A 72,089-nucleotide genomic window follows, 5' to 3' on the forward strand; every position below is an offset into this window, starting at 1 on the left:
GACGCTGAAGCGTTGGGACTGTCTGAGACAGTGTTCGAAACAAAAAATTGTTTGGGATAGTGATACAAAATATTTAGCAATTAATATTTAGATGGACTTTGTGATCGTGCTTGACTTGACGACGTTGCTAGGACGGTTGAGACAGTGTGATACGTTGTTAGGACGGTTGAGACAGTGTGATACGTTGCTAGGACGGTTGAGACAGTGTGATACGTTGCTAGGAAGGTTGAGACAGTGTGATACGTTGCTAGGAAGGTTGAGACAGTGTGATATGTTGCTAGGACGGTTGAGACAGCGTGTTACATTGCTAGGACGGTTGAGACAGTGTGATACGTTGTTAGGACGGTTGAGACAGTGTGATACGTTGCTAGGACGGTTGAGACAGTGTGATACGTTGCTAGGAAGGTTGAGACAGTGTGATACGTTGCTAGGAAGGTTGAGACAGTGTGATATGTTGCTAGGACGGTTGAGACAGCGTGTTACATTGCTAGGACGGTTGAGACAGTGTGATACGTTGCTAGGACGGTTGAAACAGTTTGTTAGGCTGTGTTAAGCAGCAGGCAAATGTCGGTACAACACGACAACAAGCATACATGTTACACTACTACCACTCGAGAGGCGGGCATCGCCTTTGTACCCTTCCTTCGGGACACCACAAAATTGCAGGTATTCGTTTACCTGCCGCAAGTTTTCTCGCTTCCCTCCGTGATATATGGGCGTTACGCGCCTCAGGTGTCTGGAGAGCGAACAAAGGGGAGGTCATCATCTGTTCCAAAGTGTATCATTATACAAATGATTCAACTTTTATGATATCTGTTTTATTTTGCGTTTAATTTGGTAGGCGTAGCAACAGAAGCTGTATCATGTAATGTCTGGAACGTCTGAGTGATAGAAGAGTGTCAGGTTGAGCAGTGTCCACATTCTCACCTAGTACAATAACACCACAAAGTACATTTAGTACTTAGGGCTGCTTACACAGTCACATACACGGGTGAACTGTACAAATCAAGATAGGAAGACACCATGGAAACTACACTCAATGTTATAAATCAACAGAGTGGTCTTAAACAAAGATTTACAGATGGACTCTTTCTCTTGTCCTCTATACCTAAGCTTAGAATTTTAAAAGTAGGGAGGCGATTATAAAAGCAAAGTTAAGAAAACATTATCCAATACCGTCTATCACCGAAGTCATTATTTTGAAGTTATAAGTCAATGCCGAAAAAAAAAGTTTCGATATCCAATATACACGTAAAACATTCCGGTGACAGATGTAAAACAAGCCGTTAACATCCCGTATAACATCCATTATTCCTCTGAATCATTCGGACAATAACAAATCTACGACAAACATGACAGGAGTAACAATGAATCATAATGTTTTACTTTGGTAATGCAAAACGCATGTTTGTACCCGATAAATCTAGGAATACAAATATCGTGGCGTATAATGTAGATCAACAGATCTAGAGTATCAACCGGCAAATATCGTGACATATTTAAGGCGATTTATTTTTGCGATTTAGAGTCATATGGTTCTTTTGTTCACACTGTTGTCGCAGTGAATATTTTTGGAGAATTCTTCGAACCATTTCAACGACGTATGTCTTTAAATGCTTATATTGCAATAACAACACATATATAACAGAAAGTCACGTAGCGTATATACTAATCTGACTGGATATAGATAAATGAATGATCTTTATTTCCTCCATCATACATGAAGATTAATGTATAATATATACATTAAATATCTATAATATAGAAATATACATACATGTACATACATATTTAAATATAAATTAAATGACTAACACAAAAGCACTTACATACTATATTAATGCTCCATATTTCAAACATATATGTGTGGGCATTAGCTAAATGTAAATTTGCACATTTGGACATTTTTCCTCTTTCTTATTTTCATGGGTTGTATTAATATTGCAATATTCAGCATAATTTATAACATTTTTTCAGAGTGAAATATAAGATTTTATGGTTAAATATATATGGTATTTTTACCCCAATGAAAATATCACTGTTGGTATTTTTACTCAAAATTGACCAATCAGAGCACAGCTTTTACAGTGAAAATATCGTTTAAGTAGAAATTCATTTTATAAATATCAAACCGAAAAACATAATATTACGTGGATCTTTCCTATTTTTTCATTTTTAATTGTTGAAGCAAATAAATTTAAAGCATTAGATTAACTTATGGGCGTATTACGTTGAGAAATAACGGTTCATCTGCATCACTGCGTCAGATGAAGTAAGACTATAGTGATTCACGAAAATAAATGACAGAGTACACGGAAGTACAACGTCAATACCAAGTAAAGAAACAACAAATATTACACGACAAACTTCCCAGCAAATAAAACGTAAGGGATTTTTGGAAAGAAATAGGAAAAATGGGTATCGTGAGTATAAATAAATGTAATTTGTATTCATCAAGAAAAAAAATATCCCCTATGTATACTAGTAGATTATATTGAACAATGCTCTTCTGGAACCCATGGTCTCAGTCATTTCATTTTTTTTATTAGGGTTGAATATTTTGCATTGTTATCAAAAATATTTTTTTCATACTATGTTATTTATTTCATGTAGATTATATCTTATTTACGCACAATCTGTAAAACACACAATAATGTCTGTTTTTGTTCCATGGTAATTATTTATAATCCGTGTAATATATTGCTTGTTTATAGCTCCGATATGATAGCAGGTCAGCTCTGGGTACTGTATATGTAGCTGATATGATAGCAGGTCAGCTCTGGGTACTGTATATGTAGCTGATATGATAGCAGGTCAGCTCTGGGTACTGTATATGTAACTGATATGATAGCAGGTCAGCTCTGGGTACTGTATATGTAGCTGATATGATAGCAGGTCAGCTCTGGGTACTGTATATGTAGCTGATATGATAGCAGGTCAGCTCTGGGTACTGTATATGTAGCTGATATGATAGCAGGTCAGCTCTGGGTACTGTATATGTAGCTGATATGATAGCAGGTCAGCTCTGGGTACTGTATATGTAGCTGATATGATAGCAGGTCAGCTCTGGGTACTGTATATGTAGCTGATATGATAGCAGGTCAGCTCTGGGTACTGTATATGTAGCTGATATGATAGCAGGTCAGCTCTGGGTACTGTATATGTAGCTGATATGATAGCAGGTCAGCTCTGGGTACTGTATATGTAGCTGATATGATAGCAGGTCAGCTCTGGGTACTGTATATGTAGCTGATATGATAGCAGGTCAGCTCTGGGTACTGTATATGTAGCTGATATGATAGCAGGTCAGCTCTGGGTACTGTATATGTAGCTGATATGATAGCAGGTCAGCTCTGGGTACTGTATATGTAGCTGATATATGATAGCAGGTCAGCTCTGGGTACTGTATATGTAGCTGATATGATAGCAGGTCAGCTCTGGGTACTGTATATGTAGCTGATATGATAGCAGGTCAGCTCTGGGTACTGTATATGTAGCTGATATGATAGCAGGTCAGCTCTGGGTACTGTATATGTAGCTGATATGATAGCAGGTCAGCTCTGGGTACTGTATATGTAGCTGATATGATAGCAGGTCAGCTCTGGGTACTGTATATGTAGCTGATATGATAGCAGGTCAGCTCTGGGTACTGTATATGTAGCTGATATGATAGCAGGTCAGCTCTGGGTACTGTATATGTAGCTGATATGATAGCAGGTCAGCTCTGGGTACTGTATATGTAGCTGATATGATAGCAGGTCAGCTCTGGGTACTGTATATGTAGCTGATATGATAGCAGGTCAGCTCTGGGTACTGTATATGTAGCTGATATGATAGCAGGTCAGCTCTGGGTACTGTATATGTAGCTGATATGATAGCAGGTCAGCTCTGGGTACTGTATATGTAGCTGATATGATAGCAGGTCAGCTCTGGGTACTGTATATGTAGCTGATATGATAGCAGGTCAGCTCTGGGTACTGTATATGTAGCTGATATGATAGCAGGTCAGCTCTGGGTACTGTATATGTAGCTGATATGATAGCAGGTCAGCTCTGGGTACTGTATATGTAGCTGATATGATAGCAGGTCAGCTCTGGGTACTGTATATGTAGCTGATATGATAGCAGGTCAGCTCTGGGTACTGTATATGTAGCTGATATGATAGCAGGTCAGCTCTGGGTACTGTATATGTAGCTGATATGATAGCAGGTCAGCTCTGGGTACTGTATATGTAGCTGATATGATAGCAGGTCAGCTCTGGGTACTGTATATGTAGCTGATATGATAGCAGGTCAGCTCTGGGTACTGTATATGTAGCTGATATGATAGCAGGTCAGCTCTGGGTACTGTATATGTAGCTGATATGATAGCAGGTCAGCTCTGGGTACTGTATATGTAGCTGATATGATAGCAGGTCAGCTCTGGGTACTGTATATGTAGCTGATATGATAGCAGGTCGCTCTGCAGGTCACTCGGTACTTATGTAGCTGATATGATAGCAGGTCAGCTCTGGGTACTTATATTACTGATATGATAGCAGGTCAGCTCTGGGTACTGTATATGTAGCTGATATGATAGCAGGTCAGCTCTGGGTACTGTATATGTAGCTGATATGATAGCAGGTCAGCTCTGGGTACTGTATATGTAGCTGATATGATAGCAGGTCAGCTCTGGGTACTGTATATGTAGCTGATATGATAGCAGGTCAGCTCTGGGTACTGTATATGTAGCTGATATGATAGCAGGTCAGCTCTGGGTACTGTATATGTAGCTGATATGATAGCAGGTCAGCTCTGGGTACTGTATATGTAGCTGATATGATAGCAGGTCAGCTCTGGGTACTGTATATGTAGCTGATATGATAGCAGGTCAGCTCTGGGTACTGTATATGTAGCTGATATGATAGCAGGTCAGCTCTGGGTACTGTATATGTAGCTGATATGATAGCAGGTCAGCTCTGGGTACTGTATATGTAGCTGATATGATAGCAGGTCAGCTCTGGGTACTGTATATGTAGCTGATATGATAGCAGGTCAGCTCTGGGTACTGTATATGTAGCTGATATGATAGCAGGTCAGCTCTGGGTACTGTATATGTAGCTGATATGATAGCAGGTCAGCTCTGGGTACTGTATATGTAGCTGATATGATAGCAGGTCAGCTCTGGGTACTGTATATGTACTGATATGATAGCAGGTCAGTACTGTATATGTAGCTGATATGATAGCAGGTCAGCTCTGGGTACTGTATATGTAGCTGATATGATAGCAGGTCAGCTCTGGGTACTGTATATGTAGCTGATATGATAGCAGGTCAGCTCTGGGTACTGTATATGTAGCTGATATGATAGCAGGTCAGCTCTGGGTACTGTATATGTAGTGATATGATAGCAGGTCAGCTCTGGGTACTGTATATGTAGCTGATATGATAGCAGGTCAGCTCTGGGTACTGTATATGTAGCTGATATGATAGCAGGTCAGCTCTGGGTACTGTATATGTAGCTGATATGATAGCAGGTCAGCTCTGGTACTGTATATGTAGCTGATATGATAGCAGGTCAGCTCTGGGTACTGTATATGTAGCTGATATGATAGCAGGTCAGCTCTGGGTACTGTATATGTAGCTGATATGATAGCAGGTCAGCTCTGGGTACTGTATATGTAGCTGATATGATAGCAGGTCAGCTCTGGGTACTGTATATGTAGCTGATATGATAGCAGGTCAGCTCTGGGTACTGTATATGTAGCTGATATGATAGCAGGTCAGCTCTGGGTACTGTATATGTAGCTGATATGATAGCAGGTCAGCTCTGGGTACTGTATATGTAGCTGATATGATAGCAGGTCAGCTCTTGGTACTGTATATGTAGCTGATATGATAGCAGGTCAGCTCTGGGTACTGTATATGTAGCTGATATGATAGCAGGTCAGCTCTGGGTACTGTATATGTAGCTGATATGATAGCAGGTCAGCTCTGGGTACTGTATATGTAGCTGATATGATAGCAGGTCAGCTCTGGGTACTGTATATGTAGCTGATATGATAGCAGGTCAGCTCTGGGTACTGTATATGTAGCTGATATGATAGCAGGTCAGCTCTGGGTACTGTATATGTAGCTGATATGATAGCAGGTCAGCTCTGGGTACTGTATATGTAGCTGATATGGCGCCCGTGTTCCGGTCTGTTACACATTGGCTGGGATATACCGTATCCTCTAGCAGGGTCGCAGGAGCACTAAATCCGATCTACTTGTGCATATTATCGGATTTTATACATCGCTTTCGTTCTTTTTTGTGGATGGTGCATCCTACACAACATGACCTGACCATTATACATCACGCTCATGAATATATATTGCTTCTTCAAACAAAGGCCTTCAGAACCCGACGACTACAGGAGGAAGCTTCACTAATCGCCCCAATGACATCAAGTCGGAGATACCTTATTTCAATTTCTTATGTTTTGTTTAGTTTTTATCATGTTTGTTTATTGAATGAAATTGTACTGTACTTAATGCATAGATTTGTATAAAGAAAATAAGTAATAAATACCACTTCTGTAAAACATACGTTGACCTCAATATTTAAAAACATTTGAACGTATTAACTTATATTGTTAAAAAAATAACATTATTATTGTTGATTTGCTCAAAGTGTACTCATTCTATCGATAATACCAATTGTCTTCGCATCTTGATAAAATTTGTTTCCTGGTGTTTCTATCGTATTTTCTCCATTTTATTCATTCACTTTTTCTTATTTATTCACTTCTTTGCGTCAAAAGAGTATTTACTTCTTATGTCTGATGTACATGTACGATTTGCACATGAAAGCATTAGTACATTTTTATATTTATTTTCTATCAATCAGAAATATTAAACACTTCTCTAAAAAATATCAAATGTATTAACATTGACGAAAATCCTTTTTAAAAGTATGTAGTGGCGAGTGCTGGCACAAAAGATATGGAGACTAATTATATGTGTCTAAAATCGATACAACATGCCACGCTTTGTGATATCAACTGACGGTATTAATCATACATGTATACAATGTAAATGTATAATTTTCAAAATTAATTCAATCAAATGTGTGACATTCATTGAAATATTACTCCATCAAATTAACGAACACAATTAACATTCGTTGTAATTGTGAAAATCAATGCTTAAAATCGCTGATGACGAGGCCATGTAAATGTTAATATGATCTGTCGCCAATTACAAGGTTTTACGTATACCTTTGTAATGATACCATTATAGACATGAACATATAGATGTTAGTTGTAATGATTCAGACGTCAATAGTGCACAATGGAAACATATCATATATAAAGTTTTAGTCATACCGAACCCGTGCTAGTATCCCGTTAGAACATGCAACTTGTCGTGTTTGTTGTGTCACCGATATCCTTTTAAATTAAAATCAATATCTGCTGTTATAAAACATCACCCAAACTGCAGGACATTATCTAAGCGCTCTTTCTGTGTTGTGGCACAATGACTATAACTATGTAAGAAAACAGAGTAAGATTGTCATGAGTTCATATTTTTATTACCACCTAAAGAATAGCTTAAGATTTGTTGCTTCAGGAACCAAACTGTTGTTTTAGGCTATGTATCGACAAAACTCAAAAAGTGATAGCTGATATTCTTGTAAACCAAATTCTTCAAATTTTCCAAACGTAACGGATACCAACGACTCTTAAATTTCGTATACTCAGGGACATGCAATGCTACAATGACTTTAGAAATCAGCACATTAGTACGGGTTTTCTACAATTATTTAACATGTTCCGTATACTATAACAATTCTAAGTGCCCAATCTCTGTTACCTTTTGCTGCTATAATGTTTTACATTCCGGTTTAGTATCTCTCGTATTTGAAAGTCATACATAGAGAAAAGTTTACCTAAATAACAATTGTAATGCCTACAACCATATCCATTGCGTCCTTAAGTACCATTATCTAATTGGTATTCAATTGTTTAAAATAATTCAAATCTGAATGAACTGCATTGGTCTTAAATACATAATAAATATATCATTTTACAGTATAAACAGTATCATTGGAAATTATTTTGGTTCGTTTTCTGTACATATTGTTTATTGAACAATCGTTGGTCATTTCAATATGTTGTAACAATAGTCTTGAATTATTTTCAATTTGAAGAACAAGTATGTGTATATCTATTCATCTCGAGGAATTGAAAACTATAGAAAATAGAGTAATGCCATTGTAGATATTATATATGTTAAATGTGTCGAAGTGGGTAGGTGTTTCAAATTTTCCTCTTGATCTTTTAGAGAGCGATTGTGTGAATACAATGACAATCTCCGTGGTATCGGCCTTTGGAAATAATAGGTGTGTTTCCAATAAATGTTCCACATAATTTCTTTAAAATTGAGAATTAATTTAAACTGTGATTAAGCCGGCCACCCGTGGCGGTTTGGGAGGGATAACCTATTGTATCCCTGTTAAATTAAGGCTGTGTGATACGACCCCCGTGTTATACACAAAGGTACACGGCTATTGTATATGTAACGAATTACTTACCTATAACATAATGGTGTGAACACTAACCCACGCACCTGGCTCGCGCTCCCATTATCAGATGTATTGCTAATTATCTTTTAAATGAATTTTAAATAGGCACGCTTTAAAATCTCAACATACAATGTACGTTTCAAAGCAAAATATGTTTATTTTATTTAATGATTAAACCCCTGATGTATTTTTCAATATTAGGACGAGTAAAGTCATGTATGAACGCGGATAAAACAGGCCGCCGTGTTGCCGAACATTATGTTAATTAAACGATGTGAAGTAAACAAGCATTGATACACGTGTATTGTCCGTTACGTTGGCCGCGGGACTAAGCATGTCCAGTTACAGGTAAACTATCCGATCATCGGATACATAAATACATTCTAATTATCGACGGGTACAATACACAAGCTAATGCGCGTTGGCATAAAAGGCCACCCATATCAGATCCGGTGTTATATATGAATTAAATGGACAAAGTTAATGTTCATTAAGCTAATCTAATATAAAATATGTAAATATTAAACATTTATTCAGAATTTGTTCAAAATATTTATGTAAACATAAAATAGTTTTTATTTGTCTGTGTCAAAACACAACTTATACTGAGAAATATAGTGTGATTTATGTTTAAGGTATCATTAAATGGGGTTTTTTTACAACAGCTATTTGTGTGCAAAAATGTTTTACTAAATATTATACATATATTAAAAATAATATTTGATAACTTGATTTTTTTAAATTTCTTTTTCTAAATTTCTATAATTTTGCAATTTGCAAATACGCTGTGATTTAAGATTGTTATCACTTATACCGTCCTACGCCGCATAATTCCTGATACATTAATTGTATTTATATTACGATTTCTAAATAACAAACTATTGTAATGTTTTGTATGATAAAGGTGAAATAATAAGTTTTTTATTTGCATTACACGTTACCTGTTGTATAAGTTATTCTGATATTACTTGGTGGCATTATAAGGTACTGGATGATTAAAGATATATTTATTCAATCTTGATCTGTTTTGAATTATAATGAAAATAAAACCTATATAAAAAATCGACCTTAAGTTATTTTTTTAAGATAATTAGTTGAAACCATTTTAATTATGTAGTCTTAGTATTAAGAAGAAATGATTTCTCCTGGATCTTTTTTTTGTAATTTTTGATGTTCTCAAATTTTGTAACACATTTGACATGACAAACAAAGACACTTTCATGCTTCACGCACACACCCATACACCTTATACTATCAAACATACACAGAGAGAGAGACGAAAAACAAAAAATACCAGATAAGAAAAACAAAGAGAAAGGAAAGAGAGAAAGGGGAGGAATAGCAGATAGATGACACGCACAGTAAGCGAATATTAGAAGAAATAGGAAATTATATTGGCAAAAAATAGTAATAATTATATAATAATCTATAATTATTATATTGTGAATATTTCAGAGAAAATGAGTATGAATAAAAAGTTAAAGTGAAGCTATTTTCCCCCATTTTTCGAGTCTTTCTCAAATTTAATTATTGCTCTTTTACCTTGACTGAAAGCTATATATTTCTGAGTATATAATAATTGACAAGACCATAAATGCTGAGAGACTTATGGAGACATCTCATTCTATTAATATACTGTTTTCTAACTAGCAGAATTCCATTGTCAGCTTTGATGGAAACGGAGCTGGAGGAATGTAGACCAAAAATAAAATATTGTAAATTGAAATTAAAAGGAATGAATAAAACATAAAGCAGAGCTGTGACACAATCTAAAAACATGTAGTTCTTTACACTTCCATAGAATATGAGTTATTGTTTTATTTTCTGAATAACATAAAATACAATAAGTAGAAACTGAAAGATGTACTTTAAAAAGAAAACTGTTTGTTGTTAAGACCTGGTGATTTATTCTGAACCGAAACAATTGTAACTTTGTGTTTTTAGTAATATGGAATGGAATTTTGTGAATTTCAGACCAAGTTGCATCATCAAGATCAAAGTCTTTGTTCCACTTAACTTTACCAGAAGGCACAGATTCGTTGTGTTTAAAAATATTATAAAAAACATCTTTAGTACCTTGTCTTTCCTTCAGAAAAAAAATCATTGTTAACTGGTACAATTGGATAACAAATTTTGATTGAGGAACTACAGCCGATGATAAGAATTCTTTAACAGCCGATATGATAGTATGATAATGAAGGAAGTTGGTATTTACATTGTACCCGTGGAGAAACTCATTGAAAGTGTAAAAACTCTTTGTAGTACTGTCTGTTAATATATCATTAATTGTAAAAACATTTATATTTTCATTAAACCAAGTAGAAGTTTTCTGAATAGTTACCTGTGTAGGTGTGTTCTTATCAGTCATCTTGATCAGTGTATTCCATGCTTTAAAAACATCAATCCAAAATTTATTTGACATTTTGTTTTCTGGCAAATTTGTAAAAATACAAATTAACCAAACTCTTAAAATGATTTGCCATTTAGCTGTAGTTTGAAAAATCCAACCAAGTTTTAAATAACACAAGTAAGCTTTCAAATTAAATATTTTAAGGCAACCCTTTAAAAGATCTTTACATAATTTCATCCCTTTTAACTTTATCAACCTTGTTATTCAATAAAAATGCAAAGATTGTGGTATTCACCTTTGAGATAAATGATGCATCGGGATTTGGCAATGCCATAAACAAATGATTTAATCGTGAAATAAGTAAATATTTGATTATCCGAATTCGTCTATTGGAGTAAGTGATCTTCTTTTTCAAGTTTTTATCAAAGACTTTATTTTTTTCTATTTTTTTTTAGCAAAGGTCATGTTTGGCATCTCATTCAAATTAACATGGAAGTCAGGGTCCCCCTGCCGACAGCCTCCTTGTACCTTAAAAAGGTTGAAAGATTTCCACCCTGATTATTTGTTTCACTAACATTACTATGAATTTTTTTACCTAATTTATAATATCTGAGCCTAGACCAAAACAATTATAGGGCTTTCCGATGAAATTCCAAGACACTGAATCAAAAGCTTTCAATTAACAAAGCATTCTAGGATTGTTTTTCTTATGAGAATTGCATTAAATAATAAATCAACCTTATGTTTTCCCAAATGAAACGTCCCGCAAGAAAACCAGTTTGATCTTTATCTATAAGTTTATCTATCTAATACAGGTTTTATTCTACGAGTTATTATAACCGAGGCAATTTTGTAGACACCAGTGAGCAGAGTGATAGGTCTCAAGCTTTTGATGAATAAAACCCAGATTTGATTGATCTAACAAAAAAGTTAAATACCTAAAAAATTCCGGAAAACATTTTAAAAATTTAACTGGAATACCATCAATACCTAGAATTATGTTGTTTTTCATACTTTTCAAAGTTACCCGTGCTTCCTGTAAAGTAATCAATCCTTCCAATTTTTCTGAGTCTTTTAATTTTACTGATATCATAATTTTGAAATAAGTTATTCAAATCAATATCTTCCAAATTACAACCAGGGCTATAGAGATTTTTTAGAAAAAAAATATTAACCTCATGTAAAATTTATTCTTGCTGTGTAGCCTGTGTAACCTTTTCACCATTCATTTTAAGTTAAAAAAGTAATGTGGGATTTTCGCCCTCCTCAATCGATTAAGCTGTTGATTTCATCAAACTGTCCTTATAATTTTTTTTTTATTTTCTCTATTTCTCCTTTTTTAATTGAATTTCAATTGCTAAAAATGCCATTAGGCTTTACCCATTTTTTCACTTTGATAAGTTTAAACTCAAAATCGTTTCTAAACAAAACACCTAGAATTGGATTTAAAGGAATTAAAAAAACACTGAAATCCCCATTCTTTGTTAATAACCTTTTCGTTTTCTTCTGTGAAATAAATGTCCTGTAAACATATGATATTAGTTTTCAAACCTCTAAGATGTGAAATAAGATCTTTGCGTTTTAGTTTTTCCCCTAAACCATGATAATTTGCCGATTTAACAGAGTTACTATTATCTGTCATAATGGAAACAGTATGGAGTGAAATAATTGAAGTGCGAAAAAACATGTGTCAACTAGCTAGAAAGCTCGAAAGAGAGCAGAAAGGAAAGAGATAATTTTATCCGTCTTATCCTGACGAAATATGATTATTTAAATATTTACAAATATATCTTGGATCGAAAAATAGATATATAATTCCCATTTCCGGGTTGATTTTTTTCCTGAAATCCTAAAAAATCCATTTACAATAATATATTATGTCTATATAGAGTACATGCATTAGTGTATATAAATGTGGAATCCAAATAATGATTTATGATTTATAATGCTAACGACATAATATTCTACTTAAATGAAAGAGATGACGAGGACACAATTCAGTTTGTAATCAATTTTATCCTGACCTGTACAAACCCTAAACACTGGTTACAAAAATGATGACAAAAATCAGATATATGCTATTTTTATATCCTCCTTGCACCAATGTGACGACTGTAGAGGCCGACGGTAATTGCACACTCTGACATGAATATTTTTGTTGACCCGTACATATAACTGCACCGAATAATGACGAAGTGACGTTATTATTATTCCATATATAGTACAATAACTTTTATGTTTCTTGATATCTAACAAAAGAAAATCTACTCAATCTAATAATTTATAACATATTTACTTATATGATATTTCTTTTGTTTTGATATTAATCCATATTAAGAATAATGAATAATTCATCTCACATTGTAAGCACAGTCTATTCGGTATACTGTTGGCATGCCCGTCCGAATCCCAACATATCTGTCAAGTCATTATGAAGCTCACACCTCATATAGAAGATCCAATAGACAATTTGTACGATGCGAACAATATATTCGTGTTATTGAAGATATATCCTTTAAAGAAGTTAATTAATTTCCTATATTAAACTAGACCTGATATTCAGAATTGACAGTAGGAAAAGCTATTTACGTTTCATAAACTTACGCTAAAATATTACAAACAATAATGCTGGTGGTTTTTTTCACATTAAAGAATAGATTCAGAAACCTGATCCCCGAAGATCTCTAAATTCAAATTGAATGGCGGGATATACCGTAACGTGACACTGATAGGGAATCTAAAAGTCAGATGCTGCTATGAAATTTTCCACACTTCGAACTTAGATTCCACAGATTCCAGGAACATACTTAATATAAAATGAAAATCGGAGCATGACGTTTTATAATTCCGGTCAACTTTGGAATATCTTTGCTAAAACCACCACCAATGTACAATGACATTTCCGCATGATTAATGGGGTGGTCATGTTATTTATATTTAAATATGCTCCACCGCTGACGAATAGTATTTTTTTATTTTTCAAAAACAGGATCAGACGAATTAGTATTTTACAGTTACAGAAGTTACTTACCTTACATCATTACCATTATTGGAAAGTTTGAGCTTCTTATTTTACTTCAAGATGGAATATAAATATAATTAATTGCGTCCCAAAACATTCCGTGGCACTATGTCTTATATGGTAAAAAGTACAGATTGCGCATCGACCCAAAGCAAAATAAATGATTTAATGTTGTGTTTTGTGTTCATTAGACATATACATTGTATATGCATCTTCAATATCGGACTAAGGGAGATCATCCTTACAAAATAATGAGTGCATCAAATAATACTCTTCTACATGCTACTAAATTCTGTTATTTTTTATTTCATTTATCGAAGCTCGTTTTTTCTCTCTATCGTTTCCAATTTAAGATGATGTAATCTAGAAAAACTACATGTCATATATTTGCATTAATCGTCGGAATCAATATTATGGTATTATGCATTGTTTAAGCTATGGATCAAGGAAATAATATCAATGGTTGTTTTCCAGGTAACACTGGATCCTTATAAACATAATATGTCTGTAGATACGCATTACTCTTGTTTAACTAGTTGCATCTTGCAAGCCTATGAATTACTTCTTATGTGCACCTAAACATACACAAATTAATCAAAACTGCGTCATGGCTAATCTTAGGTTTTACTGTTGACGTAGTTCGTTGCGTAGGTTGTCAATTGTGACGAAAGGTGCTAAAAATGTACATTTCAGGAACAAAGTACGTTCATAAGGATTGTGTTTGATTACAGTATCTACTGCATATACTACCAGTGTGTGATTACCACAATGAGCCTGTTTTACCTTGATATGTGTACAATGGTTATAAAATATAACATACCTGAGATTCAGTTGAAATCTATAAAAACTAAATGAATGACTGATGCCCTCTGTTGTTTTGGTAGCCACACGCCGTACGAACACATCCTGCCAACCATTCGAAGATTGATACACTGCATGACATGATCAAGAAACCTAAAGATCTTTATGAAATGGTATACGTTTTTGAACAATTGCGTATTTCATTGTAAATAGCTGAAACAATCTCTTAGCCCAGTAAGTACAATTATGGTTTTAAATCGGACTGTTTTGTTTTGTCTATTTCTCTCACTAAGCCACAACACTAATACGTTATGTATAAGAAAGGCGGGGTATCACTTAGAGCTGTTTTACGGCCACTCAATGATCAGCAAAAAAAGATACATAAGGGTCAGCTGCATATTGTATGCTATTTAGAATATCTTATTTTTTCTTGACTCATGGTAATTTCAAAGGTCAAAGGTCAAACAGTGAAAATTTACATTATTATTCTTTAAAAAATATTACTTTATTTATATTTTTTGCAGTTTTTGCATGCACAATTTAGGTTTTTGAAGTTCACAAGTTGTTTTATTATATATTTGTATATATAGTGGAAACATCAAATCCTGTTTTCTGAGCATATATTTTTGTACAATTTGTATTTTCAAAATAGTTTATGTACTTTATAAATATTTAATTGAGATAAAAATGACTTAATTGGCGAGTTTTATTTCTTCCATCGATGTAAATCGGTCTCATAATAAAGCTAAATCTCTACCCCTAATTGTTGTTATCACTCTCTAGGTTAGCTTCATAAATAAAGAATGCTGAACGTGTGTCTAATATTATATCAATACAGAACACAACTTGCAACATTGTCCGCATTTAACAAATTTAAATGTATCGTTTATTTTGGAACTAAGCTTCCATCGATTTGACGTAGGAAATGAAAGGTCGTCAAGAATGCTCTGCCATGGGATGCAATCCACACGGTTTCCGGAGTTCCTGACCAAACTCGCGGACCCACTTTGTGCTTACTGTGAAAAAAAATCATAACGGACATTTTTTAAACTGTGTAATATGTGGTAGGATCTTCGATCATATAGATATGACAACAAGGTTCGAGACACATGGTTAGAGAGCTATTTCTGAATAACCGAAGGTTTAGTTTCAGTATTTAAAAAAGTAATTCATGAAAGGTAGTGTAAAGCATATTCCGTTAATACAGTATATCTATCGCATTAATCCTGGTCATAGATGTTAAAACCATTGTCACTATCGATATCAATATTGTACGTTGTATTTGTAATTTGAAATGATCGTTTTGATTAGGTAAAAATCAAGTGATTTACCCCATTTGTACCCAGTATAACAGGACATGTCATGATCGTTTTGATAAAGTAAAATTAGTGATTTACCCCATTTGGTGCCCAGTATAGGACATGCCATGATCGTTTTGATAAGGTACAAATCAAGTGATTTACCCCATTTGGTGCCCAGTATAACGGGACATGCGGCGTGCTGTGATCTCTCGTCTATCTCACCACTGGGCAGGAGATTGTACCATAACACTGCAGATCCCTGTCAAACATACACATATACTTACAATCTTATTATATGGTATGTACTTCTAATCTATGTATGTATAGTCCTCTTATCATTTGATCAATGATTAATCCAATGCAGTGTCGTACATTTCGACATGGGGAGTATGAGAGCCTTTCGCACGTGTAAATGGCTGAATGTGGTGTACTGTAAACTGTACATATGTGACTGTCATTCAGCGATCGTTGTTCCGACAGTTTCTTTTTTTATCATTTACAGCATAAGTGTAAACAAACTTCAAATAGGGATTCGATTGACAATTTACATTTGTCTTGACATATTACAAAGAAATTTATTTCTTTTTCATGGCATAGGTGTGTATTTGAAAATACATGTATAATAGCAAAAATATTTATAAGTGAAATATTGTGGCACAGGTTCGGTACAAGGATGTACATTCTACTTCATACAATTATGTTACAGACAGCTACTGTACGACAATATACAATATCAGTGATATCATTGTGTCGTGTGTTTGTAGGCGGAAGGATTTTAGAGAGGAGAAATAACCCTGCTTTAAATTAAGTAGGTATTAGTCAATGAAAGTATACATATTCTTTCAACGACAAGGAGAAAGAAAATCCGACTGAGTAAAGTGTTTTGCTCTTAATGAGATCAACATCTTTCATTATCTTTAGATAGATATCGATATGGTTTAACTTGAGTCTTTTTGAAATGAAATTAAAAACAATAATGATAATTTAATCAAAATAATGGGAATCTGTATGACATTGCATTCTCACCTTGATTGGTAATATCCTCAAGTTGATTTTTGGGAAGACTGTAGCGCCCCCTGCCTTCACATTATTGAGCTGGAAAAATACAATCATACAAATTCACACGAAATCGTCAATAAGATGTAACAGTCGTATTTGTTACTTCTAGTCTATTGTAAAGTATTTAAATTACAGTTAAAATAAAACACTAGACGAGCATGACTTCAACCCCGACTTCTCTTTAAGTTCAAATATTATCAACGCATAGGGTTATCTTACGTAAGTTTTGGAACTCAAATTATGCATAACGATGGAAGAGGAATACTCGACCTCTGGACCAAGGTTGATATGTTTTATTTTTCAATTTTTTTCCCAATGAAATCAGGTGAAGTCAACGCTAAGCCATTCAAACAAATAAGAAACATCATCATAAAGGGAGGGCACCTTTTGTTAGATTTTGGTGTAACAGTGAATTTGGCTTTCAGAATTATATTATAAAAAATGCGTACACAGATGCCATTTGTGTTATAAAATAAAGGGACACTGTTACCAGTTGTATTATTAAAGTGCGTACACTGTTGCCATTTCTGTTATGAAAATTTGTACACTGTTGCCATTTGTATTATAAATATGGGGATACTGTTACCACTTATGTTATAAAATTGCGTACACTGATGCCAGTTGTTTTATAAAATAAAGGGACACTGTTACCAGTTGTATTATTAAAATGCGGACACTGTTGCCAGTTGTGCTATAAAAAATGCGTACACTGTTGCCAGTTGTATTTATAAAAAAATGCGTACACTGTTGCCAATTGCGTTATAAAAATGCGTACACTGTTGCCAGTTGTGTTATAAATATATGCGGACGCTGCTGTCACTTGTGTAATAAAATGCGTACAATGGTGTCAGTTGTATTATAAAATGCTCACACCGTTGCCAGTTGTGTTATAACAAATGCGGACACTGTTGCCGGCTGTGTTATAAAAATGCGGACACTAATACTGTTGCCAGTTGTGTTTTTAAAAATGCGGACACTGTTGCCAGTTGTGTTATAAAAATGCGGACTCTGTAGCCAATTGTGTTATAAATATATGCGGATGCTGTTGCCAGTTGTGTTATTAAAAGTGTGAATGCTGTTGCCAGTTGTGTTATAACAAATGCGGACACTGTTGCCAGTTTTGTTATAAAAATGCGGACTCCGTAGCCAATTGTGTTATAAATATATGCGGATGCTGTTGCCAGTTGTGTTATAAAAAGTGCGGATGCTGTTGCCAGTTGTGTTATAAAAAGTGCGGATGCTGTTGTCAGTTGTGTTATAAATATTTGCGGACGCTGTTGTCAGTTGTGTTTTAAATTTATGCGGACGCTGTTGTCAGTTGTGTTGTAAAAAGTGCGGATGATGTTGCCCCGTGGCCAACATCTGTCCGATATAAGGACTTTTTAATATTACCCTAAACGTCTTACTCACATAAAACATCCATGTTGCTATTCTGTCGTTTTGACTTCCATGTGTTTTATCTGGACTGTTTCGAACCTGTAAAAAGCAAACATAAAGTTGACACAAAGTTGATGTAAATAGTTATTATCTTTTGGTCTTATGTAATGTAATAGGAAATATGCTTGGTACTCACATCGAAAAAATCATAGTGCCTTTCATAATGCCCGCCAATACCGTAGTTAACCACCTAAAAAACAAAATGAAAGGCATCCTGAAACTCCTACCGTACAGAAAAGTAATGCCACGGCATGTCCACAATATAGTTCAATATTGTGATCCTAAAACATATTTGAACGGAAATTATAAAACAATTATCACTGTCATGAACGGTCATATATTTAGCAGTAAAGTAATTTACTTCCTCTATAATTTTCTCTATCAATATTATTTAAATAAGTATTGAGAATATAATAACATATCATTGAATGTGTCGAATAAAGGTATTTAGTACAATAAAGTTGCTGATTAGATCATCGACTAAGAGGACAGTCAAAGATAGGGCACTAAAAACAACCTTTATCCAACATTTAGAGAGAACCGACGGGGACAACCAAAAATATGTTAATTCCCTGACCAAGACATTAACGCCAATAATACTATCGTACATGAAGTGTTTCGGCCGTTTTGATTTCCTGCCTATCTGCTAGGTCCAGTCCTGTTATTAGTTCTATCCTTTTTTCCAGCTTCACACATGTAATCGTCTTCTTTACTTGTGCACTGTTTCCAAGACGTAAAGAAAATGATATAAAGAAATAAAGAGCGGTACATGATGGTAGGTCTGATGTAAATTCATCACATTTAGATAGAGATCACACCAAATTGTTTAGAGCCTGTGGTTGTGACAAGATGTCTGATCAAGTCCTATAAATCATAATAGTTTCAGTCTATTAACATATTATCAATCATCATTGAAGTGACTTTTTTAGAATACGCCACTTACCTCTCACCTGTTCTGCTGTCAACATAAACAGCTACACCTTTATGCCAAACACGGGCACGTTTTAGCTAAAATCAAACAACTGATTTATTCGAACAGTTGGATCGTACATTTGTATATTGATGGACGATATTCATGAGAGCTACATAACTTTTTAAGTCATTACTTATTTCGCTCTCGTGGCTATGCAATATGGAATTCATGAAACTAGTTAAATAGCATGATATGTCACGTCACGATACTTTAGGCGAGTGGCATATCATAGTATTTAACGATTTTCTATTAATCACATACCTAATGCATAGTCTATATCTATCATGTGACAGTATTAATGGAAATATAGACGAAGCTTTCCTTTTGGTTTTTATATAAGATAGACGATATCAGGCGCAAGTTTGACATCTCCGTATACCGAGTCAATTGATCATGGAGTCATTATTATATGAGTATCTTACGATGTTTATGACATGGTTATATGATATGGCTGAACGAGCCAGTTAACGTGATAGATATTATTACATGTACATTAAATTATTTCTATATAGATTTGCTATTTTTAATTCACAATTTTCATTACATTTCTATTCGTTTTTTACAGCTAACTATCACATTTATTTATTCCTGCCTTAAATCAGACGAAAGCCGACGTATCAACTATAGTTACATTTTGTTTGACTGTTATTTGTAGATGTGCAATCTCCGAATCCGAGATGATGTCATGGAACCGAGAAATCCTTGGTATGTAGCTAAGAACCTCTTCCTTTATCCTGTAATAGGGGATGTTTGTTTCCGTGTGATAGCAAAACAGCGCGGGTTCATAGACGTCTCTCTGAATCACCAAACACACGTGTTAGCCATATCAGATTCATTCATCATTTTTTAAATTTTAAGATTTTTTCTTTTAGTCGGGGATGACGAAAGTTAAAACCAATTGAAAATTTGTACCAAAAGTTTTAAGTTTATTTTGGATATAAGAATTATATTTGATTTATTTTATTGTCATATGCTTACATGTTAGTAAACATACACTGTTACTTTAAAAATTGCATGTGACGTAATTTTCATACTGAAGATTCATCAGTGAAAATTATGTGTACCCCAGTGCATGTTATACGCTTGGAACATCGATCTTCAAATCACTTTAATTCGTATTTTTATTTTTTTATTTTTTAATACAATTTTAGGCTTTGAAAAATATCTTTATTTAACGAACACATTTCTTATCTTTAAATAATAACTATTTTATTTTAAGAATTTTGAAACGATTCACGTGTCATATTTCACATTAAAAGGAATACAATTTTTCCATAACATATTTTCTTTTGTTAAAAATATTTTGTATTTTACAAACAAAATGAACTTTTGACAATTTAAGTGGAAAGCTATATAATATAACTGCACGTACCTGTATAAGTCCCTGACATAGTTGTCTATAGGTGTTATCCATAATATCTTCCTCTGTTAATTCGGAGTTCTCCTGGTCTACAGTCTGTTTGGATGATTCTGCCTTCTGTCTGATCATGTTTATAAGACTCCCCATAGGCCTAGTACCTGGGGTATTGATCGACATCATTCAGAAAAATAAAACAAAGTTAGAATGAGATCTAACTTCCGGTATGATGTGAGGACACGATTAGATACGACTCCGACTGTTTTGTATGTTTCTAACATTTATATTGTGCCATTATTCCACTGAAACTAATTACGTGATTCAGTTTTGAATTCTAGACAATGCTACTCAATCTGTTATCAACACTTATCAGAAATGTGTTTTAGACTTGTGTTTATTTGGTGACTCTGTATATGTGTAGCACAACTACACCACAGGAGCGTGTATGTCACAAACAAACAATGTCGAACAAATATACCTGCACTGACTTCACGATTATCATGTTTCCAACAACTGGAAAAAAGTATGTCAAAATATTTTGAAATATTGGAAGACGATATTTCAAATATAAATATAAGATTACATAAGGCTGAATCATTGAATCACTTGCATCATTGAATTTTCTTGGTTGAAAACTTGAATGACTCGAACAAATCCAACCATGACGTTACCATCCCACATATAGAAGAAGAGGTTAATAAAGAGGCCAATGAGCGTTTGGCGTTCGAGGTGTGGGGTAGGAAGTGGAATTTTGTAGTGAGGGGAATAAAAGGGTGATACGAAGGAGAAGTCTCAAGACTCCTTGATGAAAATACACAACTTCTTAAAAACCCGTCTCAAAATAAATAATGACGTCGTCAAACTCATGCTGTCCCAAGCTATTGACAGATTTCCTTATGGTTCCGAAGGCAAACATAACATCATGGTAAGATTAGACATCATTCTTGACCAAAGTGGGGTTTTCTGTCGTGCCCGACCTTCTACCTTGACAAAGCTTCGGTATGAACAACTTGGGAAAAGAAAACAGATGAGACCAGAAGAACGCCAAAGCACAAACTAGCATATCTGAAGGAATCACCATTTCTGAAGTTGGTCAGGAAAAAAGTAAATAGTGACAATGGGAATGGCGCAATGAAAATTTTAAACAACTTATAATAAAAAATGCAACGTGATGTTTTCCTCGTCGAGTTGTGAAATTAGTTATTGTTCATTTAAAATTTGATTTGAACATAATACAATAATTACAATGATGTACATAAGAATATATATTTTTATAGTACTGCCCGGTCACTAGGAATGGCTTATGTGGGAGTGATATTGAGGGATCAAAATTCAAATTAAATTCAAATCAATATCAACTGATTTAAATCAAGGAACTGTATATATTGAACTGATATGAATCCATTTTAACTTATAATTATCTGGCTATACAGTATCCACGTTTTAACTATAAACAAAAACATAGGTATGCATATATATATATATACTTAACATGCTTTTTATACCTGCTCATTATTGGAGTGTTATCATAGTATTACTTATAAGTGTATCCTAAATATATATTTAATTTCAATATTGTCTGTAAAATTACATATATTATATATATGATTTTGAGATGTTCATGTATGTATCCACAGGGATAGGGCTTATATAGGCATAGCATGCTGCCTAATCCCTATTAAATCAAATGATTTAATAAAAATATTTTGAAATGAAAATAAATATTGTTTCCACAGTGCGTACACATATGTAGGCGGTAAATGCTCATATAGAGTCTATTTACACGGGCACGTTCTCACAGTGTTACAAATATTTGTTCACCTGTACTAGGGTATAAACCTATACATAATACCTTTAGCAGTACTCGTATGAAAAGCACGTGCATTTGTTGGGTTATCTGCTACACAATCATATATCATATTAAACAAGTAAATCGTGATTTTTTTTCAGTCTGTAATTTGTTGATATTGATCGAATTCAATAAGAAATTCAAGTTCATGATATACAAATGTAGCAACCCTAGTTTATGTACAGGTCACTAAACATATGTATATGTTCATGCAAATATCTATTGAACTTACTAGGTGCATTTAATATCGGATATTGATATAAAAAATATTTAGAAGTCTTTAATATACACTATACTATAGAATATTGCAAAAACCATGCAAATGTCTGGTTTACTTACCAGGTGTATAAACGTAGATAGATATATAGAAAAATGATGTAAATTAGTCTATCTTAATATGCAATTGGATATATTAAAACACCATAGAAATTTCTGATTACTTTATACTAGGTATATAAAATATGATAATTATATAGAATATGATATACTAAATGATATGTAAATAATTAGAAAGCGTAGACTAAACGACATGTTTATGTATATTCAATGACTCAGCAATCTACCTTACATATTAAAGGTAACCATCAATACATTGATGCAAATCTGCTTTAAAATATATAAAAAAACTGACTTTGCAAAACAATTAAGTATTTTTTGCGATAGTTGTAGTAACAATTTCATAACATTCTTTAAGTGCAATTTAAATGAACAATATATGCAAATGTTTTATTAGATTATCACGTGGATGTCACTCAATATATATTTATATAACATTCAAAAAGTGAGTAAAATAAGTTGGATAAGGAGAATCTATAGAACAGAATGTAAGTGGTGTACTATTCTGAAAACTAAAGTTAATTTTAATCTATTAGCCAATTGTGGCAGTGATTATTTAAACTCAATCATCAAAAGGATAAAAAAATGTCTTTTGGACTGATGTTCTGAAAGCTTGGTATAATTTAAGAAGTAAATTGTTTAAATCTAATAAGTATAAATTCAATGTGTTAAAATCACCTATATGGTATAATGAAAATATAAAATTAGGGAACAAAACTATTTTTTATCAAAGACTTTTTAATAAAGGAATAATGTATATACAGGATTTGATTAAAGATAACACTACTGAATCATTCTTCTCTTTTAACGAATTTTGTGAAATTCATGGTAGAATTTGTAATTTTCTCGAATATCATGGATTAATCTTGAACATTAAAAATTACCTTAATATACACCCTTTTCCTAATAGTAATACACAAGTTATTTTTCCATCAACACCATTACATTTGGAAATAATTCTGAAAAGGACTCGTGGATCTCAAGATTTCTATAAAATTCTTATTCAAAATGAAACGAATATTACTGGCCAGAGTAAATGGGGTGAATTATTTGATTATGACCAGGATTCATGGAAAAAGATTTATAATACTCCATTTCGAATTACTCATAATACTAAATTGCAGTGGCTACAATACAGAATTTCACACCACATCTTAACAACAAATTCTTATCTTTGTAAAGTAGGTCTCTCTAATAATCCTCACTGTGTGTTCTGCTCTGTAGAAAGGGAGACAATTACTCATATTTTTTGGGAATGTACCGAAGTACAAGCTTTTTTAACTGATTTTGAGTGTCTACTGGATATCCTTTACATACCATTCTCTATCAATAAAGAAACAATGCTTTTTGGACTTTTTAGACAAAATGGTATATACAACAGGATTGATAATGAAATTATCCTTGTGATTAAACAGTATATTTATAGAACTAGATGTTTTCAAAATTCTTTGAATGTAATGAGATTGGTAAACTGCATCAAAGATCTCCATGCTGTACAGAAACATATCGCATACGGAAAAGATCAAGCTTATATAGAGAAATTAAATTTTGAATGGAAAAAGTGGATGAAAATAGTAAACCTGGCTTAACCATGACGGTTTTTTTTTTTTTTTTTTTTTGTTCATATACCAACATCAACTTTTTATTCATGTTGTTAACTTTCCCATCACTTAAATATTTTTGTTTTGAAAAATTATTGATGTGACGCTTATTATTTACAAATAGTTTTAAGATGCACACTATCAAACCCTTTACCCCCCCCCCCCCCCCCACCCCCCTCCTGCTCTCTCTCTCTCTCTTTCTCCGATCACAGTCTCCCTACCGCTCACTCCACTACTTTCTCGCTTTTCCTCTGTCTCCCAGTCATAAAACTCAGTACTATACATTAATATCTCTCCAAATCTTATTTATGAATGTGTGCAGATCAATGAAGTCTTGTTTGATACTTATATATGTTACTTCTCATTGTATATATATGTATAGTATTGATTGAAATGCCTTTTGAAAATAAAAAATAAAAATAAAATAACTACGAACATAAATTAAGGTAGTGAAAAGTGATAATCCTTAAAAAAAAAAAAAAAAAGTGAGTAAAAAATCTTGTAATGAATATCCATATACATACAGTAACTGTAAAACTAAAACACATGATATTGATGGTAGATAATTGGTATAATAATATACTAGGCATCTTACATAACTTGGCAATTTCCATTTCTGGCATATTTGATATGAAGACATCCACTAATATACCTTTGAATTTCAGTCTTGTTTTTCTTGAAGTTAAATTTGATACAATGTATCGGAATTATCATTAGAAGCAATGTTAACACAGTTGGGTATTTGTCTAAAGAGTTGAAATGCCAGACTATGTGTTGTTACAGAAATGTTGGTGGTATGTTATAGTATTATTTATTTTCTTAATATCAACGAATGTGACGTATCAACGTCCACAGTCTGTACAACCGACAAACCTATTTATCTCAATGGCAGTTGTGTAGCTATCTCTATTGGTTAATTTTACTAATTTTGTTGAAAATAAGGTATAAATCATAATGCAAAAGGAAGTTCAATAATAGTCTATTAAATGATATTGAATACAATGCTACTTAAATACATGTAAATCTTGTCAAAAATTGTATTAGGGATACTGTCGAACAATATGCTATCAATCCTGAAGAAGAAGACATTTACAATGTATCATTATCAATTAATGATCAGTTATTTTGGAAACTTTAAAATTAGTTATTAGGGAAAAACTATTGCCTACTCAACATTTAATAAGCGTGAAAGGAATAAATTAGTGAATGATCTAGAGTTAAAGCCAGGGAATCTACAACAAGAGGAAAATAGAAAACCAAATGCAATTGAAGAAGTAGAAAACAAGTGGAAATTGATAAGGGAAAACGAAATTAAGGGCATTATATAGAGAGCAAAATGAAGATTGAAAATTGAAGGTGAGAGAGTTCCAGGTTATTTTTTTCAACTTAGTTATGCTAGAGACAGGTGAGGAAATTACAAACAAGCAAGATGATCTTTTAGATATACCAGTTTTTATGTCAGTGATAATAGTGTAAATGAAACGTTTTTTGATGATGAAAATCCATTCATAAATAAATTAACCTATGAACAAAATAGTAGATTAGAGGGGAAAATAAATTTCCAGGGTTGTCTGAAATCACTTAAAAATATGAATAACAATAAGTCACCTGAAATGGATAGATTTACTGTTGAATTTTTCAAAGTAGTTTGGACTGATATCAGATGTTTAATTAATTTTATCAATCAAGCTTATGACGAGGGAGTACTTTCTATAAAACAACGCCAAAGGCTGATAACATGTATTCCTAAAGAATGTAAAACTAAATGATATGTAAAATTGGGGGCCGATAACTTTATTGATTGTAGATTACAAAATAGTTTCCTCATTTTTCTCAAAACAATTTTAGACAGTATAATAAGTGAAACACAAAAGGGTTTCCTAAAACATAGGTATATTAGCGAATGTACAAGGCTAATAACCAGTGTATGGCATAATAGAAACTACAGAGAAGGACAATATTCCAGTTTATTATTACTAACTGATTTTGAAAAGGCCTTAGATTCTTTAAAATTCAAATTCATCTTAAAAACACTTGATTTTTATGGCTTTGGTCCATCTTTTATAAAATGGATAAAAACCTTTTATAATAATAATTCATGTTGCGTATTGAATAATGGGTGCTGTTCCAATTACTTTTAGTGTTTGCGGTGGAGTTATACAAGGCGACCCTAGTCCATATATTGTCATCATATGTGTTGAAATTTTAAAGTTCAGCAGTTAAAATGAAACTTAAATGGTATCAAAATAAATAACTCAGAGTACTTAATAAACCAATTTGCAGATGACACGTCTTTTACTTTATCTGATGATCCAAACTCCTTGCATTGTGTAATTGAAATTTTAAATGACTTTATGTTTAAATAATAGGTGTTTTCCTTTAACCATATTGCTAACTTTGACCGTGATTGTTCAAACTTAAATCATGTTAATTGTTATAATATCTTCCTCATAAATGATGTATACAATTTGTGCACAGATAAGGTCATTCACATATATATATATATACATATCATATATATATATAAAGCACTGTCTTCTTATTGTAATTACAGTTGATGACATATGAATGGGGCATAAAAATTGAAGAAAAAAAATGAAATATGAACTGGGAAATACAGCTAGAATACGTCTCGTTGATGTTTAGGACATACAATCTTAATGACCTAATCGACCGACTAAATATTAAATAAAAACATGGGCAGAAGATGGTATTTCGTCACAGTTACTCTTTTCAAAAAAGGGAATCCTTTCAGACATATTAATACTTGAAATAGTTTTTTGCAAAACAATTTAAGCAACTTCGTAATTATATTCCGAAGTGACTAACTTAATTCCTGAATGAAAAAAGCATTCAACTTAGATCGCATTAAATCTTTAGAACTAAAAGCACATCTCATGCATGCCTTTGTGACATCGAAATTTAGACATTTAATTATACAAATAAATACTTATAGAAAAAAACCGCATATATTGGTTATCGTAACTTACTTGTCTTCTGTAAATCTGTCAGAATGTCCAAAGCTTTCCTTGACATGCCTGTCTAGAGAAACAAAATGTTACACGGTATGGTTACATACATGTACATTGAAAAATATAATCCCTTTCATATTGATTATATTTTTGTTGTTGACCCATTTTCCATATGTCCGTCAATATACTGACAAATCTAAAATAGAAATCTACTCAGTCCATCTACCAAACCCATCTATCAAACAAATCTACAAAACCCATCTACCAAACCAATCTACAAAACCCATCTACAAAACCCATCTACCAAACCAATCTACAAAACCCATCTACCAAACACATCTACCAAACCAATCAACCAAATTCATCTACCAAACCAATCTTCCAAACAAATTTACCAATCTACCAAACTCAATCTACCAAACCAATCTTCCAAACCAATCTACCAATCTTCCAAACCAATCTACCAAACCAATCTTCCAAACCAATCTTCCAAACCAATCTACCAAACCAATCTACCAAACCCATCTACCAAACCAATCTACAAAACCCATGTACCAAATCCATCTATCAAACCCATCTACCAAACCAATCTACCAAATCAATCTACCAAACCCATCTACCAAACCCATCTATCAAACCAATCTAACAAACCCATCTTCCAAACCAATCTACCAAACCAATCTACCAAATCAATCTACCAAACCCATGTACCAAATCCATCTATCAAACCCATCTACCAACCCAATCTACCAAATCAATCTACCAAACCCATCTATCAAACCAATCTACCAAACCCATCTTCCAAACAAATCTACCAAACCAATCTACCAAACCCATCTACCAAACCCATGTACCAAATCCATCTATCAAACCCATCTACCAAACCAATCTACCAAATCAATCTACCAAACCAATCTACCAAACCTATCTATCAAACCAATCTACCAAACCCATCTACCAAACCAATATACCAAACCAATCTACCAAACCAATCTATCAAACCAATCTACAAATCTACCAAATCCATCTACCAAACCAATCTTCCAAACCAATCTACCAAATCCATCTATCAAACCCATCTACCAAACCAATCTACCAAAGCCATCTACCAAACCAATCTTCCAAACCAATCTACCAAAGCAATCCACCAAATCCATCTACCAAACCAATCTATAAAACCAATCTACCAAACCCATCTACATAACCAATCTACCTAACCCATTTACCAAACCAATCAATCAAATTACCAAACCCATCTATTAAACCCATCTACCAAACCTATCTACCAAACCAATCTACCAAGCCAATCTACCAAACCAATCTATCAAACCCATCTATCAAACCCATCTATCAAACCAATCTATCAAACCCATCTACCAAACCAATCTTCCAAACCAATCTTCCAAACCCATTTACCAAACTAATCTACCAAACCAATCTACCAAACCCATCTTCCAAACCCATTTACCAAACTAATCTACCAAACCAATCTACCAAACCCATCTACCAAGCCAATCTACCAAACCAATCTACCAAACCCATCTACCAAACCAATCTACCAAGCCAATCTATCAAACCCATCTATCAAACCCATCTATCAAACCAATCTACCAAACCAATCTTCCAAACCAATCTTCCAAACCCATTTACCAAACTAATCTACCAAACCAACCTACCAATCTACCAAACCCATCTACCAAACCAATCTACCGAACCAATTTCCTTCAGGTATGGCGTAAGAATTGTACCTGCTGCCCCTATTGCATGATCGTAAAAGGCGACTAAATTTAGGATCTTATCTTTTCTTTCTCCCTAAATTACTTTGTTCTTCCTAGAGTCTCACTTGACACCACCTCACTTTTGGCCTATGGTTGAGCGCTCGCCCCTGTGAGGAAGGCTCTGGGTTCTGTCCCCTGGCCGAGACACACCAAAGTCTATAAAAGTGGTAGTTTCTGCTCCTGCTTAGCGCTCAGCATAACGGGAGTGGGACGACTGGTTTGCCCGTTGTCAGTATAATGTGACCGGGTGGGTTGTGTTGCCTGGTGTCTTCGGCGGCATGCTTCAGTGATATAGCACTATAAAAAGGGCAACAGTTCCACTATACAAGAAGACACAACACGAATATACCGCTGTCTCCCAAAACACGCACCTCGCGCAACATACACGCAACACACTGCATACATGGGAGGCCGTCCTTACATGACCATAGCTGTTAATATGACGTTAATTAATCAAACAAACAAACAAAAAACAATTTACCAAACCCATTTACCAAACCAATCTACCAAACCCATCTACCAAACCAATTTACCGAACCAATCTATCAAACCAATCTACCAAACCAATCTACCAAACCCATCTACCAAATCAATCTACCAAACCAATCTACCAAACCCATTTACCAAACCAATCTACCAAACCAATCTACCAAACCAATCAACCTAACCCATGTACCAAACCAATCTACCAAACCCATTTACCAAACCAATCTACCAAACCAATCTACCAAACCCATTTACCAAACCAATCTACCAAACCAATCTACCAAACCCATTTACCAAACCAATCTACCAAACCAATCTACCAAACCCATCTACCAAACCAATCTACCACGTCCATCAGACAATCCATCCAATTGTTTTTTCATCGTTTAATCCATTTATTTTTCTTACTCGAGGTAGGTTGAAGAGTTAACCTCAATGTATATACTTACCTTTTTATCACTATACATTTTATTTAGTAAATATTACCAAATATGCTTTTAGTGCAATGAAATTTTGTCACGTGATATTCTTTAATATATTCACAAAACTTAAAGATATCTTGGAGCAGCATTTTGGAGTATTTACCATGTGGTAGTCGATGGCCAGTTTGTAAAGGATGGATTTCTTTTCGGTGACGCTATCTAACTCTAAGAAGGCTTCGTACCACTTAATCCGTTTCTCTACCGCTAGTGCTTTGGTTATAGAGATGACATCACCAATAGTTAGCGGGGATGTCGTCAGGTTATAAATTGTCCCAGTAATCATTTCTTTTAGATCGAAACTATAAACTTGGTGAAGTCTCTCCAAACCAGTTCTGGCAATGTTAAGGTCTTCACTGCTTGTCCATATACCATATTCGTTTGTGATTCTCTTCCAAGCTGAATTGAAATCTGAAACCAAATACTTTGGCTTCAGAGAAAATTTTATATTAATGTCTTTAATATATTGGATATTTGATTGTTATACAAAACATATTCATCAGATTTTAACCAGAAGTCAAATTCGTCAAACTTTTGTTATGTTTTCACCTTCTAAGCATTCTATTCATTTTATTCGTAATCAACGGTGCGTAACTTTGACTTTTTCGTAGACACACCTCCCTTCTCAAGTTAATACAAATGTATAGCAAACGTTCACAATCATACATTTTAACCAATTTAAGTTAAACCTCTTAGGACTTGCCTTAGTGTAACTTAAGATCTAAGTTACATTATGTTGTACCTGCTAATCTGATACATACATAATTGTGAAAGGCGACTAATTCGGGGTTACTTTTGTTTTGATCTGGAATTTATGCATTATACATAACCAACCCGCTCACGACCAGCCAACCGTCTGTGTGTATTCTTACCCTGGGTTGCCATGGTTGATTGACAGGTGCTGCAGTTTATAGTCTGTTGGATCGCACTCCACCCATTTACTGTTCTATCAACCAGATGGAAGGCGTTGATCGGATGGCCAACCCATCCTACTATGTCCCGTATGTTCGACCTTTCTTCCTTGATTGTCGTTAAGAATCTTACAAAAAATCAAATCGTATTTAAATACTAACAGGTGTATAGCTGACCTGGCTCAAATCATACTTTCAATTTTGAAAATGTCTTTACCTTTCTGATCAACTAATATATAACTGCGCATCAAAAATGATAAAGCACCAGCGTCACATTGAGTATATGAGCACGCTTAAGAATCTGCTCCGGTGAGGTTGCAGTCTTGATGAAGTCTCGTTTCAACATTATACATTAGTCAAAGAGTTTTTGAGATTTTAAAAAAACTAATCACCACAAAGTGTAGCAAGTTGCCATATAGAGAATATGTCATAAATCATACTTCTAATACTCGTAGTATCTGTTATACACGAATTCGAAGAAGTGACCAATTTGGCGGCCATTTTGAAAAAGTACATTTCAAGTGAATTTCACATGTTTCTACTTCAAAATTTTAGCTTAGCTCGCCGGTGCGACATCAATTTTAGCAATATCAAATGAGTATTTGCTGCAAGTCTTTTTTAAATTTACTGAGATGAAACGATAAGCACTTAAATGTATAACCTATTGGTGTTAATTTTTTTACATTTACAGAAATGTTAAAAAATAACAAATTTTGTAACGGGGGTAAAAAATCAAGTACACTGACCCCTCTATTTTCATGACTGGTATTATAAACAACATCTTTTTTTCTTTTAAACTGTAAAGTTTTAGAAAACATTAGTCATGAGAACTTTTTCTGCGAAGCGTTGAATCTGTCAAAAATGGTAAAAAAAAGGTATTTTTATCTTCAAAATTTAGGAGGTAGGAGTAACATATACAGCTGTTCTAAACAAAAATAATAGATTGACTGTGTGATTTTATCATTTCCTCCAGGAAAACATTTGCTTTGTCAATTTTGTGAATAATTATACTTTTCTGACATCTAATTCGCAAAATGTTATTTAAGTTTGTCGTGTGTATGTTGAAAACAGTGACTTTCCTGTAAAATCACAATTTACGTCAAAGAGCTATCTTTGATTCATTATAGCTCAAAATCAAGCCCATCACCACATTACTTTTCCTCCATTTTTAACTTTGGTGTGGATTCCTATTTCCAAAAATCTATAATAGAAAAAAGTTAGTCATCATGAAATTTTGACTTTTCATCAGAGCAGAACCTTAAACATCATCCTTCCTGGTGTGAAACAAAGTTCCGTCATATTTAGTTGAACTATGTGCAGCAGCCGAATGCTTAACATGCATGAAATACTGTATCTCGTCCCACAATGTTTATTCGTTGGTTTGGTGTTCACTTGCAGCATGCGCGATAGTTAAGTCTAGATATATGACATATCTACGTACCTTAGCATAAGTGACCATATACATTTGAAGTATATAGGGGCGTAAAATAGCCACAAAACTTTACAAGAAGGTGATATCATATGCAAACGAAGTTTCCATTTGCTTCCCTTACAAAGTTTGCTTCAATATTTGTACTTATTTAAATACAAAAATCACACCGACCTTTGTACGGCTTCGTCAGCATAGGAATGGTTGGCAAGGGTAACCGTGACGTAACGTTCAAGTACGTCCACTAATCGACCTTCCTTCTCAACAACGATCGCCAGTTTGTACCCGGATGTAGCAACATCCGTTGTTACAGTAGTTACCATAACAACGATTACCAGAAGACTGACCGTAACAACTTCCATAGCAGCTGTTTCTCGGTATCCCACTCTAAGTAACATACCATGACTCTGATTTATTCTGCAAATTGGCCTCAGGGCATTGTGTTATTGATATTTTTAAAATTATGTCCAAGATTAATGCAAATATTCAATCTGATATATATTAAACATTTCACGTATAAATGATACTATTTTAAGTATTTACATTAAAAAGGTGATGAATTGAAATCCCAACTAACATAGCTTTCATACGAGTCATGGAAGTAACAAAACCGTAATGAAATCAAACAGTTTGTGTTGATACGAAGAATGATTGCGGAATAATACTGTCGATGAACGAAATAATAATCCGATTAAAATTAATGAATAGTTGTTCACACGCTCTGCATTTTTTTTTTAATATTTCATTTTGTTGTCCCTGTGCAATTGGATGTCTCGTTGATATTAAGGCATACTGTATGATAACGCATATATCAGATACATATTGTGGTCAGACGCTATTAATCGTTTCGCTTGGGGAAAGTGTTTAAGAGTCACTTCCTTCTACCGACGTACTGTGTATATGATAGATATAGAGGAGTGGTAGCTCATTTCAATATTTCAAATCAGTATATCTCTGTTGATACGAGGTGGTAAATATGTATTAATTATCAAAGGTCCTTAGTTTTTATATAAGATATGTCGTTTCCTCAATAAAAATGGCAAAACCTTTCTCAAATGTGCACAGTAATTATAAGAAGAGCGTTGGTCAAAGAACGACACCCTGAAGAATGCAACGTTTGTGCAATGAAGTTCACAAAGGAGTTTCTAAAAATGGAAACACCGAGTCAATATGATATACATTGAACGTCACATGACCATATATTGGCCAATGGAAATAGATGAAAATCAGAGCATATCTAAAATATCAAATTATTGTGTTTAAAATATATGTTATGCACTAATGTATTGTTTGTTTTTGTTTTTAGTATATGTATGTGTTTGTGTCCAATGGGTATGTCCTATGTTGCGGAATGCATTTGTAAAAGTGTAATATGAAATAAATGAACAAATAAAACAAATATTTATATATAAATGTTGTATATTATTGTTCATGTGTTGTATCTTTAATTGCTGTGGGGCATTATATACTTCCCTGTCCGATACCTTCTTTCGTTTCATTATCACATCCGTCAGGCGGTGTAAAGTGAATGGTTTAAAATCATGTAACTAAGGTTCCAATTTTCGCTACCGCGAAGCAGATCGGTTGATCACATACTTCCCCTCATACTTTGTAGTGGTCTGTGTGTACAACATGTTTTTTATCAATTACATATTATTATAGTGACGGTGTAGGACGATAAACCGTGTTTCAATATGATTTCTATAGCTCCACGCTAAATATACTTGATAGAAAATAGAACTGGAAAATTGTTTTTAGGTTTGTCAAACGGCTGTTCGAGGTTAAGAGATTGTAAATATTACAAAATTTACAAAGCAATACACATTTTGATTTGGCCATTGCACAGGCCAGGCCCCTTGGAAATTTTGCATTTTTAACGTATTTCAAGGGTTGGCTTTAATGTTAATTCGTATAGTTTTTCCATTGTTCGTAAAAAAAGGTCCTTTTTCAATCGTTATATTGGTGATGATGTAGAATGATTCTAGAAAAGAGCCTGAGCTGTTAATGGTTATAAATGTTTAACGTCACACTATTAGTTATGGACAATTCAGGTCTTACCAGGATTTGACTAGATTAGCACAAATAAAACACAGAAACATAAAGTATACAGGTAATAATGGTAACTACCAACAAAGGGAGGTAATAATGGTAACTACCAGCAAATGAAGCCAACAAAGGGGGGAGACGCGTATTGAACATACTGTTTATAGTTGAAAAACGTTTAAAAGATCAGCTAAAACAAAAGCTTTTTATTTCCAATAATTAACAAGCAAAGGCGACAATTAGTCATGTTCTTCCATGGGATTAAGTTTACAAGGTCTTCGGAATTCTTGACCGTACTCAAGTATCCATTTCGTGGCAACTAAAACATAATACAGCAAATGTATAACTTACCTATCAGAGATATGTTTGTTAAAGATGCTCCACCGTCGACAGAACATAAACGATACTCATCATTTGAACAGTAATTGGTGTTTACGTATGTAAATGAATGTCTAATTAACACAAAAAGTAACATTGTTTTACTTTCGATGGATGCAATATCAGTACTTCATTCCATGTAAGACTAAGTACCATTGACCTTTTTTCGGGGCGCAAATTATTACTAATTATGTTTAACTTGAAGTAAGATAAGAAGCTCAAACTTTTCAATGGTGCTAATTTAATGGTGTTTAGCTGTAACTGAAGAAAAACAACTTTTGTCTGTTCATATTTTTGATGGAGAAAAAATACCAGTGGTTATGTAGCAACTTTAAGGTTGAGATATTGAAGTTAAACTATTTTATTCACCCTTTTGTATCATACTCTTAAGTATGTGTTTATAACTTACATAGTATTATTTCTGTGTAGTATCATATAGGGAACGAATCCAAAACAACCTCAGGATAGTCTAGTCTAGATATTTACATGGTCAATCTTTTTATCAAATGTTCCTACATTTTCGGAATACTTACTCCATTTTGAACCCATGAGTACAGGACATGATGCATGTTGAGATCGTTCATCACGTTCACCACTAGGCAGAAGGTTGTACCAGAAAACGGCAGACCCCTGGAATACAAATCAAATACAAGCCGAAGGTATATACGGCTGATTCCAGCTACATGTATAACTAAGAAAAGAAATTGTTAAGTAATAGGACATAGGCTAGGAGGGTCCCACAAGCATCCCACATCGCCTCCCCCCCAGCCCCCAAACCTCCGAACCAATATTTTTCTTAACCTTAATCACCCACTCCTCACAAATCAAAATGTTAACATTGCATAAGTTATGACGTCATCAAGATGGCCGCCATCTCGAATATCAATAAAAAATGAAAAGTAATCATAACATTAACATTTTGCAACCGAAGCTGACCACAATAGAACAGTTTATACATATCAGGACCAAATAATTCAATATGTGTAGTGAGTTTTACGCAAGAAATGTATTTTAAAGATTTTAAAGCTCAAAAATGGTATTTTTTAGCAAATTTTTCATATTTTGCTTGATACAGCAAAAATGTTTTCCAACAGCAATCTTTTATTTCTAATCAGTTTTATGACCACTTATCAATCAGTTTAAACAACAACAACAACAAAAACCAATGTTAACATTGTATAAGTTCCGGTTATGACGTCATCAAAATGGCCGCCATCTCGAATTTCACTAAAAAAATGAAAAATGGTCATAACATTGACATTTTTCAACCGCGGTAGACAAATGATTTTTCAAAATGACCACGATAGAACATCAAGTACACATCTAGGCCAAATAATCCAATATATGTAGTCAATCTTACGCAGGAAATGATAAAATCGGATTCTAAGCACAAAAATGGTAATTTTTTACCATTTGTTTTCATATTTGGCTTGACCAGCAAGAAATGTTTTTAAACAGCAAACTATCACTTCTAAACAGTTGTTTGACCACTTATCAATCGGTTTAAATAACAACAAAAACCAATGTAAATATTGTATAAGTTCCGGTTATGATGTCATCAAAATGGCCGCCATCTCGAATTTCACTAAAAAGTGAAAAATAGTCATAACATTGACATTTTTCAACTGAAGTAGACAAATGAGGTATCAAAATAACCACAAGAGAACAACAAATACATATCAGGACCAAATAATCCATTATATGTAGTGATTTGTACGCAGGAAATGAAAAAAATAAGATTTTGAGCTCAAAAATGGTAAATTTTCAGCATTTTTTTCATATTTGTCTTGACTCAGCAAAAACAAATTTCCCAAAAACAAATGATCATTCGTAATCAGATATTTGATCTCTTGTCAATCAGTAAACACATCAATAGAACTATATAGAAATACAAAAGAGAATTATTGTTATACCATCATTTGGTTTACAAAACATCATCGGATGCGTTTACAGAGCATATGATTGTTACTTTTTTTCCAAACCACCGACACTACAGTCTCCTGGTGTCTTAGAATTTTCCCGCATATAACATTGGCTATTGACGATTTAGATCTCTGAACAAATTTGAATTTAAAGTTGACTGAATACTTAAGTGGGACTTCAAAATAATCAATTCTCATGTTCGAAATTTTGTAGACTAGTAGCGTCTCAAACTGAATTATTACAGCAAAACGCCAACTTATAGCAATATGGTATCAAATTAAAACTGAGGTAAGCCTGTCATTCCGTAAATACTGCGTTAACGTTACAAAATAACCATATATGTAAAATCCTAAATACCATATTTGATTATTATGATAATCTATCAAGTTTGATGTTTGACATCCTTAGTGAACTGGCGGTCATTTATTTTTGATGAAATCAAAGGTATCGATGATATTTTTCTTGGTTATAATCTATTTCAAAAATAACTATACCCACCTTAACGGGTGGGACTCTGAGGTTAAGTACCGGAAATACTGTCGCACCACCAGCTTCCACATCGCTCAGCTAGATAAAACAAGATGGCTCCAATTTGGGTTGATTATGGTCATCAACCACTACATTTATATGGAATCCGCGCCGGTATCCGTATGTTTGGATCGTCTTCCGGTTTTATATTAAGACAATAAAGTAACTGCATTTAATAGATTTCTGTGAATTACAGATGATAATAGTTTGAACAAGGTGCATACATGCAAGATATTTTTATGATGTATATGCAGCGTCCTTTATGTTTATTTTGGAATTGTTGTGGAGAAATCAGTTAATGAATACTCATTCCACGCCGATAAACATGGGATGTCGTCACATTTGTTGAAATTACATTTGAAAAATCTGAAGCAACAGTTTTTAAGTATAAACATTCCGCTATTAGTGTGCCATGTACACATCCATACAGACGACGTTACATGGACTATCTAAATCATCAGTAACTTATACTCCATCCAGTAATAATGGATGTGTCCCAGGGTCGAACCCCAGAATGTCAACTACATGTATCGTTTGCACTTAATTTAGGTATCATAGTATTACCTGAACGTTTGTGGTACCTGCATGCTGAGTAAACAAAAAAACATGGTTATTTGGTGATAGAAATATGTTTAGAACCTAGTTGATTTTTTCTTTGAACACAGATTTATTTGGCTTATTTTGACATTGTAAATATCATGATACAACATTTTTACACTGTCGTTTACTTTATCGGTGCAACATTCTTTCAGTTAGTCGTTAACAGAACGCAGTAAGTCTGTCCTAGCACTGCAATTTACCGGTCTTTGTTAATCCCGGGGGTAGTATTATATATCAGCATATCATCAAAGTCTACACTATTGACATTATATTTGATTTCACATATTATAAACATATATCTTGCAGTTGTGTCGTGGACGTGAGGTTTGGTTGGGGAACTCGCTCTTCATGTTTTGATTCTTCACAACACAAAAACAGATCTGTTTGCTTCCAAGTCCACGTTCATTCACCTTTTCTTATATGACGATTTTGAACAAAGGGGAATAACTCGCACAATTAGGGTTAAAATTATCTCCCCTATGGCCACACAATGGATTTTTACATTAACTATATATGAAACATCCCACACACAAAATAAATTGGGCTTGTACACTTTTTAACACGTGTGTTATAGATAAGAACGAGAACAAGAATTTGTTTAACGTCCTATTAACAGCCAGGGCCATTTAAGGACGTGCCAGGTTTGTTGGTGGAGGAAAGCCGGAGTACCCGGAGAAAAATCACCGACCAGCGGCCAGTACCGGGCAATATATATTGGTACTGGCCACGGTGGCCGAGTGGTTAAGATGTACCGACATATTACCACATGCCCTCCACCTCTAAGTCGCGAGTTCGAATAAAAAAGAAAGTGTCCAAACCCGGTGTATCACGGTGATATTTGAAATGTGAGTGACAAAACTGTAACGTTTGATAAGTAACGTTCCTATTGTACGATCGCATTAACTACTAAAAACAGAGTGAGCCCAACTGTGCGATCTGCGATACAGTTTATCGCACACAGTGCATTTTGGAACTTTGGGTTCAATATAACGAAAAATTGTCTTATCGTGATGAAATCACCTTATACTTAGTAAAATGGAGAGTCAAATAAATTGCCCATTCTTTATTATTGTAATATTTCACACCAAATATATCTTGTATTATATTCGAAAGCTGTTTAGCTACGTATCCGATGAAGGACGACCTTTGTGTATGAAAGCAACCTCGATACTCCAGGGGTTACTATAACTGACGTTATATACATCAGCTGCCCATTGGTATCATCTGTCTATGAACATATCCTTACGGACAGAGAGGACAGACTCTGCATATTAAACGAACATACTTTAAGCTATGATTTCACATGAGGTCAGACAGACAAACACCTGAAAAATTAGCCTGTTTGACCTCTGTGACCATGAATAAAGGTCAATGTAATTCATTTGAACAAACTTAGTAGTCCTTTATCCCAGCATGCCACAGGTCCAATATAAGGTCTGTAGGCCATTTCGTTATAAAGAAAAAGTCGTTTAAAAATATTTCAGCCTATTTGACCCCTGTGACCTTGAATGAAGGTAAAGGTCATTTATTTGAACAAACATGGTAGCCCTTCATCCTAGCGTGCCACAGGCCTAGGTATCTAGGCTTCTTGGTTATTAAGAGGAAGTTGTATAAAAGTTTTAGTTTATTTGACCCCTGTGACTTTGAATGAAAGTCAAGGTCTTGAATTTGAATAATGTTAATAGGCATGCATCCCGGAATGCCACAGGTAAAGAATCGGGTCTCTAGGAGTCTTGGTTACCAAAAGGAATTCGTTTAAAGATTAATGAAAAAGTTCTGTAGACATCTGTCCATACTATGTCTATGCAAAAATTCAAGCATGTTTGTTATGTAATAAAGCCGCTGAAACCTTGTGCATTTTTGGCGGGAAAACGACAAAATCGCCATTATTCAAAGGGCTATATCTCCGCCATTTTAGATCAGGTGACCTTGAAACTTGTCATTATATATATAGCATCCCCTTTCAAATCATTCTTTCAGAACTTTTCGTTTTTGACCTTTGTTTGACCCCGTAGCGAACTCATGACCTTGACATAATCTCTGATAACATGTAATGAACAAAACACGTGCTATGTCACGATCTACCTTAATGACTAAACGAGGACAACATACAGCGTTCGATTTTGAAGTTATAAACGTTTAAAGCTTGTTCAAAAAAGTAGTTTTTACGTCGATGACCTTGACCTTGAATATTTTTGTGAAAAATCGAATGTACGTTTCAAGCACTCACGTACGTTCATAGCGTGTCCAAAGTACCGTTTTCCGTTCGTGAGATATCCTGCTAACAAGATTTGTGGAAATAAGAAAAACAAGCAAATTCGTGGAATTTCCACCCCCCCCCCCCTCCCCCCCCCCCCCTCTCAGGACATATTGTAGGCAAACATTATTAAGGTTAGAACGTTTTTAGTACATCAGTACATTAGTACAAAGTGGCAATCGAACTTGGCCAAGCCCTTAAGGCATTTGACCTTGTTACCAAGTTTGAAGAGAATCGGTTAATATTTATTACAGTTATTGCAGGGAAATGGCAGAAACATTTTGTTTTTATTAAATTAAAGGGGCCATAACTCTGCTAAATAAGGTCCGTCGCAAGTGGCGATTGAAGTTGACCGAGCCCATAAGCCATTTAATTTTGTTACCAAGTTTGAAGAAAATCGGTTAATATTTATTACAGTTATTGTACGGAAGTGGCAGACAATGACTTTTTTATTAAATCAAAGGGCTATAACTCTGCTAATGAAGATATGCGAAAAGTGGCGATCGAACTTGGCTAAGCCCTTAAGGCAATTAACTTTGTTACCAAGTTTTAACAATATTAGTTTTAACTTCGACGGATCGCCACCTGTCAATCAAACCGCAAGTGACATTGCATTTTGTATTGTGTGTGCTACGGTGGTTGTTACCAAGTTTGAAGAAAATCGGTTAATATTTATCACAGTTACTTTTTTATTGAAGCAAAGGGCCATAACTCCGCTAAATAAGGTCCGTTGAAAGTCGCGATCGAACTAGGCCGAGTCCTTAAGGTATTTAATCTTGTTACTAAGTTTGAAAAAATCGGTTTACATTTGTTACAGTTATTGCACGGAAACGAAGTGCTACAGACAGACAGACAGACAAACCCAAATATCCCCCGTTTCGGAAAAATAATAATAAGAAAAAACAAAACAATAACAATAGGGATATCCATCCATAAATGGAAATCCCTAATAATGATATTACTTACCTAGCACATCATTAACACAACACAATGGTCGGAAAAGGAAGTTGATAATTTATAGTTTCACAACCATTATTCGAAGAGTCACGATTTCATTCAGGATATATATAAAACATCAAAACGTACCACTCTTTCCATAATATGGCACATGAATTTGTGTTTGTGCTTACATATTTGGAAAATGAATATATTTATACGACAACTGGTCATTTTACTTTGCTCTGCGATCATTATTGCGCCAACTTGTCCTTTTAATAATCTTAAAAATTATCAAAATCCATTTAAAATCACTCTTAACTGATCATACCCCATTCTCCTTCTCGCTTCGAAATGAAACCGGAAGACAATCAAAACATACGGATAACGGCGCGGATTCCACACAGTGATCAACGGTCACAACATTATTTTGAAAAATAGCAGGTGAAAACTAGCGTACAGTTTAATAAACACCATTTACTTTACCACACGCGATAAAATCAAATTAGTTATACAAACATATTAGTGATTTGAAATTCCAATGCGTGTATAAAACATATATTTCAATCAATATTTAGATTTGATGTCGTTTTTAAGATACGAAAAAGATTCAGAATTTCGATCATTCATATAGAATACATTTTATGCGAAAACCTCGCTATCGTTTTACGTTCTCACATAAAACATCCACGTAGCAATTCTGTCTCGATGCTCATAGTTCCGGTCAATCGTCTTTATCCTCTGTAACTGAAATCGTAATATTGTCTCCAAATTAGGTCATCGGTACGCGGAAATTTTACAACACAAATTAAAGATGAAACACTTCGACTAACATCGCACGATAACCCAGATTAAATTGAAACATGCACAGTTTATTGAACGACCTCTCGACGACTTTACATATAAAACGTAAAAATTCCCAACACGATTTGATATTGTATACTGTACGTAAATAAAACTATTTTGTTTACTGATTCTTTAAAAAATAATTACAGTCCATGTACGGGTAATTCAATGAAATAAAACATAAATTATATCTGTTATAGAGTGGTATGATAAGTATAATTAGTATACATATATTAAACCTACTCACGTCAAGTGAATCAAAGTGACGTAAATACTGTCCTCCAAGTCCGTAATTCATTACCTAGTACACATACAAAATATTTACATTTAAGTCCGTAATTCATTACCTAGTGGACATACAAAATATTTACATTTAAGTCCGTAATTCATTACCTAGTACACATACAAAATATTTACATCCAAGTCCGTAATTCATTACCTTGTGGACATACAAACTATTTACATTTAAGTCCGTAATTCATTACCTAGTGGACATACAAAATATTTACATTTAAGTCCGTAATTCATTACCTAGTGCACATACAAAATATTTACATCCAAGTCCGTAATTCATTACCTAGTGGACATACAAACTATTTACATCCAAGTCCGTAATTCATTACCTAGTACACATACAAAATATTTACATTCATCTTTATTTGTCAAAGATAATTTCACGAAAACCTGAAATCTTCTTGTATGATATATCATAGATCAAGAGATGACAGAACCAATCGACTGTATGACTCATACCACTTCTCAATGATTGATCATGCTGAATTATCGCTAAAACACTAGTGCAAGTATCCGTTATCTACTATGGTGTACTGTTGTATCAATTTGGATTTACCTCGAACTGCTCAGCCTTCAGTGGATCTAGTCCTGTTAGCATCTGCGCTCGTCGTTCAAGTGTCACGGAGACATTCAATGTAGGATCTATCCCGCATCTATTCCAATGGGTACAAATCATATGAACAGCATAAAAAACATAATGTAAATGATCTAAAAATCAAATAAGCAGTGATACCTAATTAAATGACTAACTCATACAGAACAATATCAGTGTTGTTGATTACAGTGTATTATCCTTGTTGGATTATTTTACTATAACCATATATGTGTATACGTACCTTTCACCTGTCCTACTCTTATATTCCGATTTTGTCTTTCCAGTTGACTGAACAATCTCAGCAGGCCGTAACTGTTACAAAGGATCTTACTCTATAATGTTTCTCAATAAGTGGAACATTAGTGTTTTAGACAATGCATTTAAGCTGTGCGAGTCAGTCGACTTCTTCCAAACAAATGACTCTCAAGGACTCAATGACAAGGCCTCTCAATGGTATAACGCAATATCACTATTCAGGATTTAAAGTTAGGCTGTGGAAAAATATCCAAGCAAAAGTTAAGAATTATGAGAACCTCTAGATATCTTGAAATGAATAATATAATTTACAAGACTTATTGTTATGTGCACATATGGCATACATCTTATTATCTAAGGTTATTAGAACGTACAAATAAACAAAACACAGTCTATAATTAACAAATAAAATATAGCACCAACGTTTTGCTTGCCCGTCTCCATTAGTTGTAGAATCTCTGTATCTGATATGACATCATGAAAGCGGGAGATAGCGTGGTTATGTGATCTGTATGAGTCACCTCCTCCAGTTATAAACCCGTAGTAAGTAGGCTCATCTGATGTCACCTCTATTGTTCGTAAACATTTAATGGGCGAGACAATCGTCGTATCGTCTTTTCTAAAATAACAGTTTGAAAAATGGAATAACAACACACACATCAAACCATTATCCACATTCAGTGTATATGGCGAATAAATTAATCGCAATACAGGAGTACCGGAGTATTTCTCTAAAATAAAAATGTTTAGAGAAACAAAGTAACACAAGGAAATAACCAGGTCTTTCCTGCCAGTTATGTTTACATACCAATAGAGGCACATTAAAAAGAATTCTTGGAGTTTTTTAGAATGTTATTTCAGCCACCTATTTGTGTTTGTAATATATTTTTATGTGGTGTATCAAATGACCTTAGCGTGTCCCGAGCACAGTACACTGTAGACTTTATTCAGTTACCTCGATGGGATTCGTAACTGATGTCGCGGTGCACCATCAGCCGATCCCTGGGCCTCCTGTCTAATAATATTGATGATGCCATTCATAGATCTGGTACCTTAAATTATAAAATGGAATAAAATGCAAGTCAATGCATTTTTTTCAAATACCAATCTATTGCAGCTTTTTGCAACAATGTAAAGCTGATCCCATCTAGTTGGTTCTTTTTTGGAGAATCACATTTAACACTAATATTCGAGATTTGTCTATACGGAGATAGAAAAGCTAAAGCCCTGATATTGTACATTTTTTTATATAACGCAAATTCCATACTGTTTTTTTCACCATTTATCTCGCCACGGTCGCTAGCTGAAACATGAGCTTTTTATATACACTTACTAGTCTTTTGTAAATCTGTAAGAATCCTTAGTCCTTTGTTTGATTTCCCTACCTGTGAGGATTGAATTAGAAACATTGATTTATTTTCATAACAGTCATATTAAGCATTAATAGTAAAGAATTAGGTATAATATTAAACAATAAAATAATATTTGTAAAATCAAAAATATCCATTGTTTTATACCAAAACCCAGTTAACAACATTTATTTCAAATACAAATACTAAAACCTCTTAAATGTAATATTTTTTTATTCATTTTGTCAATATTGCTACTAAACTCGAACGTATACGCTTGGATGTTAATTGCGCTATCGTTTTACGTTCTCACATAAAACATCCACGTAGCAATTCTGTCTCGGTGCTCATAGTTCCGGTCAATCGTCTTTATCCTCTGTAACTGAAATCGTAATATTGTCTCCAAATTAGGTCATCGGTACGCGGAAATTTTACAACACAAATTAAAGATGAAACACTTCGACTAACATCGCACGATAACCCAGATTAAATTGAAACATGCACAGTTTATTGAACGACCTCTCGACGACTTTACATATAAAACGTAAAAATTCCCAACACGATTTGATATTGTATACTGTACGTAAATAAAACTATTTTGTTTACTGATTCTTTAAAAAATAATTACAGTCCATGTACGGGTAATTCAATAAAATAAAACATAAATTATATCTGTTATAGAGTGGTATGATAAGTATAATTAGTATACATATATTAAACCTACTCACGTCAAGTGAATCAAAGTGACGTAAATACTGTCCTCCAAGTCCGTAATTCATTACCTAGTACACATACAAAATATTTACATTTAAGTCCGTAATTCATTACCTAGTGGACATACAAAATATTTACATTTAAGTCCGTAATTCATTACCTAGTGCACATACAAAATATTTACATCCAAGTCCGTAATTCATTACCTTGTGGACATACAAAATATTTACATTTAAGTCCGTAATTCATTACCTAGTGGACATACAAAATATTTACATTTAAGTCCGTAATTCATTACCTAGTACACATACAAAATATTTACATCCAAGTCCGTAATTCATTACCTAGTGGACATACAAACTATTTACATTCAAGTCCGTAATTCATTACCTAGTACATATACAAAATATTTACATTCATCTTTATTTGTCAAAGATAATTTCACGAAAACCTGAAATCTTCTTGTATGATATATCATAGATCAAGAGATGACAGAACCAATCGACTGTATGACTCATACCACTTCTCAATGATTGATCATGCTGAATTATCGCTAAAACACTAGTGCAAGTATCCGTTATCTACTATGGTGTACTGTTGTATCAATTTGGATTTACCTCGAACTGCTCAGCCTTCAGTGGATCTAGTCCTGTTAGCATCTGCGCTCGTCGTTCAAGTGTCACGGAGACATTCAATGTAGGATCTATCCCGCATCTATTCCAATGGGTACAAATCATATGAACAGCATAAAAAACATAATGTAAATGATCTAAAAATCAAATAAGCAGTGATACCTAATTAAATGACTAACTCATACAGAACAATATCAGTGTTGTTGATTACAGTGTATTATCCTTGTTGGATTATTTTACTATAACCATATATGTGTATACGTACCTTTCACCTGTCCTACTCTTATATTCCGATTTTGTCTTTCCAGTTGACTGAACAATCTCAGCAGGCCGTAACTGTTACAAAGGATCTTACTCTATAATGTTTCTCAATAAGTGGAACATTAGTGTTTTAGACAATGCATTTAAGCTGTGCGAGTCAGTCGACTTCTTCCAAACAAATGACTCTCAAGGACTCAATGACAAGGCCTCTCAATGGTATAACGCAATATCACTATTCAGGATTTAAAGTTAGGCTGTGGAAAAATATCCAAGCAAAAGTTAAGAATTATGAGAACCTCTAGATATCTTGAAATGAATAATATAATTTACAAGACTTATTGTTATGTGCACATATGGCATACATCTTATTATCTAAGGTTATTAGAACGTACAAATAAACAAAACACAGTCTATAATTAACAAATAAAATATAGCACCAACGTTTTGCTTGCCCGTCTCCATTAGTTGTAGAATCTCTGTATCTGATATGACATCATGAAAGCGGGAGATACGTGGTATGTGATGGAGCACCTCCTCCTTACCCGTGTAGTAGGCCATCTGTGTCACCTTGTTGTAACATTTAAGGCGAGCAGCGTCGCGTCTTTTCTAAAATAACAGTTTGAAAAATGGAATAAAAACACATCAAACCATTATCACTTGTGTAATGGATAAATTAATCGCAATACAGATACAGTATTTTAAAATAAAATGTTGAGAAAAAAGTAAAAGGAAATAACCGGTCTTTCCTGCCTGTTATGTTTACATACAATAAGCACTTTAATAAAATTCTTGGAGGTTTTAGAATGTTATTTTAGCCACCAGTTGTGTTTGTATATATTTTATGTGGTGTATCTAATGACCTTAGCGTGTCCCCGGCACAGTACTCTGTAGACTTTATTCAGTTCCTCGTTGGGATTCGGTAACTGATGTCGCGGTGCACCATCAGCCGATCCCTGGGCCTCCTGTCTAATAATATTGATGATGCCATTCATAGATCTGGTACCTTAAATTATAAAATGGAATAAAATGCAAGTCAATGCATTTTTTTTCAAATACCAATCTATTGCAGCTTTTTGCAACAATGTAAAGCTGATCCCATCTAGTTGGTTCTTTTTTGGAGAATCACATTTAACACTAATATTCGAGATTTGTCTATACGGAGATAGAAAAGCTAAAGCCCTGATATTGTACATTTTTTTATATAACGCAAATTCCATACTGTTTTTTTCACCATTTATCTCGCCACGGTCGCTAGCTGAAACATGAGCTTTTTATATACACTTACTAGTCTTTTGTAAATCTGTAAGAATCCTTAGTCCTTTGTTTGATTTCCCTACCTGTGAGGATTGAATTAGAAACATTGATTTATTTTCATAACAGTCATATTAAGCATTAATAGTAAAGAATTAGGTATAATATTAAACAATAAAATAATATTTGTAAAATGCAAAAATATCCATTGTTTTATACCAAAACCCAGTTAACAACATTTATTTCAAATACAAATACTAACACCTCTTAAATGTAATATTTTTTTATTCATTTTGTCAATATTGCTACTAAACTCGAACGTATACGCTTGGATGTTAATTTAGGGGGGAAATCTCGAAAAAATAAATGGTTTTATTTACGAAATCATACATCTTAACAGGAAACCACGGTTTAAGTCCCTTCAAAGATCATATATTTCCACATAATTGTTTTCTGGATCAAGAAATAATGTTCCTCTCTTACCAAGTGATAGGTCATTCCCAGCTCGTATAGTAATGAGTCTTCATTGCCTTTAACAAGTCCAGTATCTATCAAGGCCTCAATCCATTTGATTTTGTGCTCTTTGGACAGATGTATCACTATCTTTAAAGCATCATCAATAGTGAGTGGAGTTGTTGTTATGTTTAAAATGGTTCCTGACATTAAAGTAGTAAAATCTAAGTTATATGTTTCAACAAGTCTCGCCAAACCACAGACAGCAATTGTCAAGTCATCATTGTTTGTCCAAATACCGTTCTTATCTGTAATACGTGTCCATGAGGAAAGAAATTCTGAAAATAGATTTCAATGAAATTAAGAAAAATGTCATCATGAGGTTTCCACTTACATTGTAGATAAATAGTTTTGACATTAATTTTACTAGATTGTCAATGTCAATATGACTTGCCTAGATCAAAATGTGTTGAAGACTAGTTATCAAAACATCATACACTTTATTTACTTAACATCGATTGCCTAGACAACTTACAAAAATTACATTCGATGACCCAGATGTAAGCTCGGGTAAATATCTAAATAAGTGTAAGAATTTTAGTCATTTGTGGGAATTATGATCAGCACTATTAAATAGAGATTTACAATACAAATATATCTCCCTTAAGAATCCCAACAATATGCAAAGAAAACGTGTCATAGAAAACTTGACTCACCAACGGTTGCAGCAGTAGGTACACATGAGCTACAGTTAATGCTTTGCTGGACGTCCCACCAGTCAAGTGCTGTTCGCTTGACAAGGTGGTAGGCATTGATTGGATGATCAATCCAGTCTTCAGTATTTGTTATGTTAGACCTTTCATCCTTTACCTTTCTGAGGAATCTTGTAATAAAACAGATAGAAAAGGATCAGTGCGTGTTTACTTTTAATCATATAAAATTTGAACTCCTCTGCGTCAATATTGATAGAAACATACGAATGGCTGAGTATGTATGCATGTTTTGGTAGTGTTTTAACGTTTAAATTGGCGATGAGAGTTGACAAACAAGCGTACAATTTCCATCGGTTTGGTAAATACGTTATGTACCATATCGATAAATCATTTTTTTGAGAAATGAGACATAGTTTTAACTTCATTTTTAGTGTTTATCTTAAAATGTAATTTTTGATACTTGTTTCTAATAATATGATTTTCGTGTTAGATACTAATAAATAAATTAAGAAATGTTCGAGAGATGCAGTTTTCTTAGGACTAGGGAATTTTTTGTTTTAGTATATCGTAATTTTGTCTGTAAAATTACGTGCTGTTAATGCACAACCTGGGGGTAGATTGGGATCCCGCATTTGATGCGCTCAAATTCACTTATCGGAAAAGGAATAAGAAAGAATCTAATTTTTTCCCAATGTCTTAAGTTGTAAACAAAATTTACCATGTAATTTGAAGTATAAGTAATTAAAATATATATACTTTTTTATTTATCTGCAAACCACAAATAAATACAAGACCATGTGTACGGAATGTGGCGGCGGTTCCCGATCGGGCTAGCTTTCGGAGCTGCACATGCACGTCAAAATGTTAACGCAGTAAACAAAGAAAATAACAGCGACTCATTTTCATTTACAACGAAACCCTGGTCATCCTAGATTATTAACTGACACAGACAGAAATTAACTCTGTCCCGATTCCGATCTGTTACAACAGAGGCGAAGTGTTTATCCTAGTGACGAATTGTAAAGATGGGCACTTAACAAGAAGTAACAAAAAAGGTATGCATCGTTATGAAGTTGCAAAGCTGCTACTTTCCACGTAGGATCACAGAAGGGGAACGAGATATAATAAAGTAAGAAATAACAAGATCGATATTTTGTTGTTAGTATCAATCAAAACATCAAATGGTGCATGGTATGCAGTTAGACTTCGTTTTTTTTCTTTACGTAGAAATGAAAGACAGACAGTATGTCTTCATCCAGTTACTTTTTAACTACTAAAGAGTGTTACAAGGGTAGCCGTAAATTAAATATAAGTGACAATTAAAGAAGAAAAACCTGAAAATAGGGTAGTTTGACAATGGATATGATCAACATTATCAGATATATGCACTGCAGTTTTACATGACACGTAGGCCTTCCGTACACAATTTTTACATTAGCTAAAAGTTACTGTACACGTAGGAGGAGGGGGACATAGTAAGAGTAGGTTTTTAATAAATAAATGTACTGTATATCAAATATTTCTTCAGTTTCGGTTTCGAGCATTTCAGAGACCAACTAAACTTTTAAATAATTTGTTTTACATTTTTTTTATAATTATTCTAAATAATGTTCTCTACTGGGACCTAACCAGTAGTCGTGACGGAACAGTAGTCGTGATTATGTGTCCAGATTTACGAATGTCTGGAGCTACTGACGAATACTTCATCATGGTGTTGTTTTGTTTATGTGGAAGTAATATGTTTTATGAGATGCGAAGAATTATTTTTCCCAAATCACGACTACTGTTCTTTACGACTACTGGTAGGGTGGGACCATCCCAGTAGTTTATCTAAAAAATGTCTCTCTCCCAGCCAATTCTGGAACAATTACTTTTTGGAATAGATCTAACAAATCATATATTTCTCTCATTTCACAGTTACATTTTAAAAAATTTAAGTCATATCGGTTAAGGCATTGTACCATTAAATATCATTTGCTTTTGACACATTTTTTTATTACTTCATTTTTACATGTTCGCAGAAGTTCTTTTTCACTGGGATTGAATAAGGGAAGGCAATTTGCTTATTTGTTCATTTTCTAGGTATATTTTCTAGCATAATGCTAAACACAATTAAAAATAGCCAAAGTATAGAAATGTATGTACTATTCCAATAGATTTCTTGTTTAGCGTGATCGATATTATCTATTGTTACCATTTTCTTATTTATTTGAGAAAAAACTGTTTCATTTTGATTAAATAGGGTTAGTGGAGACTTATACATCAGTGGTTTTATTACAGTGTAGTTTAACGTCCTATTATCAGCCAGTGTCATGTAAGGATGTGGCGGTTTGTTTGTTGAGGAAAGCCGGAGTACCAGTGACAAGAGTGGCCCAGAGGTGAGCTAGGCTTGTGGTAATATGTCGGGACATCGTAAGCACTTGGCCACCGCGGCTCTGACTAATATATATGATAAACAAGACATTTAAAAATCGTTTATGTCATGCCATTATTTAAATTAAATATAAGAATCAGTATTTATTGCAGAATCATTTAGCAGATGATAGAGAAAGGTCAGAGTACACATAGAAAAACCACTGACCACAGTTCCTGGCACCTACCCAACATGAGATTCAAACTCTTAACCCAAAGGTAGAGGGCTTGTGGTAAATATGTCGAGACATCTTCACCACTTGGCCACCGTAGCTCTTACTATTATATGATAATTATATACAAGACTTTTAAAAATCGTTTATGTCATGCCATTATTTAAATTAAATATATCAGAATCAGTAGTTATTGCAGGATCATTTTAGGAGATGATAGAGAAAAGTCAGAGTACATGGAGAAAAATCAATGCCAAACAGTCAGTACATATATGTACTTGGCATCTACCCTACATGAGATTCAAACTCATTACCCAAAGACATCTTATTAAGTCAATCTGCCCCAAACAACTCCATCTTCTTAATAATTTAAACCAGTGCGTCCTAATAAGTGACCAATACTGATAAAAGTACGGAAATAAAAATTGAAACTTGTAATTAAAAGGACAATTAAGTGAGGTTTATTCTGTTGATACACAACAACGAGGCAACATATAACATAAATGTAATGTTCTAAATTCCTTACGAAACATGAAGCATAAATATTGACAAATTCCGTGTCATTGTTAAGTATTTTAATTGATACCGTTGGAATTCCAAATGATATGGCAATAAAATTATAAGGATGTACAATATGTACAATGTACCCACACCCGAGCCAAAGACACAAAAGTTAAACAAATGCAATAAATAACCATGGCCACCGATGAGTTGATGAAATTGGTTTTTTCGACAGAAGCATGTGCGTAATAAGGTAAACACACTACTGTAAGAGTGATTTGAGTAGTTCTTGACAAAACTTGCAATACTCCCTGAGCAATGGCCATGGTTCGGCATACAAGAGATCCGACCACAATGTGTAACGGCGGACAGCGAACGAGATTGAACACTTCACACACATTTCATTACCAATGGCACCATGGACTTTTTTGGCATATCACATTCTTAATTCATGAAGCCACATTTGCGCGGCACAAGATATATAGAGAAAAGGGGAGACAATAATTTTAGACTGAAATCAAAAAGAGGGCGGGACTCTGTATATTTACGGTAAGTATTACATCATGAAAATTGGTTTTACAAGAAAAACCTCAAATTACTTCTTTTGAAGAATCACCGAGTGTTATGGTCACACCCCTTAAGGTGTTGCCCAACTAGTAAAGATTGTTAATATACGCAATGAAGATAGATTACACAAGACCATTCATTAATTAGAAATATACCGTAGTTAGTTAGGAAGTTATTTTGATTGCGTCTACATACTATAAGTAATAATGCCTTCATTATATATACTGTATATAAATACAATTATCTCGTTTAGAAACTGTCTAGCAAGCTCAACGTCGATGGCGCTACAGTCTACAGTATATACTATTATTGTTTGGAAAAACGTTTAAAACATCACACCTAAAACAATATACATAATACCTCTGTATTGGCTCATCAACTCGCGAGCTGTTGTTAAGCATCAATGTCACATATCGGTCAAGTTCTTCCAAGAGTTGTCCTTCCTTGTTACAGACAATGGCCAGTTTATAAGTAGATGTGGACACCTCCGCCCCGACCAGTGTACAAATGTAAGCGACACAATACCATATATATGTCCTTCTCATGTCTGCCCTTTAGTTCTCCCCTAGCTCCATACGAATGTGTAATGAACTACCTATTGCACTTTATACATTCCTCTCGGCTAATATCAGTTTGTGGTTTAATGTTGAACTTGCCTTGAGTTGAAATATCAGGAAATTACAGAATACTGATGACTTGCGACGTAAAGTATTCTATCGCTGAATATTTTACTCAAAATGATCCAAGAGGAAACCCGAATAAATGTTTTAATAACAATTACCGCTATTATGGTGTTGTGGTTATCATCACTAGTCTTTGTCTGGATCAGCAGTACCATGGCACCAACCTTTGGTAATACATAGTATGTTGGTTGTGTAAAATATGGATAGTTCGTGGTTATTGTTAAATAATGAAAGGCAAACTATTGACACCAGTTGATGCATTAACGAGATTGACTTAGAGGATTGTCTAGCAATAAAACGATAGAGTTAAACAAAATAAGGTGTTATGGAAGGCTGTAGAGAACAAACATATGTAAATAACGCTCCCTCTGTACAACCGCTTTAGTGATTTGCTATTTGGTTTTGAATAACATATATTTAAATGATTCAACACTTACATTGGGTATACACTCTCCCATGTAGTAATAAATGGCATGCGACCAAGGTCATTCATAGTCACGAGTAAGCAAATGGAATAATTTTGATATCTAGGAATTTAATAAAAAAAAAAACCCGCCCGTTCATAGATGTTCCGATGTGTTGGTCTGGCTAAGGAAGATAATTCATACATTGTACGGTTTGTAGGATATTTTGGTGTGTTGGTCTGGCTAAGGAAGTTAATCCATACATTGTACGGTTTATAGGATGTTTTGGTGTGTTGGTCTGGCTAAGGAAGTTAATCCATACATTGTACGGTTTATAGGATATTTTGGTATGTTGGTCTGGCTAAGGAAGTTAATCCATACATTGTACGGTTTATATGATGTTTTGGTGTGTTGGTCTGTCTAAGGAAGTTAATCCATACAATGTACGGTTTAAAGGACTTAATTCATGAAGCCACATTTGCGCGGCACAAGATATATAGAGAAAAGGGGAGACAATAATTTTAGACTGAAATCAAAAAGAGGGCGGGACTCTGTATATTTACGGTAAGTATTACATCATGAAAATTGGTTTTACAAGAAAAACCTCAAATTACTTCTTTTGAAGAATCACCGAAGAATCACCGAGTGTTATGGTCACACCCCTTAAGGTGTTGCCCAACTAGTAAAGATTGTTAATATACGCAATGAAGATAGATTACACAAGACCATTCATTAATTAGAACTATACCGTAGTTAGTTAGGAAGTTATTTTGATTGCGTCTACATACTATAAGTAATAATGCCTTCATTATATATACTGTATATAAATACAATTATCTCGCTTAGAAACTGTCTAGCAAGCTCAACGTCAATAAAAAAAACGCCCGTTCATAGATGTTCTCATGTGTTGGTCTGGCTAAGGAAGTAAATCCATACATTGTACGGTTTGTAGGATATTTTTGGTGTGTTGGTCTGGCTAAGGAAGTTAATCCATACATTGTACGGTTTATAGGATGTTTTGGTGTGTTGGTCTGGCTAAGGAAGTTAATTCAGACATTCTACGGTTGATAGGATATTTTTGGTATGTTGGTCTGGCTAAGGAAGTTAATCCATACATTGGTCTGGCTAAGGAAGTTAATCCATACATTGTACGTTTTATAGGATGTTTTGGTATGTTGGTCTGGCTAAGGAAGTTAATCCATACATTGTACGGTTTGTAGGATGTTTTGGTGTGTTGGTCTGGCTAAGGAAGTTAATCCATACATTGTACGGTTTATAGGATGTTTTGGTGTGTTGGTCTGGCTAAGGAAGTTAATTCAGACATTCTACGGTTGATAGGATATTTTTGGTATGTTGGTCTGGCTAAGGAAGTTAATTCAGACATTGTATGGTTTATAGGATGTTTTGGTGTGTTGGTCTAGCTAAGGAAGATAATTCAGACATTCTACGGTTGATAGGATATTTTTGGTGTGTTTGTCTAACTAAGGAAGTTAATATGTACATTATACGGTTTATGTGATGTTTTGGTGCGTTGGTCTGGCTAAGGAAGTTAATCCATACATTGTACGGTTTATAGGATGTTTTGGTATGTTGGTCTGGCTAAGGAAGTTTATTCAGACATTCTACGGTTGATAGGATATTTTTGGTGTGTTGGTCTGGCTAAGGAAGTTAATCCATACATTGTACGGTTTATAGGATGTTTTGGTATGTTGGTCTGGCTAAGGAAGTTAATCCATACAATGTACGTTTTATAGGATATTTAAGTATGTTGGTCTGGCTAAGGAAGTTAATCCATACAATGTACGGTTTATAGGATATTTTGGTTTGTTGGTCTGGCTAAGGAAGTTAATCCATACATTGTACGGTTTATAGGATATTTTGGTGTGTAGGTCTGGCTAAGGAAGATAATTCATACATTGTACGGTTTGTAGGATATTTTGGTGTGTTGGTCTAGGTAAGGAAGTTAATCCAAACATTGTACGGTTTATAGGATGTTTTGGTGTGTTGGTCTGGCTAAGGAAGTTAATTCAGACATTCTACGGTTGATAGGATATTTTTGGTATGTTGGTCTGGCTAAGGAAGTTAATCCATACATTGTACGGTTTATAGGATGTTTTGGTATGTTGGTCTGGCTAAGGAAGTTAATCCATACATTGTACGGTTTATAGGATGTTTTGGTGTGTTGGTCTGGCTAAGGAAGATAATCCATACATTGTACGGTTTATAGGATGTTTTGGTGTGTTGGTCTGGTAAGGAAGTTAATCCATACAATGTAAGGTTTATAGGATGTTTTGACGTGTTGGTCTGGCTAAGGAAGTTAATTCATACATTGTACGGTTTATTGGATGTTTTGGTGTGTTGGTCTAGCTAAGGAAGTTAATCCAGACATTGTACGGTTTAAAGGATGTTTTGGTGTGTTGGTCTAGCTAAGGAAGTTAATCCATACATTGTACGGTTTATAGGATGTTTTGGTGTGTTGGTCTAGCTAAGGAAGTTAATCCATACATTGTGCGGTTTAAAGGATGTTTTGGTGTGTTTGTCTAGCTAAGGAAGTTAATCCATACATTGTACGGTTGAAAGGATGTTTTGTTGTGTTGGTCTAGCTTAAGAAGGTAATCCATACATTGTACTGTTTGAAGGATGTTTTTGTGTGTTGGTCTGGCTAAGGAAGTTAATTCATAGATTGTACGGTTGATAGGATGTATTGTTGTGTTGGTCTAGCTAAGGAAGTTAATCCATACATTGTACGGTTTAAAGGATGGTTTGGTGTGTTGGTCTAGCTAAGGAAGTTAATCCATACATTGTACGGTTTAAAGGATGTTTTGGTGTGTTGGTCTGGCTAAGGAAGTTAATCCATACATTGTACGGTTTAAAGGATGTTTTGGTATGTTGGTCTAGCTAAGGAAGTTATTCAGACATTGTACGGTTTATAGGATGTTTTGGTGAGGTAGCACCTGAATGTAACCTGGAATACACAACATGAATAATTATATCTTCTAAAGCTTACACAAATTCAAATTATTTTATTAGCATTAGGTTTTCAACTTATTTGCTTTTTACAAATATAAAAATTATATCCAAATACAATCAACATATTTACAGGATAAATGGAGAATCGACAACAGCATTACATTAATGATTTTCTCAAAGTAGTTGCATTATATAAATATTTATTCAGTAGATCTAATTCTATTGCGTTTGGAGTATCCAAAATTTTTGTTAACTTAGATACAGATGGTTTTTCCCTGTTTTTACTTTTTTTTTGTAAATTTCTTTCTAATATCTTGGTGAATTGGACAAATAAGAATAAAATGATATTCGTCCTCAATATCCCAATTAGGGTCACAGAATTTAAAAACAAGCTCACTTCTATATTTTAAAAAACGTCCAATTTCAATACACAAATTATGTACCGATAACCGATTTTTGGTCAATAGAATGCGATTTTTTGTTTGGGATATACTTTGTCTAATGAGTCTGTTAAACAACTCGATTCACCAGGTGACGATATAAATAACTCTTAGAAGAGTTTTCTTATATAGATGACAACTCTTGAAAAACTATATCATTAATTCTTTGTTTGGTTATTGGTAAAATATTTGAAGGAACAACTGTATGCTGGTTTACCCAAACATCACCAAAACCATGAAAGTACACTATGTCTTTTACAAATTCTAACCAATTAAACATATTGGTTTTGGTAAATTCAATAAAACATTATAGGCAGTTTTCAAAATACAGTTATTAGAATTGAAAATTTTCAACCAGTATTTTTTCATACGATACTTTTTGGTGTTTAAAAAAAAAGAGGAAAACGCCCAAGTTCAAAATAAAACATTACATTGCATGTAGATTTTTAACATGTAATATCCTTTTTCAGAATTCAAGCTGTATCTTTTCAATATCTGGAGCTTTACAGCCACCCCAGACTTCCGATGCATAACTTAATACACTGTTAACATATGTAGCAAATAAATTCAAAAGAGTAACAAAATTCATTTGCATAGATTTACATTTTGAAAACAAAGCAAAAACAGCTTTTCGCCCTTGCTCCGACAACTTTTTTTGTAATAATTTTCCCGAAAAAATATTTAGGTTGTCCAGCATTTTTTGTAAATCCCTGACAAACTGAGCAAACAAAACCATGTTATCAACGTACAATAAAATGTACATCATTAACATGTTCTATAAAAAAATTATCAAAGTCACTAACATACAACGAAAACATTATCGGTGACATAATTTCTCTTTGAGCGAGGCCCATATTATTCACAAAACAATCTGAACATCCCCCATTTATGGTTACACAAGATTGTACTTGGCTATACATTGATTTAATAATTTTGAATAGGTTTCCTCTAATCCCAACTTAGGATAATTTAAAACCACAATTTGCATACAGCTGTTTTATAATCCACAAACAGCAAAAAATCTTTTTGTCGTTAAGAAATTTAGTAATAATAGAATGGAGCACAAAAATAGCATCAACTGTACTTAAAGATTACATTTTTTTCGCAAATTGTTTCTGAGACATCTCCTAATTATGCCAGTGTCGTATCCAAGGAAGTGACAGCCATTTTTCTTGTGCTCTGCTTAGTAAACTTCATTTGTCTCTATTAAATACCTTTAACTTATATAATAAATACCGACCTCGTAATTTTTGTAGTTTTTCGTCAAACCATGGTTTGTTTTCCTCGGAAACGCGTGACTGAGACCGGAAGTTCTGGTCTGACGTCGCACGTGCTGACCTATCAGATCGCTCTTCAGCCTGTTCTACTTTCGTGAATGGAGTAAATTTGTCAACTCATGCGTGACATTTTAAACGCAGGTATTTATAGATTCAGGAGTTCTGTCCCCTTCAATATTACTTGCATCGTTAATCCTATCAATATTATCACGTATTGTTGTAACACAATGATTCTTAAAACCATCTTTCCATTTATACACAGACCTCTTGGTACCTGACAGATCTACATTAACATTATCACCAGGTAAATCTGATTTAATTCATATCATTTTCGAGGATTGATAACTCACCGTATCCACCTGAAAATAGGTCGATAACTGTTTTATTATATGACATTTACAGGATATGAACTCGATTCTTCAAAAAGACTTAACTACAATAAACAGGATGATATTTGCAAATGTTCCTTTTGCAAACTTTTATCTATTTAAGTTTATCTATTACATGTAGTATATTGTACCTATCCAAATGTTTCTTGCTTATGTTTTAGACTAGTAAAACCGGAATATTTTATCGCTGCATCAACTTCCCGTCTGGTATTCTTGAACATTTTCTATAAATTGAAGTTTGCAGTTGATCACCGTTGATCGCTGTAAACTTGCTGTCTTCCGCCATATCGGCCTTTGTTATACCCCTATGAAATAGTTCCTATATAAACTCTATTGCCAAAAATGCCAATAAATGAACTGTTCTTAAAATGTGCTGTTGGACCGGAGTGACGTCACACCAACAATTCGTGACGTCAATGCATTGTTTTGAATCAATGGGTATAACAAAACAGTTATCGACTGGGTTGGCAACAACTGATTTGTTGGACCCTCACACAAACTGTTGCCCGAGGCCGAAGACAGTTTGTCTTCGGGTTCAACAAATCATCTGTTGCCCTCAACCCCAGTCAACAACTGTATAATGTTGCTGATTATTATAATGACGTTACATTAGATTAATCCGACGTCATGGAATAAGGAAGCTCCCGTTACGCTATATTTGGGTACGACTCGACGTCAATGACGTCACATCTAAATGGAGTTTTCCTCGATCTATTTTTGACACAGGTTACTGGACTCGCGAGAGGTATCTGGACTGAGTCCAGTAACCTCGCGTGCTTTTTGCCGCCGATTTCGGAGTTGATATTGCAGTTGATGAATAATTCTGAGACACGTGTCGGCCAATCAAAATACAGCAAATACACCAGTCACATAATAATCTGATTTATATAATCTTGTCTAATGAAATCAGCATCCATACGTGTTCTGCTATTCAAGTCACCAAAACCAATTACATCACCCTTACTTGAATATTTAGCAATACAGCTTTCAAGTTCAAAAAATAAATCACAATTATAATACTGATAGTAATTTGAATTGGCAGGAGGGATCTATACACCCGCAAATTATAGATCATTTTCACTGCCTAGTAATACTCTGTCTAATTTTATTTAGGCTATTGTATCAAAAAGTATTTTATCAACTGTGACATTTTTTAAGATATTGATTGATCAAAATAACAATACCTCCTTCCTGTAATTGTCTAGTCAATTTTCGTGGGATACAAAAACAATCATATCCAAAAAAGGTAAGAGAAAAATCTTTTGCCATCCAACATTCTGTCAAACAATGTCATATGTACTTATATGATTAGTAAAAGCTTTTTCATCTAATTTACTATTGAGACCACCATTAGTGCTCCATGAGACTATCTTTAACTGTCTCGTATTGTGTCCAATCTCTGCGTATTCCTATTTTATTCCAGCTCGTCCTTTCTGTGGGCTTTTCACATTCTGTGTACCGGTAGCATGCTTACATGGGTTTGTATACAGGTTACCATCGATATAGAGCTTGTCCTTCACTATTACGGCTTACACACAGGCTCTTGACGGACAGCTTGTATATGTATTTCCTTCGGATACCGCTCACATATGCATATATCCGACCCTACCAGTTTCCTAGACTTTTTTCCCCGTTGGTGATATGAACTGAATATTTAGCAACAATGGGTCTCGGTTTCCCGCCTCGTTTCTCCCCAAATTTGTGAGCTCGGTCGATGACTACGTTATCAATATTAAGTTTATCGGGACACAGGTGACGGACATGCTGTCCTCGCGCACTGTCGTGTCGGACTCGTTCACTTCCTGAATTCCAAAACAAAACAGTAAATTGTCTCTAATTGAACGTGATTGTAAATCGACAACTAATTGATAGGTTTTTACATTGCAACAGGAAATCTTACCGTACTCTACAACAGTTCCTTTATCTAGATATCTTATCGCATGCTACAACTGTTTTCTCTAGCTAGATATCTTACCGCACTATACAACTGTGTCCTCTATCCTAGATATCTTACCTCACTATACAACTGTTTCTGTATCTAAATATCTTTACGCACTATACAACTGTTTCTGTATAAAGATATCTTACCGCACTATACAACTGTTTCTGTATCTAGATATCTTACCGCACTATACATCTGTTCCTTTATCTAGATATCTTATCGCATGCTACAACTGTTTTCTCTAGCTAGATATCTTACCGCACTATACAACTGTGTCCTCTATCCTAGATATCTTACCTCACTATACAACTGTTTCTGTATCTAAATATCTTTACGCACTATACAACTGTTTCTGTATAAAGATATCTTACCGCACTATACAACTGTTTCTGTATCTAGATATCTTACCGCACTATACATCTGTTTCTGTATCTAGATATCTTACCGCACTATACAACTGTTTCTGTATCTAGATATCTTACCGCACTCTACAACTGTTTCTGTTACTAGATATCTTACCTCACTATATATTTTACCGCACCCAACAACTCTTTCCTCTATCTAGATGTTTTCCCAGTGTAAGACACTTCGGCGATATACTGATATCCAAGAACCGATTCTACTGTAATCTTTCTTGCATGACAAAACTTTTATTTGCGCTGATAAATTATAACGGAACAAGCATGGAATGATATCAATATTTTTAATGAAAAACATAACTGAACGAATTGTCATAAGCATCCTGATCGCTGCACATGTTTCAATGATGCTCAGCCGCTTGGTTTATATGACATGGTCTCCGGAACGTCTGTGCGTTTTCGAGTATCCACTTTGTCATAACTACAGAAATAAACATATAGGATATAGTAGAGAGTTTATAAAATCATAAAGTTATCTAATATATGAAATCGAAGTTAAATATATTAGAAGTCAGATAGCAAAGATAATGACATTATCTTACATTTAAATTCACATTCAAAATAACAGAAGCATCGTCAATGATATTTTTTCTTTGGTATAGTTTCCTTGTGTCCCTGTGACCAGTGGAAGTAGGAAATATCAAAGACAGAGACAGCGACACCCAACTTCAAAGACAATCAACCACCGTGTGCCGTTATACAATGCATTTGATGTACATCAAAGGATCAAATTACCTGTGTATTCTGTTGCCTCTAGTTTTACTGAGATAGTGCAGGGGCGGGTATAACGTATAGAGAATGGGAGAGGCAAGGAATTGTTAAAAGCATTTACTCTAGTGCATTATCAATTGATTGCATGCTAAACTCTATTCACGTATAGAGGATATTTTTTAATTCTAATATTTACATTATTTACTCATTTTAAAGGTCCCTATTTTAAAGTGTATCAACGATGATTTAATCAGTAAGGTGGACATCCATTTTGATGTTGATCATTGACGTGTCAATGTCATAGTAACGTCATAATGGTCACATTTCTGGTGTCAATTATATCACTATAGTATTTTAGATAGTAATTGATTATTTTTAGCTTTTTTGTCACTTCTGATAGGTCAAAAACACGCCAAAAAACTCCTTCTAGAAAAAGTATATTGCACGGTTATTTTTAGATAATTTTATCGTCTACGTTACCAAAACGCTTCTTGTTTCAGGCGCTTTGAAACAAAAGCTTTGACGACATGAGTTCGAAGCGTAATCAGTAAATGTCACAGACGACGTCGACGGTTTCGATTTCTATCAAAGATGAAGATGACTTCCAGCTGATGACTATAGTTAAAACTTTTAAATTTTCAACTTAAATACGATATGAGAGTAGGAAAAATAGAATGACATTGATTAAGTATCTGGAGGCATTGAATGGTTAATACGTTTGATGTTTATTTTTGCAACGTTTTTTTTATTGAATGAAATACCAAGCATAAGAGAACGTATCTTTATGTCAATCTGTTGATATATATTTGACCTCGAAGTGGATTATTACAACGGAGAAGGAACTATACATTTGACTGTGTCCTGACCACGGAACTACAAGTGTAATGGTGTACACGTATGCATGTACCGGGTGCATATAATCAAAGCGTTAAGTTCAAAAATTGATGCTGTTTTCATATGTTGTTTTTAAATTTAGCATGATAAAAAAAATATTACTATCATCATGAAGCAGAATTTACAATGTGATGCTTATTGAGATTCACACTCATTTTTTAAAAGATGTAAAAAAATCCAGAAAAATAAAAAAAAATACTATATTGCATTTTGATTTCAGTCAATACATTGTTATATCGACCTCATCAAATTCTATATTTGTATAATAATTCCATTTGCTCGGGACTGACACTATATAACCTTACCAACCAAAACCTGCTTACTGGAATGAAAACCCTAATTGTTCTATGTTATTCCTAACACTTTTTATAATTATGATTTTAAAATGTTGAATATCCTACAGATGTAACACAATGATTAAATTATAGAAAGTTTAATGATGATATGATTTTAGGTTTATTTCCATGGACTTATTTCTTTTACCGCGAATCACGTCGGGGTTCTGATGATGTCGGAAATACTTATAACGTCACGAGAAAAGGCTCCACTGACTGGGGCAGCAGGGAATTGGATTTAGTAATAGCGATAGCAGTGTAAATTACAGATTGGCTGAAAATAACAGAATACGGAAACATAAGTATTAAATTGTCTTTTGGGGGATTAATGGTCCTATAATTCTCCCAGGATTGCAGACATTTTTTTAATTATTCAATTTGTGTACAATTCTTGTATAATTATAAGACCATAAATCCCCAATAAGGCTATTTAATGCTTTAATATAGTAAATATGGCAAGCAAATGTAAATCATAATATCCGAGTCCTTTATTGGCATAGTCAATAATATATGTATTTCTCATATCAAATTCATAATATGTTATTAGAATTACTATTAAAATGCATCGTATATTTAAAAGCAGTAAGCAATACAAATTAGTTGTAAGGTAGTTCGTAAATCGTGTTATTACACAATTATTTATAATTACATCGATATAAAAAAATTAATGTTTATAATATAAAGCCTTATACAGTTTTATCCATTCTTTATATCGGTCTCTCTCTGTTGATTTTATTTGATGTGATATCTAAATATGATTTTAGAAACATTCATAAACTTTGCTGTATCTATAAATCACTCTGATTTATATCATAATTCAATTTACATGAGTTAACCACCATTATAGAACGAATGCTGAAGCATGAAGACACGTGGTTTTTAAAGAAGATCGGTCGCTTACTGCTACTGCTGGACGTTGGAATATTTTTGAAATAATGTGTAAATTTCCTATCTAGAAGTTTTATGGGTTTTTTAAAGCATTTGTTCCTCTGATATTGTTATCCATCTTGTTTTTGATTCAAGACAATAAAATCAGACCTACATCGTCGCTACAGCAAGCAACTGTTATCATCGTAGTTCAAACGACATTAAAATATGCTCCCGAACAGTTTTTTATGTTACTTGGAAATATTTATCTCAATACAATAAAAAAAAACTAATTCACTTAAATCGACGTGATCATTTAAAACTCGGTTTATTATTCATTGATGTATATGTGACTCAAAGAACTTCTCAGATTCAAAACAGATTAGATCTTTTGTGATAAAAATGCACAGATTATGGCAGAAAATAAATGTTAACTGGAAAATTTTCTAAGCGATGTTTTTTTTCCAAAATCTGTCAGTAAAAGGAACATACCATTGCCTATTATGGTAATAAATGTATCAATTTTGTTTATGTTTCTAAATAATGTGATTGTGTCGACAAACAAACATTTGTTGACCGATATATATCATGTATATCTACTTGTGTTACATGTATGTCTTTCAATAGAATCGTCAAGCACTGATTATGAGATGCAAAATGAACTTCCACAACATCCCATACTGGCAACGTACAAAACTTAATGGTAATCATGTTTCATATTTAGCTCATTTTGCGCTAGAAATTATGAGTCATAAAATCATAAAATATGAATGCACCAATTGCATTTTCAGTAGGTTTTAATACAGAGCTATACTTTTGCTATAACTTCATCATATTTATCCCCCGCTTTTCTCCGAAACGGGGAATATTAATTTGGGTTTGTCCGTCTGTCTGTCTGTCCGTCTGTCTGTAACACTTCGTTTCCTTGTAATAACTGTAACAAATGTAAACCGATTTTCTTCAAACTTGGTGACAAAATTAAATGCCTTAAGGGCTCAGCCATGTTCGATCGCGACTTTCAACGGATCTTATTTAGCGGAGTTATGGCCCTTTGAATTACTAAAAAAGTCAGTTCCTGCCACTTCCGTACAATAACTGTTATAAATATTAACCGGTTTTCTTCAAACTTGGTAACAAAGTTAAATGTCTGAAGGGCTCGGCCAAGTTCGATCGCCACTTGCGACGGACCTTATTTAGCAGAGTTGTGGCCCTTTGATTTAATAAAAAAAAGTCATTTTCTGCCATTTCTCTGCAATAACTCTATAATAAATATTAACCGATTTTCTTCAAACTTGGTAACAAGTTCAAATGCCTTAAGGACTTGTCCAAGTTCGATTGGCCAACAATATGTAGTTGAGTTATGGCCCTTTGATGTACTAAAAACGTCATTTTCTGCCATTCCTTGCGCAATAACTGTAACAAATATAAACCGATTTTCTTAAAAGTTAGTATCAAAGTTAAGGATGTATTCTTTTGAGGTTTCAGTCCCGTTGAAGTCTCGTTTCGACATAGATCAAAGAAGTTATGAGATTTTTAAATAAAATCTATCAATATATGTAGCAAGTTGCCAGTTGCAAATTTTGTCAAAAAAATTCATTTCTATTTTTCGTAGATTTTTTATACGGGGATTTTAAAAAATGGCCCATTTGGAGGCCATTTTGAAATTTTGTCTTTTTTGGGTTTGAGTAGAGCCAAAGTTTTACCATTTTTTACTGAAAATGTTTTTACTTAAATCATCACTGCGCCAGTATTTTTAGCGGTATCAAGCTAGTTTTTGCATATCAAACACCTCATTAGGAAATTATGGTTTTAATCACTTGTGTATATGGTCAAAAAGGCAAAATTCCCATAAAATCCAATATTTTGTCAACTAGGTATCTTTGAGTGACTACAGCTCAAAAACGAGCACACGGACATATGTTTTTTCTTCCATTTTCTTTTATGGCATGAAAATTTTGACTTCTCAGAGGAGTGCATCCTTAAATGCCTTAAGAGCTCAACCAAGTTTAATAGTCACTTTCAGCGGACATTATATTTACACATCTTACTTCCGAATAAGATTTCAGTTTATTTTTTCATGTTTCGACCAAGGTTAAACCTAACCTCAATAATGTTTACCTATACAATATGTCCTGAAAGCGAGGGATGGAAATTCCACTAATTTGCTTGTTTCTCTAAATTTCATTGCATAAAAATATGTATATCTTTAAGGTCAGAAATGAGTTAATGACTAATAAACGCTGACACATATACGAGCATCGTCCTACGAACGCAAGACTTGATAATGTATATATAATACGAACCCAAGACTTTGACCCCGGATAAACGTATACTTACTCCATTTTGACCCAAGAACGACCGGGCAGGCTGCGTGGTTGGATCTGACATCAAGTTCCCCACTTGGAAGGAGGTTATACCAGAAAACAGCAGACCCCTGTGATGAGACCAGTATTAACAGAATAAGGATGATCCGCACTCGAGAAGAGGATCATGAGGTTGTAACAAAAATACTACATATTGTTGTTTAGAAATTATAAAGGTATATTTAAGGAATTATTTTTATTGTTTGTTGTTTACTGGTACCCGTTGTGTAAAATGCATTTTTTGAACAGATATTTTTAATGACGCGTGTAAGCGCATCATGTTGAGATATCTGTACAAAAAATGCAGTTTACACACCAGTAAACAACAAACAATAAAATTCATTCCTTATATTTATATTTCGATCGACCATTTCATTTAAGATTAAGTGTTAAGTAAAACTCTGTTTTTTTCAATGTTATACGATTGTTGGAACAGCCGGTCAATTGATGGAATTCTGGAACAACTGGCTTTAATTTGGCGGGAAATGTTGTCAAATTCAGAGAGTACACAAAATATAGTTCAACATAAACTTAATCATTTTTCATCCTATTTATGCAATATTTGTCAATAATGTTTTTGCTGATATATCATACATTACATTCATACATGTACATGCAATATTTTGAAGATTTGTCATACAGATAGAGTAGGCCTAATCGGATGCGCATTCACACTACTTGCGGAAGTCAGTGTTCCGGTGTGTGTACCCACCGTGTTTACGCAGTCGGTAAAGTTATATAGCAAAGAGTACTGCAACTGCCCCACATACTGACGGATAATTACTGCCGGATACACTTGTGCTTTATCCGTCAATACGAAATGCTTTATCCGTCAATACGATAACGTGAATTTGTTCCACATCTGACGGAACATTTCTAACTTGACCCCGAACTTTAACCTTAAGGTGAATGAACCGTCATTTAGTCCCTCTAAAAGGTGACGTCACATTCACCGGAATGACATCATTTTTACGATATCGAAAATCTCATATGGCGGTGTCGTCTTTTTCTTGGCTCATGGTAAAGGTATGTACTGTAAAGTAACTCTTTGATGGGTAATTATTGTTTTTCAGGCTTTTCACATTGTTTAAGTGATATTACACACTGAATAGTATTACTATTACTGTTTGGGAATGCGCTTATATATTTATCACGGTAGTAAAAAGGAGAACACTCTCTTTCAGTTTTGTGAATGAATCTTTTCCTGCGCATCAAAGAAGCTTCTTGCTTTGAGCAAAACCAAGTAAATGCCTCGTCATCTCGGCTTTCCTAAGTCACGCACCAAAATAAAATTTGCATTGTTAGATACTAACCGTGTATTCTCTATTTATATGACCAAAATGACACAAATTACATAAGTGTCAGATTGATATGATTCAAAGTATGAAAAGTATTGTTAACTTACTTTAACTGGTGGTACTCTCAGGTTGAGCTTTGGAAACACTGTAGCACCTCCAGCTTCTACTGAACTGAGCTAAACAAAGTATAAACGACCATCACGTTTTGATGATTGAACACACAAAGCTGTTAAAATAGTAAAATATGAGACGGTGATTTCCGTTTCATTTTTTCTTTAAGAAAGAACTGTAATGTTACACTGACATGACCTTGTATAACACTAGTTTAATGATTAACGTCAAATAAATTCGATCAAATGCAAGGAATAAAATATACCTAAATAGAGATGCTAGTTATTCATTTCATTTTAGAAATATCCATTTTTTTATAATTAATACATTATTTATTTTCTATGATGATTATTTTGAATCATGTCGTACTATCACATTGGCAACTCCGCGATGCAAAGAGCGGCAGTTCAACAACGCGTCAAGCTAAGAACAATTACACGCCAAGCAAGGAAAAAATAACGCGCTAAGCAAAGAATGATTAGTCGCTAAGCAAACAACGATAACGTACCAACCAAAGTGTGCAAACGCGCCAAGCAAACAACGATAACGTACCAACCAAACAACGATAACGTACCAACCAAAGTGTGCAAACGCGCCAAGCAAACAACGATAATTTGTTAAGCAAAGAACAATAACGCGCCAAGCAAACAACGATAACGTGCCAAGCAAACAACAATAACGTGCCAAGCAAAAACCCATAACACGCCAAGCAAACAACGATAACGCGCCAAGCAAACAACAATAACGTGCTAAGCAAACAACGATAAGGCGCCAAGCAAAGAACAATAACACGCCAAGCACAGAACGATAACGCGCCAAGAAAAAAAGCGATAACGCGCCAAACAAAGAACGACAACACGCCAAGCAAAAAACAATAAAACGCCAAGCATAAAACATAAGATAGCCCATGGACAACTAGACTAGTGTTTTTACCATCGTCTTAATCATTAAAGTTACTGTGCCGCTGACGATCACAAACGCAGTATTAAACAGAACAATTCTGGACTATCTTATTTTTCTTTCATTCTGAGTATTAGGAACCTTTCTTCACCAGACCTACACCAACCAAAATATATTTACCGTTTTTGTTAAATAAATGCGTTAAAACTTTTCACTTACATAGAACATCCAGGTAGCGATTCTGTCTCCAAACAGGCCTTTCTCGGGATGTTTCTTCTTTCTTTTCTATCGATGTTAACAAAACGTTAAAATTAACAAATATCATTTTGACGATTTGAATTTACACATGGACCTAAATACAATGATTGAAAGGAGATTAGCTTTATTTTCATTGGATTTGATTGTAATTAGCCAACCCATTAGATAAATGATCTAAAATGAGACATCTATTTTTAATGGACTGATTCAGAAGGAATGATACTCACATCTATGGCGTCATAGTGCGTTATGTAATGACCTCCGAGGCCATAGTTCACTACCTGTAACCACCAATATTACGTCATCGTATCGTTAATTGTCTATCATCTAGTGTCATGTATATATAATAAGAATTTAAATGGCACAAAAGTGTTAAGTATTCATTTAAACACCACAACATTGAAAACGTGACACCAATAAACGATAATAAATTAATGATGTTTACACATCGTAATTGTTACGGCATCAATATTCCGTCAACGTGGTCTTGTTATCATCTTGTAAACAATAATCAATCAAGAATGAGAATTGGAGAAATTAACAATTATTTATATCGCCATGTACTTACTTGAAGTCTTTCTGTTGTAAGCGTTTTATTTTGAAGACTTGTATCAAAACCTGTTATAAGTCCAACTCTTCTGCTTATCTTTATGGATATAGGTGTTTTAAATTTTATCCAAGCACTGACAAAATAATTAGCAATACAATAATACAATTAAACCATCATCTTGAAATTAAAATATCTAGAAATAGAAATGATTTTCTAACTTACGAATATAGTATCAAATCTGATGTCAAATGCAGACGATGCTAAGCCAAGATAATTTCTGAGTAAATCATCTGTTTACCTGACAAAAAACACATGCTCTGTCTATATGGTTATAAACAATACAGGTAAGGTTAATTCATTTGTTAACTAACGTTTCGCTGATCCGGACGGGTACTCGTAATCCTCCTATGACTTCCGAGGGTTCCAACTACAACAGGCATTGAAACAGACTAGTTGACAAATGTATTAGGCTAATCCAAACCTGATAAGGCTGACTGTTTACATAGTTATTTGGATTGAAGTTACAGACACAGATCTATGTCAGGCAATTAATAGTTATAGTTAATAGTTATTTATACATGCTTCGTGTTACGTTGATACATACATCAAGTTGACACTAATTAACATATATCGACATTACACATGCGTATCTCAGTTAGATGAATGCACACAATTAATAAAGTCCCAGTGCGTCTCCGACACAACAATTCAAAGTGTAACAGCTGTAACATCAAGACATCTATATCGATTACCTTCGCATTTTTTCTGTGTTATTCTATGTAAACAACGAAGGTTCATTTCGCTTTGGAACAAGTTCCTTTTATAAGAGTTGACAAATCATCTTTTGTAGTGAGACACCGTTTGGTAATGTTTTAACTATTAATTTAAATGTTACATTTAACAAGGTGACCGTTATTTCATACCAATTCGTTATCTTATTTGTTGTGTGTAATTTCGGAATGCCTTGGTTTATAACATCTTATATTTCTTAGTTGTTGGTGTCTTTGTACAACCAATCTGACAAATGTTTGTAGTTTTGTGTGGTAGTTATGTACATAATTATATGAATGCATTGGTGGCCATTAGTACATCAACAGATATTTTCGAAAATGGATATTAAATGATTAGCCATTCATTATTTCAGCAAAAAATTAACTTAACGTATTAACTTCTCGTTTGTTATTTGTTTTTGTTTATATCAATAGTTGTAACAGTATATTTACGAAATGCTGATGTTTCCATTAACACTTCAAATAAGATATTTTTATATAAAAATGTAACCATAATATTATGTCATAGATTCCAAATCATACATAAGATGTATTGAAACTGATAACAACTGGTTACCATTGTTTTACTTATGTTTTGTATCTCTAAAATTTCTTCATCGGAAATGACGTCATGGAATAGTGATATGCGTGGCACGTCACTGAGCACTTCCTCTTTCACTAGGTAATACGGGATCTGTGATTGTCTCTTGTAACAACGAAGAGTTGTATTCCTGTTGGACTGAAAGTAAATCAGCTAAATTATTCAGACTGCACGATACATACTCAGACACAAATCAATGACATATTCCAGCAAACTGAACCATTCCAATCAAACTAATACGAGACTTCATATATATTGATTACGACATGTTGAGAAAATTTGTAAAAACGAATATAAATAAACAGTGATAATAGTTGATTTTTTTTTTATTTAAACATATTTTATTGCAAAATGTGCAATGGGATTGGGCACAAGTTATACAACTTATATAAAGCCCGTTCCCAAAAAAATAAAACATTCAAATTACATAGACAAGATGGCATTTACAAGAAAAGATATACATAATATATAATGTTGTATTTGAGACAGAGAGAGAGAGGGAAAGAGTGAGGGAGAGCGAGAAAGAGAGAGATGGGGGAGGGAGAGGGCTATTTTATAATCAGTATGCTCCTTAAGGTGATAGTTTCACCTCCTAATATACTGTTATTTTAAAATCTACCCCTCCGATAAAGACGACAGAAGTTCTAAACCACTTTTCTTAACTTTCAACTTCTCAATATTCATATCATCCTTTCCTTCGTTTGTCTTTCTCCTGGTCACTCTAGGCTTCCTTTGAATATCGGAGGGATATCCAAATATAATTTACGTGTAAATACAAAACCAGGAAGATGTTGGGAGTAAAGCAGATATGGAAATATTTGATAACAATAGAAGGACGAAGTTAAAATCTATGAGTATCTTTGATATATTGCTGAGTGTGCATGAAGATTAATTCGTTTTCTTGTGTACTTATGTTCATATTTCCAAAAAGTAATAAATTGACAGAGAGTAGAACAAATGAGTTAAGCTGTCGAAAGAGAATGATTCTTTGGTCATTATATGAATTACAATTAAAAAAGAAATGCTGTGGATCTTCAACTGGGAAGCCGCAATGACATTTTTGATCTGTTACAATATTTGCTCTGAATAAATGCTTAACGTTGTATGTATAATGTTTAATTTACGGTCTCCAAAATAAAAAAATCGGGTACTACAGGTAAGACTTTGTTCCAGATAGCATGTTTAAAATTAGAGAATGACTCACTATGTCTGGTGTTTATAGGCCATAAACGAATGGTAGACGGGAAAAAAAGAAATATTTGAAGATTCAAGTCTATTATTAGGAAGTGCGTAATTTTCTGCATTACGAAGAAGGTGTTGGGTGTTATCAGCAACTATAGAAGGGAGGAGTGTTTGTAGATAAGTTGGGGTTAGCCCATGATGTCTTTTATAAAAGACTTGGAGTTTTCTGCGAGACCGCCTGTTAGATAAGGGCTCCCACTCAGTTTCACAGTAAATAGAGTTTCTGCTTGAGAACGATGGTAATCCCGTAACAATGCGACGTGCCTCTAATTGCAGTTTTTAGTTACCGTTGTGCCTAC

General features: G+C 34.0%; 2 protein-coding genes across 4 annotated transcripts; both read right to left on the bottom strand.

Annotated features, from left to right (window-relative positions):
* Positions 1-12,995: 12,995 nt before the first annotated feature.
* LOC138316183 (prolyl 4-hydroxylase subunit alpha-1-like) lies at positions 12,996-32,956 on the bottom strand. Of its 2 annotated transcripts, none has more exons than XM_069257748.1 (13): positions 32,860-32,956; positions 31,218-31,384; positions 30,452-30,756; positions 27,621-27,672; positions 20,860-21,005; positions 20,119-20,283; positions 19,458-19,522; positions 19,123-19,234; positions 18,651-18,704; positions 18,488-18,553; positions 17,045-17,113; positions 16,181-16,277; positions 12,996-15,733 (listed from the first exon to the last, which is right to left on the bottom strand). In XM_069257748.1, exons 2-13 carry the CDS (start codon positions 31,228-31,230, stop codon positions 15,654-15,656), a joined length of 1,224 nt encoding a protein of 407 aa, XP_069113849.1. In that variant the 5' UTR covers positions 31,231-31,384; positions 32,860-32,956; the 3' UTR covers positions 12,996-15,653. The 2 variants fall into 2 exon arrangements, with proteins under 2 accessions (XP_069113849.1, XP_069113848.1); XM_069257747.1 differs by having other exon boundaries at positions 16,115-16,277.
* Positions 32,957-61,213: 28,257 nt separating this feature from the next.
* Positions 61,214-70,392, bottom strand: LOC138316184 (prolyl 4-hydroxylase subunit alpha-1-like). Of its 2 annotated transcripts, XM_069257750.1 has the most exons (7): positions 69,549-70,392; positions 69,196-69,310; positions 68,855-68,908; positions 68,589-68,654; positions 67,466-67,534; positions 66,035-66,131; positions 61,214-61,311 (listed from the first exon to the last, which is right to left on the bottom strand). In XM_069257750.1, the coding sequence occupies exons 4-7, from the start codon at positions 68,595-68,597 to the stop codon at positions 61,232-61,234; spliced, it is 255 nt and encodes an 84-aa protein (XP_069113851.1). In that variant the 5' UTR covers positions 68,598-68,654; positions 68,855-68,908; positions 69,196-69,310; positions 69,549-70,392; the 3' UTR covers positions 61,214-61,231. The 2 variants fall into 2 exon arrangements, with proteins under 2 accessions (XP_069113851.1, XP_069113850.1); XM_069257749.1 differs by having other exon boundaries at positions 69,196-70,392.
* Positions 70,393-72,089: the final 1,697 nt, after the last annotated feature.

The sequence above is a fragment of the Argopecten irradians genome, chromosome 2 (genome assembly GCF_041381155.1).
Source record: "Argopecten irradians isolate NY chromosome 2, Ai_NY, whole genome shotgun sequence".
NCBI lineage: Eukaryota > Metazoa > Mollusca > Bivalvia > Pectinida > Pectinidae > Argopecten > Argopecten irradians.

Coding starts and splice junctions, on each gene's coding strand:
- LOC138316184 (XM_069257750.1), bottom strand. Junction 66,132..67,465: donor TGAGAGTACCACCAGTTAAA/GTAAGTTAACAA, acceptor GTCTCATCACAG/GGGTCTGCTGTTTTCTGGTA. Junction 61,312..66,034: donor CGTTCTTGGGTCAAAATGGA/GTAAGTATACGT, acceptor TTATTTCTGTAG/TTATGACAAAGTGGATACTC.
- LOC138316183 (XM_069257747.1), bottom strand. Junction 20,284..20,859: donor TATGTCAGGGACTTATACAG/GTACGTGCAGTT, acceptor TTGGTGATTCAG/AGAGACGTCTATGAACCCGC. Junction 19,523..20,118: donor AAATAACAGTCAAACAAAAT/GTAACTATAGTT, acceptor GTTTGATTTTAG/CTAAAACGTGCCCGTGTTTG.